Source organism: Helicoverpa armigera, chromosome 10, assembly GCF_030705265.1.
Source record: "Helicoverpa armigera isolate CAAS_96S chromosome 10, ASM3070526v1, whole genome shotgun sequence".
In the NCBI taxonomy this organism is placed as follows: Eukaryota; Metazoa; Arthropoda; class Insecta; order Lepidoptera; family Noctuidae; genus Helicoverpa; species Helicoverpa armigera.
This window is the reverse complement of record NC_087129.1, coordinates 6,996,470-7,068,558: the sequence shown is the minus strand read 5'-3', so window position 1 is coordinate 7,068,558 and position 72,089 is coordinate 6,996,470. Positions and strand designations below refer to the sequence as shown.

Here is a 72,089-nt window from a genome sequence, read left to right as displayed (position 1 = left end):
ACTTGAGATAATATATCTTTCCTAAAATCAGTTTCGGGTATTCTGTTTTGTTTATGTTTTTATCAGTAGCTTTACAATTACACTGCTAGAGAGTAGCATCGATACTTTATCCAAACAGTCGAGTGCTCCGCGACCGCAGGACGCCCATAAAATTCAAAAGCCTTGCAGAAAACAGATAATCTGTCGAGTAAGCTTTGCAAACAAGAAATATAGAATCGTTTATTAAACTGCCCATTAAGAGGAGATTTATACTTGTGATTACATAATTCAATTTTCTTTATACTTGAATGGGGAAGATTAGCGTAATTGTTGTTTCTTAGTGTAAGTAGAGTGTAAACATTAGAAGGGGAAGTCGGGGGAGCGTGTGATCACGGACGCAACCGCAGCGATGGCCGTTCGGTGCTCAGGTGAGATTAAAAGTCCGGAGCAGTTGTTTGCGGTAAGGTGGGGTCGGCTCTCAATGCACATGCACTCGCAACACTGACGCCAGTGCTCGCTATGATTAATGTGCACACCATTCACCTACAAATAAATGTAGCCCACACCAGGGATATATTGCACCGTAATTTTCAGGTTTCATATTCATTTGTCCGTTTTGTGCTAGATCAAAGCGTGCGGACGCTTTTGCGTCGAGCGCGGGATTGCAATGTGTTATAACGAATGGATCTTGGTATTTAGTAATGGTATTAGTTACCTGACCTGGATGGGAAATTAGTTCTGGTTTGCGTAGCGCGATAGTTGCCTAATTTTGGTAGTGTTTGAATAAACTGGAGCGATACCTATAATTGAAACTGCTAGAGCAGCAATATCTAGATGACAGCTTTAACATTTCATGAGCATTCATTTAGTGTCTGATCTTGTTCATGCATGAGAGATCGGAAACTTAAAATGCATTACATACACCGTGATATTTCCATAAGATATGTCGTCATACACCTCACATATTTTGAATTGAATTACTACAACACGTCTTGCATTGAACGTAATCACCATGTTAGAGTTACAGCTAGCTTAATAAAGTAAAATATTTGTAGAAGCGATCGGCGCAGGTTCTCAAGGTGGCGCAGAGATTTATCGCAGTAGGCTTCGACCACAAACGGCACGGCAAGGCTGAGCTGGCCTGCTGACTGATGCCGTACATTTGTTTCGGCTGATTTACTTTACAGACATACGTTTGCACGACACTGATTTGTTTTGTTTATTTTTTAAATGTCATTCGGTTGCTCTTTGAATTTTTATAAAGTCCAAGCATGCTAAATAGGGTATGTTTAGATCGTGCCTTGCTACACTCATGCGCTACCAATCTGTTTCAATTTAAAATACGGTATTCAAATCTGTATGAGATAACACACAGACGCAAATATTTATCTAGAAGCTAAACCCCTCATAATTAAATAATATAATATCGGTATAAAATTCGGCAGTTCGCGTTCACCTCAGACAAAGTTTTCATTAGGAGCGAGCGTAAGTTTGCGGCGAGTGTGCGAGTGGGAACGTTTGGCACGATGCTGATAACACAACAAACAACTTGTTACAAACGTGTTTAGTTTTAGTTATTGCTTCGAGTTCGACGCTTTAACTCATTGCTCTAATAATGAAGAGGGTAGGCAGTAATTAAGCTCGGTTTCGTACGAGCAGTTTGACTTCTCTGATGATCTTATTTAAGGTGGCTGTTTGGAATTATGTTTTCATTAACACATTAAGTTAAAATTGTAATATAATTGAAGATACTTAGGTTAAAGGTATACTAGAACATAAAGAATACACAAGGTAATTGATATGTCAGTAATGTTAAGACAGTAACCAAATACCTAGTGCCCCGCAAGCGCCATCAAAGTTTAGAACCCTCATACGACTAGATGACGCCATAAAATGCTAGTAGCAATGAACGGCTAGTTGAGAAACAAAATGAAATACATACAACAGAGTAGTTTTCGCAGAAAAAGCTTCTAGTCTAACTATGGGCACACTGCAGTTATGCGACGCAAAAGGGAATCCGTTAGTAATGACTAGTGTTTACTTTTAATCCGTCACAGCGCCCGTGCAGTGATGAATTTTTACACAAGGCCTTGTCAAAGTGATACAAGATTAAATTACGTGCGGGCGCGTGGACCGGTATTCGGATTCAGGCCAGTCTAACAAATTTTTCGTTGTTTTTTTTTCTCGTACATTCGTTTGCCGGATGTCAAACAGATCTGTAAACCGAAATCAAATTGGGAAATTTGTGTGGATTGGAATTTGTGTAAAACGTCAGCTATATTGGCATTTTAGGTGTGGGATATATACATTTTTTACGCGGATCCGATTGCCAATTTAAGTGTTAAAAGTTTTGGTTCTCGATGGCTTTTTAGTAAACAAAAATCTGGTGTCAAAATAATTTTGCCCTCTCACAGTATTTTTTCATTCCACACTCACAGTTCTTCACTGGCTTCTAGAATCATATAAACATTCGTTTACATAGGTAATAATTGAAACTACACTGATATAATTGAGAAAATGTTGACAAACATGAGGTCGGACCTATAGCCCGCTATGCATTACATTACAGCTTACTGTTCACAATTGCTAAGTGATAGTTTTTGGGTCTCATAAGGAAAAATGTCTATTTTAATTCTAATTATAGGTCGGTCTTATTGTGATTGCCATTGGCATGACAAAAATATTTCAAAAAAACTTAACAATAAAACCCGCAAACCATTACAAACATCATCCACACGATAATACGAAGGTGAAAACTGGCACATTAGACGTGTTTTACTGGCTACGTCTTTTGTAGTGTGTCCGTTACACCATGTTAGGTAAAGGGGCAGGAAAGGGAAGCGGTTTATCTGTGCTCCGGAACTCAGGAAGACGCAGAGGGCTCCGGCTGCGCTGAATTCCTTTGGGCTTTACATTCGTACCAAATTGCGATTGTGTTATACGCGTATGGCGTGACACTGGGAAAAGTGTGAGCGGTTTGTTGTATGCTTTTGTGTAATGGTTTTTAGTTGTTTGTTAAAAGGGTAAGAGTTAGTTGTGATGGGATTGGTGCATAGTGGAGGGTTGTTTTTCTTATGTAGGTAATTAGGTTTGTGTTGATCGCTAAATAATTATTAAATACCATACCTACATAACAACTTTAAAAAGAGTAAAAAAAGTTTGGGATTTGAGATTGCATAGGGAGACAATTTAAGTTCAGACAAAACTGTTTCAGATCTGATAGACACACACCATTGATAAATACTCCATATAAATATATGTAGGTATTCTATAAATTTCATAACTAGAATGGCTAGATCACGTACTATTTTTGAATCCCCGGATTATTTCAATAACATTTTCTTTGAGAACGTTTGCCTAGTGCACCGTTTTATATTCTTATCTTAAGGAAATGTTTCCTTGGCTTTGTCTCCTTTGCAACAAAGCGCGCGCATCAGACGTTGCCCGACCTTTAGGGACCGATTTTAAACGAAATACTAGATTCCACCCCTGTTTAACCACTTTTAAAGAATCCACCCTACTAAGGGAGAATCTACAGTTATTTCTCTACATTGTACGTGTATATTAGCTTTAGCGTGTATCGTAAATTCTGGTAAAAAGTGTCACGACTTGTGGAAGTTAACAAACTTGGGATAGGTACTCACTGCGGCTTTTCACTTTGTCGACAATAAACTCTTCGAAATTGAATAACATACATCAAGTGGAAATCGTAATTGAATTTTAGTTCGAGAAAACTTCGCTTTGCTCGCGAAAATACATAAAAAATGCGCATGGAGTCTCGTTATTTTTAATGTTCGAAAAAAGTTGAGAATCCCACCTTTTATATTTTTGTGACTATTGTTAATTTTGCTTGGATATTGGAAAACGTTCACATGTTCTCAGTGGAGATACTTAGATATAAAGAAGAAAGCAAATGCTTAAAATGTCGATACTGTAAAAATAAAGTAGAGAGATAAACAACAGCAATATAGAAAAGTACTTACCTAAAGCAGAAAATATATTGCACGAGGTGCTCTACTTTTTATTGTTAACAAAATAATATTATTTTTAACTACCGTGTACCTACTATTTACACTGCATCTGCACTCACTGCCATTAACCGCAGTCAATTTGACGTACCTACCTAATTGATGCATGACAGATTAACAAGCAATAGAGATAGAAGATAGATAGAGAGCTATTTTATTCACAAACCTTAGACATCTTTCGTGGAAATGAACACCGTCATGAACCCAAGAATAAGTATGAAGACCACATTGTTTACCAACCGAACCCTAGAATAGTGAATTGGCGCAACTCCTACAAGGTGAACGTAAACGTCTGCCCACAAGAAATACGAGAAAAGCTAATGACGCTATTTCCTTTAACCCCTACCGCACTGCAGCTACATTCCAAATATAATTTTCAAAGGTGTTCACCGTCGATAGGTAACACATAAATTTAAGCGGCGATAGTAATAGGCTAGTGTTGCTGCAGCTTTGATTTAAGACTGGAGCGAGCTGAAAATGCAGACGATATCCAATTGCGGATTTACGTTCCAACTATTTATTTTAAGCAAGGAAATGCTTCGCTTTTTACGTGAGATTGAGTTAGTTGATTAAAAAAGTAAATGAGCGTGGAGCTGTTAAGTCGCATTCATTATCCGTTTGGTTCACATTATTGGTATCTGATTAAGAGGAATCAGGTTTAGTTTTACGTTTCATCTTATTTTAGAATTCAATTAGCAGTATTTAGTAATAAAATAAATGAGAATAAAAGTAATAGAAGAAAACGTTTGCTACAGTTGATAAATTATATTAGGTAAGTGCTTAAGGGATACATAAGAAACATTTGTAAGAGCTCCAACGTATCCAAGATAATTTATCTCCCGAAACTTTTACAGCACATTTCCTATGAGTATACGTTTTTCGTTGTATCCTGGAGAAAGGTCTAGTCCCTATAGCGTCTAGCCCCTAATACAGTGAGCTCTTGGATGGCCGTAAGTGGTGTTTTGCACAGCAAACAAATACTCCGTGAAATTAACTGCGCCCGCCGCGCCCCGAACGCTTCGGACGCCTCGATTTCGTTTCGCGAGGATTTACAACTGCTAGAAATGACACGAAAATGCTTTATTGTTAAATGGATTTCTATAAAATTGTTTTGTTCGAAAAGCCTTCAAACAATTCTTTATGCGAATAATGTATTGATTCATACAAAAATAAATGGCTAACTATTTTTAAGAGAAATAATAGGTACCGTAGTTGAAATATGAACTTACCGACAAATGTTCACTCTTCTTATCACTTCACTCAAACATAACCATGAAAGCACACTTGTGTTTTTAAATCCATAACTTTATAATAAGTCATTTTGTTTTTGTAACTAAATATTTTGTTATAAGTCATTTTGTATATTAATTGATCATAATATTATTTCGTGCCGAACTCCCCTTGGATAAAAGTCACGTCGCTTCTAGTACATTCTTGAGATCCCTTCGAGGGCGTCTACTTATCTTGCTACTGTCGGCCAACACTTTTACAGAATCTCGACAAGTTTTATGTTGTTCTTAGAAGATTTTGTCTAAAAGTTACCTACGAAAGTCAAGTCAACGTACTGCAGTTTTTAACTCTTCAAAGTAGCTCTACATAACATTTCTTTGGAACAAATAAAAAAAAAAACAAAAGCATCAAGCGAGCAGTTTCAATTTATTCCGAAAAACCGCAGTGGAGTTTCATTGTATCCAATAAATGCCATCGAGCTTTGATTTTCATAGTCAGTGACAGATTAAACCATTTCGATAACTTTTTCTGCGGGGAAGTACCTAACCAACGCGCAAAGAAGCAGGAACCAATGCAATAAATTAAACCTCTCAGGACTGACCCGTCTACGGGCTTAATTAACTTTTCACTAGGCATTTTTAAACGAATAAAAAAGTTGGAAGGCAATATGGTTACTGAATCACATTGTTTGAAAAAGTTTCCGTTTGAGGTTTGCGATTGGTAATCTATATAGGTGCTGATAGTCAAAGATTTTATATAAATGCATATTGGATTTTAAGGACATCTTCAAACTAATTGAAGAGTTTTAACCAGTGAGATAGATAGATAGATAGATATATTCTTTAGTATGCACACCAATTAAAAAAAATAACAAGAACAAACAAAAATTTTGAAGTCGGTGACACAATGGGCGGTCTTATCGCTAAAAGCGATCTCTTACAGACACTTAGTGACGTAGTGAGACTTAAAAGGCCGTAAGTTGTCAGAAAGGAATGATGAGATTGAATTACAAATTGTAATGCTTAAGTAGCTTTTCAGGCGTTGAATTACGAGACCTATCTCCGATGAAAAATTCTGAAAAATACCTCTGTACATGGCCAAAAAAATGACATAAAAATAAACTGCTGGTAATATTGCACCTGCCTGCTAAATTTGACATGGGTCGTCTTGCATGTATCACTTTGACAGGCCGAGTAAATTTCTGTCGCATGCCTGAATAAATAATCACGTCGTTTACGTCACAAGAAACCATTGAACACACGGATAGACTCATGAATATTCAAGTTATATTATCATCTCCAACATTACATGCCCAGGGCGGGTACATGCATATTATTTTCTTAATAATACTTTGTACCTGATAATTTTTCCACTATAATTTTCGTGGAAAACTGGGTTGTTTTGGCAACTTTATGTAGTCACTCTTTTCGCTATTAAATGCTACATATAACATATGAAGTTACATAGCGTTAAGAAAATGGTTGATATTTCCTATTAGTGGTGATCGAATCAGAGAGACCGAAGTGTACCTAGTATTTCACTTAGAAAATAATTCGGTTTATAGCTTTGGAACCACGCTTATTTACAAAAGCGTCAGTACTTGCTACTATGTTAATTAGCTCACTATCATGAGTATTTCTAATGACGCTAAGAAGATTCCAAGAAAAAGTCCGACTTAAAAAATGAAAAAGCTTTTATTTGTTAGTAAACAAAGCGGTATAGTGGCAAACAGAGACGTTTTGGCTAAGGCATAGTAATATATTAAGTGCTAGCACGCGACCTCGCAATAACTCTGCCTCGCCTTCTTTGCCGCTAGATAACAATTATAAATCTTACTAATACTTCTCACTGTCCACACCGACCCATTGTAGTCAAGTTTTGATTTTATAAAAGTAAACTTTATTGTTTAATACTAGAGACCATTATGCAATGGTACTTGTGTTACGTTTTATGTAGCATTATAGAGGTACTTTTAACTAGAATGTTAGGAGAGTCTTACGAAAGCTTTGCAGTATTGAGCTTCAGTTTTTATTTTACTTAATTTATTTTATTATTTAGTTGAATCTAGTGCCCGATTTAACTTTTTTGATCACAAAATATTTAAATCGTGCTTTAAAAGTCTTTTTTAAATTACATAAAAATAAGTAAACCCACAATTTGAAAATGCAGGTACGTACTTATTTGTCAGAGGTTAAGTCAAAACCTACTTAAATGCACATAAGAAACATTATTTTTGGAGGTAAATCTAATCAAATCGCACAAATTAAGAATTCTAGTCAGGCAATCCAAATGTTCGACTTTTAGTTTATCTAATAAAAATAAAGTTGGAAATTGGAATGCAATCTAAAAGTTTAGTCCCACAATGCTGGCACAAAAAATACTTTTTTTTTATATAAATCATTCGGTTCAATAAAAAGAAAAACCAATATATTATCCATAAAATGTTGGAGATGTCTGACATCTCTCACTGAACCCCTTCAACTCATAGCATACGAGAGTAATAAAAAACTATGTTATGTTCCAAAATATTCGGATCCGTTGTCGTGGACAGGACATCATAAAAGCATCAAGAAGCCATCAGAGGTAGTAACAGGTTGTCCCCGCATACAACATTCTTTACATTTTTACCCATTTGTGTAAGATAAATGGTGTGTTTCGGTCTGAGAGTGATATTACCGCGTCATGTTATTTCGGCTTGAATACATCTAGACAGATTAGTCTGTGGCTACGTACGATGAATGGTTTTGAATGTCTAAAGCATAATGTAGTGTACTGAGCACAAAAGGAGCTTAAAAATATTCATTTTCCTGAAGGGTGAGCACCATAATTTTGGATCGTCTGTCTGTTGTAGATTACTTAGTATGAAATGGTGAAAAAATTGCAAGACACTAGGAAATGCATTTTTGTACTAAACCTTATTTATTTTTATGACTATTGAAAACTTTTCTACTATCAAACAAAAAAAAATTTCATGCAGCAATTAATTCCCGTCCGTACTACCCAGCAATCAAAACAAACTTTCATAATAAAGTAGCGAAACATTAATTTTGCGAAGTGTGAGTCGTGAAGTCTGGGTGCATCGGAAGTGTTCGGTGACTCGGCAGTCGGCAGTCGGCAGTCGCCCCTCACGATGTTTATATCAGTTTAAAAGGCGAGTACACCGATCGCAGCGTTTCCTTTAGCGACAACATAAAAGAATTTCCAAGAAATAACGCCAGCATTTGAATAGCGGTAGAACATGTTCCTGAATGCTTTTCACCGGCTTAAAACAGCAATACTATTGCTTTTTGAATTTTGCTCTCTTGTATGTTTTTGAAGTAAATTGTCTTGTTGTAGACTTTTTGTTGTCAGGTTGTCGAATCTTTTAGTTATTGATGTTGTTTCAGTTTTTAGTTTAGTTGGTTATTATAAAAGTTAACTAAAGTTTTACTTATTTTTTTAAGTTAGTACTATCCTGAAGGATAGAGTAGATTTCCGCTATTTACATCGTTACACTGCCTGAAACTCAAGAACTGATTGAATGCTCTACTTATTAAATAAAAGTAAACCCATATACGTAAAATAATAATATAAGAATAATTCATTTTAATTGATACAAACAAAAGATTTTCATTTGAATATTTTAATTTAACTATGTTTCATTACGAAACGACCCATTGGTTACCAGTGAAATTTCACACTTATTTGAGTGTAAGTAATTTACAATTGCTTTACATTTAATCAAAATTACAAATAAAAAACAATAAAGTGTTCTCAATAAAATTGTTTAACATTGAATAAAGCTCTTCGTATCGTTGTAAATCTTTTAAGGATTGTTGTTTTTGTTCTTCTCTGTCTACGAGGATTATTGTACTTGCAATAAAACGTACACAAAGCGAAACTGGGCTACAATCTTTATAAGATTTATTTAAGCACTTTAACATGCTTCGCTATTCTTCTTGTATTTTAAGCAAATCTAGAACTAACAAATGAATGACAGTATAAATAATTCTCTAACATAGATCTCTGAAATAAGAAACGTATTCATCAATCTTTCATGCTAAATGAATTCATCCATTACGAATGAAAGATTGGATATGATATTTTTTCAACTGAGATTGGAACTTATTTCACTCAACTTTTTTTATCTACTAGAGACTAATTGCTGTACAATCTATTGTCACCATTAATGTAGAAATAAGGGTCACAAGTCTGCTTAAATAGAGGAATTTGTATCATGTACTTAAAAACTTCTTTGTGGAATAAACGTATTGAGCTGTCATGTTTACAACAAAAACGTAAACAACTAATAGTACATAACATTTTCTTATTTTAATGGCAGTCTTAAGTACCTACACTGTTCTTCAAAATGCAACGAAGAAACTAATCTTAAGCACTTTCTCAGACTTTCTTAGAACCGTACAATATTGTTCCACGCCAACACTGAAAAACAAACAGGGATATAAAAAAGGTAAAAATAGCAGGTTTACTTATTAATTTTAATGATATAACCAGAATTTTGCTGAGCACGCCACTCGAGTGGAGTATGCTTCTTATAAAGGTCGGAGTGCAAGCACAAAGTTCACCTGACGATAATCACTCGAAAAACCCCACTTCAAATGGCACGCAAGATAAACGAGAATTCCCTCATTTTTTTTAACAAGTACGTACGGTGGGAAAACAAACGACACGTCTTTTATGTTTAGATTGCTGAGATACTGCTAGTTTAGCTATGGGGTATTTTCTTTTGCTAAGGGCTGATTAGTTATCGATATGTTTGCTGTCTTTCGTAATGGCAGGTTTTTTTTAATTTTCTTTAGTATTTTTTTTTTCAGATTTTTTTTTTAGATTTCATACGTAAAAAATAACAAAAACATGTCAAGTAATAATGGGTTATTTATCTATTGTATATATTTTGTAAAGTATAAATAAAATATTTAACAGCAAAAATATTTCAGAAGAAATAATAATTATTTTCATAACTAAAGCAACAGAATAAAAGCAAATAACTCTCATATGAAGCTGGCGTGAAAATAGAAATTAAATGTTTAGAATTGTAGCGATGCCGTATATCAGGATGAAAATATAGATCTAGGTTATTCTCCAAGGATCTGTTCGAAGTTACGAGAAATATACTGTACGGTATCCTACATACGTTAAACCGGCCATAAATAAAGGTGCAAACATTGTAACGTGAACAGAATTTTTAAGTATTATTTCTCAGCTCGGCGTTTAGAAGTTTTGTAATAATACAACAATTTTATGTCTAGTTATGTGTAATTAACAAAGTTGCTAGGTGGCATTTTAATGGTGTCTGTACCTGTTTGTGCCATGTCCTTTTTATGAGTGAACTACTGCAAAGAGTTTTTAATAAATGCTATAGCAAACGGGTGTATTTATTCGGCGCGTTAAGCCAACAAAGTGTTAAATTAATAAATTGTAAATTATGGATTAGCTACAAAAATTTAATAGATCAAACAACAAGATATAATGTTTTTATGAATACTGATATATACCACTTATTTTACTTCGAATGAAACTCGTATAAACAAAATAAGCACATGCTGAAATCTTAATACGCCAAACTTTGCCTGCTAACGCTACTGAACCCGGGGAAGTGAAAACATCAGTCAGGCCAATATTGAATTATTTATAAACAGACAGTATTGAATGGAGTTAAGGAGTATTTTGACACCAGCTATTGACTGCATGCTTACGATGAGTTATGACTTCTGAATGATGGAGCCTTTTGTGTTCACAGCCTTTGTTACTCTTTATAAATGATTCTTTACTTTTCTCAAATGCCTCTCTTATTTAATATCTGTATTTTCGAATAATGGATATAATATTGCTTCATTTTTATTGTGCTCTGCGGTCTCGCTTATCATTTACCTTTAATAGAATTCAAATATTATGGTTAAAAAATTACATGCAGTAAACCATAGATGGTATTACCTTTTTATGTATTTAAATGAGCGTTATTTATCTCACTTAGTTCTCAGTAAAAGCAAAGCAAGGAAAATAATTTCTAAGTTAACATAAAATATTTCCATCCGCGTAGCACTTTCGTAGCTGTCTGTAGCGCTACGCATGCATTTCGTAGTCGACGGTTAAAGTATGTAGTTCAGAACATGACATCAAGTCGCTGGTCTATGGACTCATTAAAAATATAGACAATTATTAGCTGTTATAAACTAATTCACAGGTTTTTACCGTAAGTTTTCTTTTGAAAATCCCTGCGCCAATTAAACTACAATATTATTTAGTCATAATGATTGATTAGTAATAAAACAAATCATTTTAGGTTCATTTTAATCCTTTGATTGTAAGCTAATTTAAAACTGCAAGCACACTGTAAACGTAAACAACCTCTTTACTTCAGCTTGTAGATTCAAATACCCCTTGAAAAGATCCCCATTCACTTGAAACAATTCATCTTTTAAGTGCAAAAAATCCGTTCCTTGTTCGAGTACGAAAGCAATCTAGCAAAAGCGTGTGAATGGGACCAGGTGGTGATTCGTACTTTTTTTTTCTTTCTTCCTTTAAGGTATGTATTCAAACTCATTCATGTGTGGGAAGCATTCTTAAGTGTACAACTTTCTGAATTGGTCTCGATTGTATTTCATGTATGCTCGATTTAAGTTGCACAATGCTTTTTAATTGTTCAATTGATGTTTCGATAATTTTAAACGAGTTTTCATCGGTTTGTGGCTTTCAGGTTAAGTAACTAAACCAATACTGAAAGGTTTCATTCCATAATGTAACGTACATAAGATGCTATAGAAGTAAACATATACCGTCTACTGGAAACTGAAATGAAACCACATTGTATCAATATTTTACTTTCCGTTATGTCAAAAATAACCAAAACGTAAGCTTTATACACAAGCATTTAACAGACGATATATACATATTTAGTTCAAAGCTTTCTGTTGAATAGTAAATATTTATTTCTACTACTAATGCTAATGCCACTACAAATAAAAATAGAACCTTTTTATAAATGTAAAATATTAAAAAGTTAAAAATAGCAACTTCACACACATGTAAGCTGACTTTGACGGAACTCCAGGGGATTTAAAGTGCACTTTATTTGAAGTATATTTGCATAAACTCTTTTATAAAACACTGAATTTTTATATCAAGGGATCTGGTCTAATGCATTATATTTTGGTTTGGTGGTAGGCAAAGATTCATGAAATAATTAAGGTAGTATTATATGAAAATTCTAACAGCGCTTTAAGTATTCACTCAACTTACTATACCTTGCAATAGAAATTAAATATCTTATTCATAGCTTATGAACTTTCAGCTTATGATTTTGTTCTCAATTTCTAACTCAAAACTGGTACAATGCTGTCACGGTACGACACACATTCGACTTCGCGATATTTGCATGTCTGCTTGTAAACAAATCTAGCGCGAACCGGCGCTCTATGATCGGACCGACCACAAAATTCAATTACGTGGCAGACAAAATAAAAACGTCCGAGGCAGCGTATCGTTGATTTGTTTTCAGTTTGTTGCTTCTCTTTCCACCGACACACAACACACGGCTTTGAGGCCAACAAAACTAGACCTCTGCCAACGTCAAATGTAAACAGCCTGTCCTTATAAGGTAATGCATCAGGGACCAAGATGTCTGGTCATATGAACGGCCGAAACGCCTCGACATGAGACATGACACTTTTGTCCAGATTTCATGAAGTTTAATTAAACATCTCCCGCGAGATGATATTTCGTGATACAAGCTGATTGGTGCCGTTTGATTGACTAGAGGAAATTACATAAACAAATTATATTAATGTGATTGAGAACTGAGAACAGTTATCGGTGTTTACGATCCTCACTAGAGTTAAAATTGAGTGGGGAGTAAAGGCCCGTGATTGACGTGGTAATTAACAAACACACGAATTTTATGAGTTCAAAAGCAAACGATGCGGTTTGTTTTCTATTTAAGTAAAATACTCAATTGATATTTTAAATTTCTTCTTTCGTACAAAAATATGGCTGGCAGTATGTTTTTTTGCCTTTCTTCACAACAGGATTATTTTTCAAGGACAAAAACTATTCGTCACAGACATCACAAGTCTGCGAAAACAGAACCATAACTTCGTACACATATGAAAATGGTTTCTCTTTAAACGCATCGTGAATTTCGTGGCGGTACACGTTGCGCGTCGTACGCCGTTCTGCCATTGTGAAATATGTCATGAAGATAATAGCCGACAAGTTTAGAGAGACGCTCTTCCCTTCGGATAACGTTGCGAGATCACCGCTCAAATTGATGTCACAACTAGAGGAAATATTTTCAAAAACATTCAATAATTTCTTCTACAAAGTTCGACCATCTACAAGGAATTGATAAGTCCTAACTTGTTAACAGTTTGCGTCATATTAGTATTCTTATATCTTACTAAGTGTTAGTAACTTAACCCGTCTTGGGTAACTAAGTGATGACAATAATGGTTTAGACATGGTATAGATAGACGATAAAATTCCTTATCGTTTACCATTTAAAACAATATAAATTATTCAGATCATTTTACATATCTGTCGTTTATGTTCAGCATTTGGAGCACACTTCGATTTAGCTAATTATCATTCCATCTTATTTTCTAGGGACTTTATATATCTGTGAGTATATTCTTATTTAAGGCTCCAAATTCTATAGCGGTCGTAACAAGCATGAGTGAATTAGCTTATATTTTAAAAGTACCTCATTTACCTGTACGACTTTATACAGGCCAACATTTCCACAAGAAAATTCAAGTTAATTTTTCGTCGCAAGGTATCTAAACTTAATCCCACCTACCGTGCTTCAAGAGGAAATGAATTAATTCTATTTTACACAAGAGTGCTTTAAAATAAGGAGGCGCTTTCTTGCAGTAGGAGAAATACCCCGTGAAATTAACTTCTGGATTCAGTTCACACTGGACACCTCGCAGGTACGAAAGACAAATGGCCTGCGGGGCCGCGCTCTATAGCGTTGTTACTTTCATGAACTGAATTTGAAAAGATAGTTTATTGGAAACTTGTTTAGAAACATTATTTTGATTACATCTTTAGCTTCATTGCTTGGCTTGCAATAGTTTCTTGGAGTTGTTACCTTCAAAGTTGGGATTTTTTCGTTTGAATGTTGTGAATGGTCTTTTTAAAAGATAAACGCTTGATATAATTATCAAACACTGGATATTTCTCCTAAATCCAAAATTACAAAATGCATCTAACAACTGTATTAACGGCCCCACATTTTATTAGCAACAGCATTATTATCAGCAATGATTTACGCGTGCCGCCCGAAGCACGTAATTTTAGGCCGATAAAACCGATGATACATTAGCAAGATTGTGCTAAACCTGACCTGGGACCGTTATTAGTGCCGAAATCTTGTTCTACCCTAAGTGACACGGCTCACGTGAATACTTTACGTTGTCGTGGGACGTTCATAAAAAAGACAATTTCCCTTATTGCCGCAATCTGTGGCACATGTGGCGTACGGCGTATGTGCCGTGTAGGGTTATGTCTGCACCCGCCCTCATAAACGACAAAGTAAACCATAATTTATTGCGCATATTTAGGGTCAAACACATGACTCATAAATTGCTTTAGTATATTATTTGCGATAACTAGCCAGTAACTAATGGTAGCATATTACGGTGTGGCTGTGGTTGTTGTTTATTTTAAGTTATAAAATATACTGTCGTATAAATAATGGAGCAAATACTAACTTTTGGACGAAACATTTTGACATTTATTTAATGTTAAATTCTACTTCATTTAGTTTGTGATTTCCCAGCAAATATTTTGAGAAATTAAATATCGAGTCTCTAATGAAACGGTCAAGAAAATGTACTGTTTATTTTCATTTCTTAGATATAAAATGCGACGTTCCCGATATGAATAAAGTACTGAAAACCAAGATACACGTTTATTGATTCAAGTTTGCACTAACGACCAAGTTGCTACATGAAAAATGTAGGTATCGCTTTGAAAATACTGACTGAACTTTTGAAAGTCTGAAACATAGCTCTTCTTTTATTCATGTTCTGACATGTGGCGCTCTCCGTTGTGTACAGGCTTTCTTCCTTAACAAAATAAACAACATTTACTTGGAGTTAGGTCCTTTGAGAGCCTGCCCTGTACTAATGTTTTATGAATGAGCTTTCATGCACTTACGTGGATACGTATGCTGGTATTGAATATTATTTGAATGACGTCACAAAATACAGACGTCTCACTCAGTTCGAAAAAGGTTCTATGTAATACCGAAATATATAACAATTCACATAGGCATACGTATGAAAAGACTATATTCTTATACAGATTCTTAGAACATTTTAAGATCACCCCCTCCACTCCTACGTGTAGGCAGTTCCCTTCATCACGAAAAACTATCTGTCTCTGTCTCGCAAGGAAAAATTTCACGCGTTTTCTGACGTGCCGCATGGTTTTCATAGTTTAACAGCATTGCAATAATACGCCCTGTGGCGTTGTTCAAACGAACCAATATTCCGTAACTGAAATATCTTCACTGAATACCTTTTATATTCTCGCTCAAGAGCCTTCTGTTCGGCCGCAACTTAAAAAGACATATAGAATGCTACTGAGCATTGTAAAACAAATTCTTTGCGCTTGCTCGAAAGTTGAAAATCGTTTACGTTGTGTTCGGCTTCGGAATGTTTCGCATCTGGTGTTTCAGTGCAAAACTTGTAACGTGGACAAGTGGGTATGTATAGGCTGTATCGAAACAAGCCTTCAGTCGCGGCGCGAACATGCTCGCGTGTAGTTGGGCTCAGAGCTAGGTCCTCGCGCGAAATGGCGGTAACTTTCCGATAACTTTCGTATCGTAATACGCACTAACATATCTTTGTATGTTTACACAAACTATTGAAATAAAGTGTGTTAACGACTGAATAACTGAAGTTTTGTTGTATTTAAAATTGTGTTGGACAATTTATTTGAAAATTTGACTGAAGAAGAGTTTACAAGAGTTTCTTGCAAGTATGTTGAATCTTTCCGAAATATTTTTATCTGATTTTTTTATTATTTCCAAATGATTCTAATGCTTTTGCCGATACTAAGCTGGTAAATTATTTTGTTGCCATACCCACTACATATTTTTTTCTGCTTTTAAGATAAGTTTACTTTTGCACTGTCACAGTTATGAATAAACCGTCAACAGGAAATCGAATACTACTGAAATCAAATGTTCTAAAATTCGTAATGTTAATTTATTTTACATGCTACGTTCTTTGTTAAGATTTTAAGTTATTAAAAGTTAGTAGAAGCTATCTATAATAAAGTTTATATATTTAATTTAATTTTATTGTAGGATGTAAACAATTCAGTTATTTAAACTTTATTGTAGAATTCATGACCATGAATATGGTAACAAGTTTTAAAATAATTTTAACCCTATGAAAATAAAATTAGCATAAATCTACCCATAATATAATATTACACTAAAAGTACGTGTTAACTCGAGAACCGCAATAATTTTAATTAAATGCCGGGTAATTATGAAATTGCCTCCCCTCAAACCTAAATTCAATTAAACTCACCGTTGTTATACAGGGTGGGCTTAACCGGAGCATTATTATAGGATCATTATACAGCCGGTTTACATGATCATATTTTACACAGTACATGATAATATTTACCTGGTCAAACCACAGGAACGATTTTGTCGGATAATATTTGCGTGTTCTATGGGAAAACTGTAAAAATAAACAAATATTTATTAGTTTCTGAAGCAATCTAAAAGTAAATATTATGTGGGATTTCCCAATCCTACCGCCTAAACATTTTAGTCTTGTTTTTCACGAGATAAAATTAAAACGGTGGAATCCCTTACACGTGGGTACTTGCGGTATTTTTCCAAGTTATTCAAGTGTTTCTTATAACTTTTGAACTGCTTACGTAAATAAATAACACTTTCTATAGCCGAACATATTAACTTAATTTTTCATGAACAAAAAAATATTTCTTAATAGAACTTTACAATATTTAACACTATTAATAAACTTCACACAGGTACTCAGTAATCAAATTAATGCGAAAAAAGAGCATGAGATTAAAAAGGATTTTTGAGATATTTTTTGGGTTAAAAATATCCGTAACGTACTTACTTTCAGACTGCTCTACACTTTGAACTTATTAAAATGGAGATTGGAAATATAACGGTAGGTATCTATGAAGTGCACTGCGCCACCTGTATTGGATGACGTACCTAGATTTTATGCAATATCTAAGTATAGCAATATCTGTTACAGCCAGTACCCAAGCTTTATTTAAAAGTATTGTTGTTGTTAATATAATATATGTAACTTACGAATGAATAGCGGCGCTAAAACCATAGCATTATGCCTAATAAGTAATGAAGTAGTGGCACAAAAGTCACCATTCATGTAAACACTACGTATAGCTCTAGATTTAGAACCGGTACAAACCAAACAAATCTGCAGTAGGCAACTAATTCAAACCGTTAATCAAGCGAAATCACAAAACGAGGCAGTCGTAAATTTAAACAAAATAGTGCCAGCAAAATTCCCCGTGGAAATAATATTCGGACAAATGAAAATTCCGACCGATGCATTCGGGATCGCGAACGCCGCTCGGAGGTTTTAATTCCCTTGACTGTTGCGAATCGGCGCATGTTTTTTCATTAAAACGCATTCAATACGACGACGACGTGGCTTTGAAAAAGCGGACCTTTTCAAAAAATATTTTCCTGACATTCCACTGTGCACAGCGCTCGTTTCATTCACGGCTTTTTTGTAAAGAATTAAAAAATCGACGCTTTTAATGTCTGCCTTGTGACAAGTACATAGGTATGTACGCGTAATGCAATGAAGTTAAGTCACCCACGGTTTTTTTTTTCAATATATTACCTAGCTGCCTGTTATTTTTGAGAACCCTTATGTCAAGCCTTTACCCACAGGTATTTTATTATTCATAGCGTTAATTTGAAATGAGCAATGGAAGTCATTATGTTTACAACAGCCTTTTGTAAGAACTACAGAGAAAAACCGCGACCTGCCTACATGGTTTATTTTGACTGGTCGAAGCATTTTTTATCTGGAAGTGTCAATAGATACTACACCGACCGATATTTTTTATCAAATTATTATTTTTAAATGTTTCGGGAATTGTTAACCTTCTTAAAAAATTGATTCCGTCAAAACATAACGCATCAAAAATAAATGCTGGCATCATATTTTTTTTCGACTATTAATTGGTCCTAAAATTACTATTTTTATTTTTCTAACGCGCTTCGACTTTCAAACTTCCTAACATGGCTACAAGACTTTTAAATCACGAGAGAAGCGGTTGCGCAAGCGGCGGTCGACTCATGATAAGGATTTCACAGTCAAAAGAACACGGTTGAGAACAAAATAAAGAATCAAAGCTTGTTCTTCGCCTCAGATTACATACCGCTAAAAGACGTTAAAGTGAGTCATTTCATTAGCCCAAACAAATCCCAGTCAACTCAAATTAAACCAAGTCCAATAAAATCCAATATCTTCATTCTATTTTGACATAAATATACGTTACAGAAGTTTATCACCTGCTAATTACAGTGCTTTCTTAGCTGTCATTCGGACCGCATTGAAGTAGTCGTGTTGTGGTCGCAATGACACCCTCACCTCTCCATTATTGCGCCATGGAGCAGGGTTAACGACTCGTTCGCGTGATGGCACACAACTTTATGCTTATTTATACGATGAGGCGAACAAACTCGCCGGTCGACATTCAACCGTTACATGGCCTGCGACATATCAAATCTCCATTATCAGCGGCCGCCGGAACAAACGATGGCCTTGTCGAATTTTTAAAACTTCCCCTTCGGTTTCATATTCAGGTCGAATATTAGGAACTTGAGAAAATGGCGCGATGTGTGTGGTTGATTACTTTTTATGGCAAAGGTATTTCTATCACTTCGGAATGTTACGGTGTTGTGCCACAAAAAGTAACAGATCTGCGGATGCGCCAGTGTATTCGAGGAGACCAACCAAATCCTATCATTAATAATGATCACTCACAAAAGACCCACACTTTAAAAAGTCTTTGAACTGTAAAATTCATATGAAATTATATGGGTCCATTCGGTTTTAGAACAATCAAAAATTTCAAACAAAAATATAATTTTGCAAATCTTATAACCACGTCATGGAGAATTTTGACAAAATACTGGATGGATTGGATGTACCAAGAAACCCTTCCATTTTGGAAGTTGGTTAAAAATCCAAGCATTCCTATTTTCTGCTTTCATTCATGAATCAACAATTCGATGGCGTTATTCAGAGCTTTCATGCAAGGGGGACATTTACGAGCGGATAATCAGGCTGTAAATGTCTACTACTAACGCTAGTGCTATCAGTACATGACTTTAAATTGGTAATTAAATACAATATTGGCATATTACATACTAGCGGTTGACCGCAGTTTCATCCTAGGGGAACAACATCCCATTCCCTGAAAAAATATAGCCATTTGATACTCGGTTGTAGCTTCCCAACAGTGAAAGAATTTTTCAAATCGGTACAGTACTTACAGAGCCTTCAGTATATGTAGTCCATAGTATGGATAGGATATTATAGGTCAACAAAATATGTTTGAAATTTTAAAGACTTGATGAGTTTTAAAGAGTTGTCGTTTTTGTCGGCCGGTAAATAATTAATATTACACTGTTGATATGTCTGTGTCTATTGTTACATAAACTACATAGTTATTTTTATGTTACACGTGGATATACGCTATTAATAGAACAAAAATACTACACTGATACAATATTATGAATGTAACATGATACAATAAGATTGATGCAAATATTTATGAAGAATTATTTTGAGTTCAATTCAAGCAGACTATTTTTAGTTAGTGTCCGTAAGTTTAAAAACATTTTTTTAATGGAAAGTCCACGAACGTTGCTGCTACGACCCCGTTCTTCTGCCTTAAAGGAACTATAGTTTTTGCGTAAAAATACATTTATTTGATTCAGTTTCGACCAAATACGGGTTTTAATTATTTTCACTGTCTGTAGGGGAAGTTCCTTAAACTCCAAAATATTTTCTGGGGTAGGTATCTCCCGTTTTAAAATATCAAACGCTAACTTTGATTCGTCCCGTATTTTCATCACTGATTCCTAATACAAAAACCAGCAGGGACAGTCACAGGCAGCTGATCGTACCGCACAATTTCCAAATGTTTACCTACTAAGGCAAATGGGTCATTGCGGTGCGCGCCTATACGATGCACGAGCGATCTGCCCCGTGCTACTTACCCACTATTGTTTCAACCGAGCTCGTTATTGCGCTAGAAATGTTCTACCTTTAATTAATCGGTGATAAAATCTGTTTGGCTTTTTCTGGACAAGCAGAACGATCGCAAAATGGCTTCAATAAATAGATAAACAGTTTTAAAATACTGTGAAAACACGCTTGTAAATCCGAACCTCGTCTTCAAAATTCATGACAAGACCCTCCTAACAAGTTCCATCATAAAATTAAAGTTAACATCGTCAGATATGATCAGTTCGACTTTGGATTCCGTTACATAGTTACATACAGGTCAACTTAATAAAAGCGATTTAAAAAACATTGAAATGAGATGTATGTACGTCTAATCAATCGACATGATAATTTTTCTCATTGGTTAGAAACAATTGGTAGTAAAGAAGTTATTTTCTTTTGTTTCAGGTGCAATGAAGAAACTGAGACTACCAGAGCTTCCAAATCGGTACTGAGAAATATTCAAAGTTTTATTTCTACCATGAAAAAGTTAAAGAAGGAGGCATAATCCAGCGGTGAAATGTAAACGAATTCCAATGCCGGGTCTGAAAGAGAACGTGTCATAGACAATGCACAGCCTCCTTGGAGCGGCTGTTGTGTCGGCATTACTGCAGATACTTCTATCTTACACGGGTGAATATTATTTATATTTAAACCACCAATAATCTACATATAGAAAAAGCTTTAGTATTTTCGAAGAATTACAATAATCTTTTAAAATAAAATAAACCTACCCATTAACTACAGATAATTTATCACGTGTTAACTGTTTGCGTCATTATAACAAGTACCACCGAAAAAGAAAATAAGCTTCAGGTCAACAAAAACAAAATGCAGGTTCGTAATTAGTGTTTTTATCGTAGCTTCGTATCCTCCCCTTGCGGTTAAGCAGCAAGTAAAATTTTTCACCATAAAATAAAAGAAAACAGGTTTTACGACTCTAGAAATAAAGTACCTTTTCGTGTATCTCAACTTATAGACGTTACAGAAAAGCTAAAGTTAATATTATTGTATGGTAATCTCGTTTCCAATTGAAACTGAAACTTTAGAACAAACTTGGGGATTACTTGTCTAGTGCGGGGGTATCGCTGTTGTAAATTCCCACTACAAATCCTGAGCAATGTGTGGGAGGTAGATTCCAAAATTAAATAGTGACGTTAGACACTAGTTGTGAAGATAATGTTATTCTTTTCGTGAGTTGAGCATTAGCCGGCGGCGTGGAGACACCGGACAGGCCGGAACCAGCTGCGCCGTTCGCGTGCTGTTTGCCAATTTATCACTAAGCTGATTATATATAGGATCGTCCTTGTGACGTGCTTTATGACCTTGTTTGCTCTCCTCCCATTGTATCGCACTCCCTTATTTACACACCTTTTAAGCCAAGACAAAAATTGGCGGAGAATTTCTCGTGTCAACATCCGTTGTCGCCTTTTGTTCTAACACGCGTGTGTTCTTGTTATTATTGTTTACGTTCGTGATTTTGTTATAAAGTTTTTTTATCCTTCTAGCGAATCTCATTCATCACAAAGTATATAAGTATTTTAAAAATTCAAAGACTTAAAAACTCTGTTTTGTTCAACCCCTTTTGTAAGAAAAACAATTTAAATAAATTTATTAACCCCACAATGGAACTTTGGTTCAGAAGAATTAGCTTTAGCTAATCCTCAAGTCTGAATTTACAATTAATATCAAAGTTAATAACACTTCAGCAGCTATACAACAGTTACAAACTTTGGCCCACATACTCAAATAGTCGTAAAGTCCTACACTCAACGAGAAGTGCTAGAAACTTCAGATGTATCTTCTAGATATGATATACGGACAAAGATCATAACTTGATACATGTACGATAATTTCAAGCTCAGACCAAAAAGTTAACCAAGTTAGCGGAAGCATATTCAAAGATACGTCTTGTTCATTGCACACTGTCAATCATTTATTGTTCAACAGGCTGTTTCTGGTTTCGTCCTTGTATCCAGCTTGATCAAACATTTGATGCACAAGTGGCACCACCATCTTTTTACAAAACTAGAGACAGGGCAAGGCCACAGATATATAAAAATAAAATCGTTTAAATATAAAATGCATAACAGTAAACAAGAGTACAAAAGGCGCGCCACAAATTGTGTTTTCAGTGCTAGGTCTGAGCGCAGGTGGTGTCGCTCGCCTTAAGCTCCGGCGGACCGCAGCCAAATCCGCATGTGACTTTAATTTAACTTTGCTTCACTGAATATTGTCCTTACATTGAAATTTGAATTATGAGTTCGAGCTAACGTGACGCTTTATGCAGCTCTAAGTAAGTTTGTGCTTAATCTCCAACAAGTTGGACGTACAAATTGTATGTGGATTAAGTAATGTTAAATTCTGAATTAGAGGTATAAAGTGTAATATATTGTTGAGGATTTATGACATTATATTGAACTTTCTGTTTACATCTGCTACAAAATATATGAATATTGTCAAGGTTGTAGTATATAACATGCTTACTTATTTTATCTGTTATCTCTAACTCCGATATTGTTTAAGTAGGTACAGCCCGATATAAAAGGCACCCGTTGCAATTTTATCTAAAATAAATTATTTTTCTACAAACTTTAACCAACCAAAAACTATAAAAACACACAACAATATCGCGAACGAAAGCATACGAAAATATACAAACGCAATAAGGAATTTGCAAAGGCACATGACGCCGTACGGTGTACCCGCGATACCGTCTGCATACGTAACCGAACATACCGCGAATGCTGTTGCGAACGCACCGCACCGTAAAGTCATTACACTTGTATTAGCCCAGCTCGGGAACAGTGTTCGTATCGTACCAATTACCGTCAATCACGACTAATTTTCACGGAACAATAGTTTTCTCTAATCTGCATGGTGGACTAATTAATGAAAATTTGAACGGATAACTACTTGAATAGTTAGTCAATGGAACAACTTAAATTCATATGTCATGCTGCTTACATGCGATGAGACGCGTGGACAGGAGTTTTCACCTTTTGTTAAATTAAACAAATGCCAGTTATAAGCTAGAACCTGGTGCGGACGTGTCTTTTAAAACTACCAGCATGGCTGTAAGCTATTCCCAAAAATAATTAACCTTAATCTATTCAACAAATTAATAACAGAAAAAGCAGACTCAAAAGACAGAAACACGGAAACTACAGAAAAAGTTAAATATTTACGTGAAAGGTTAACTGACATTATCGATTTTCAATAAAAAGTTAATACCACATTCAAGACGGCTTACAAAAATTAAGACTTATTTGAAATAAAATAAAGGTTTCATTGGCGGAATAATTCGTAAAATAAAATATAAAAACACCAGTAAATAAACGAGAGAGGTATTATTTAAAGCTCAACAGATCACATCACAATTTCACACTCGATCCGCAGACCGATTAATTGAGTAACGGATCGCTTCGGCCCGACCCGGGATGCCAGTCACTTGACATTACGATATACAGGGACCTTTAAAGATTCGAAAATATTTATACATGGCAAATGATTTAATTTTAAGTTTTTGTAATCAAGTAATTTACTAACTAGGTACTACTATTTTTTAATCGGCTTAGATATCATAGGACGCATTTGCATCGGCTGATCGGCTGTTAGGTTTACAAAAATCACAATAGTTAGCAAGCCAATTAATTTAATTATCTTCTGTGCAGTTATTAGCTTGCTATCGCACTTTCGATTATACCTAAGTGAACTTACCTACAACCACAGTTTTAAATATTTGTTCACAAAGTTAAACACATTTCTTGTTGAAAGCAGTTGTGATTTAAGCAAACATTTCAGGAAAAACAAGAATTGTATTTATAACTCTGTTTAATTTTCCGTGAAAAAATGAAAATATTTTCTCAGAACGAATTATGAAAGGAAATACCTACGTAGATATTTTGATTACGATAAGAACAAGTGTAGGTACAACAACCTACACAGCATCCTAATTCCGAGATCTGTTACGCCGTAATTAAATGAAGACAGAAAAAGAGATAAATGAAAATATGACTTTTATACAGATTTTATTTTTGTGTATCAACAAGATTCTTCCATCCGGTATGAATCCTTAAAAAAATATAAGATGTTCTATTTATTAACTTACAAAAAGGCGTCGTCAATTGAACCATAACAAATTAAACGTTGTTAGCTAATTTGTTATTATTATTTTGTAAAATGATTTTTCTTTATATTTTACGCGAGAATCAAATCCTGAGCACATCAGCTAATTGCATATCGAGTGCGTAGCGGCGGCGTCAGTGCCACGATATGCATTATATAAAAAGGCACTCAGCTCTCGATTAAAATTATTCGCGTGAACGAAGCTTTTGTTATGCGGACGTTGGCACTAGTTTGCGATACGACACGATCGCAGTCTTGCACATCCACGCAAAGAACACCCAATGCACCGTGAAATTGCCTATTTTCCACGTGATTTTATTTATTTATTTCATACATCGATGACATTTCAATTCGTTTTGTTGCGGCTCAATGCATCGGAAAATCGTTACGGAGGTCTCGATGCATCCGAATCATCCAGGTTTGTTCCCCTCCGTGCCCCAGAAAGCGCACTCCTTAATTTTAATTCTTGAACGTTCTCGAACTTACGCTATGCATTTAAAATGTACGAATACAATGTGTCTACAAGTAGCGCATCCTGTTTAAATTTGTTAAGCCTGCAGTGCATTGAACGGTGCCACGTAGACAGTAGAGTCCCGTTTGGAATGCAAACGTAGACACATATATATCATTTGCCTCACTCGAAACGGAAACTGATTCATTTCCGATGCATGGTTGAAGCTCTTTGTGGAGTTCGTCGGCTGCGAATTGCTCACGTTTTCAACATTTGATTGCGACATCAATACCTTTGAAATGTTGTTGATTGTAAATTACCGCGCTTACGCTAAGCCAGGAACTGTACAGCAAAAATAACGATAAATCTCCTTGTAAGCAAAGTGCAAACAAGGTTAAACATACAATGGTAAGTAGGTAAGTATTTCCCGCGGGGTAACGTTGGAAGGTGTGCCGACTTCTGGAGTCTGCCGAGCCTTAAAACTAAGCAGACGCTGACTGGCATCTCCCGCGCGAGCACTTTCCTACTTCACGTAGCAATCGCGTCTGCAAAATGCAACAATGCATAAGAATTCAATCTCACATTTGTTTCGATATACTTACTCGTGTACCGTCAACAAAATAAATTATTTTCAGTCTTAATCTGGTTGGACTATCATATAGATAGGTGGAAATGCAACAAAATATTGTATAACATTACTTATCACTGATTATATTAATGAGTTATTGTATAATTTCCAAGATGTAGCACGGTCATCTGCTGAAATTATTTCAAAGTTGGGTAATTCATAGATTGAGCAGGAAGCGCGCGTAGCCTCAGGTGTTGTTTTCGACACTAAAGTTGCTCTAAGCCGCACTGAGCTGTACTTAGTGTCCATGCAGGCTTGCGAGCTCACTTAATATTATCTCTGTTACCGAAGTTACAAAGCAATTGTAATAATAGACGTCAGTGCTTGACAACAACTGATTTATTCATATAAAAACTCATTACACAACAACTCCCCTTTTAAGAACATAACACACATACACTTCCCCCCTTAAAATAACATAAATCTTTAAATAACATAAATCTTAAAATTCTCAGGGAACAAAAACCTAACACAATTAATTGAAAGAAAATTAAAATGAAACAAGACTCTAAAATAAAGATTCAATACTAGTAAATAGTTTAGCTTTTGCCCTAGTCAATGGACCAGGCGGGATTCCGCTCGAGGTTACTGAAGGACCTGCTGCATCTTTCTCATTAGGTTGAATACCTCTTTCCTGATCAGAGGAAGCAGGTGCCACATCGATTGCCACCGGGATTGGCTCACATTTTATCAAATGTCGTCGGTTGCGCCTTACTTTATTGCCACAGCTTGTCTCAACAAAATAAGAACGAGGAAATCCCGCTTGCCCTATAACTTTACATCTTGTTCTTTTATTTTTCCCATTTAAACAAATAGCTTCGTCTCCACATTTTAGTTCCGAAGAACTTTAGTGTTTCTATCGAACCACCTTTTAGAAATAATTTGCTTCTGCAACATTGTTTCATGTTCCTCAACTACTTTTGGTTTTAACATATTAACACTAACTGGTAACTTACATCTTAACTGACGGCTCATTAGTAACTGTGATGGGGAACTAAGACCATCTCTTGGAGTATTCCTATAATTAAGTAAGGCCAGCTGAAAGTCACTGTTATCTCTTAAACATTTAATCAGCATTGACTTGACAGTCTGAACTGCGCGCTCACTTTTCCCATTTGATTGGGGATAGTTAGGAGATGATGTTATGTGAGTAAACCCCACTCCCGTGCAAATCGTCTAAACTCGCGACTGCAGTACTGTGTGCCATTATCTGTGACAAGTAGTTCAGGAATGCCATGCCTCGCAAATATTTGCTTAATTTCTTTTATAATGCTTGCCGACGTTATATTCGGTAACTCACAAACTTCCACATAGCTAGAATAATAATCCACAATCAAAGAAAATACTTTCTCTTCCATTCAAAAATATCAGATGCAACTTTATTCCACGGAATCGATGGAATCTCCACAGGTAATAATGGTTCCTTGGCAGGCGAATTTAAACATTCCTGGCATATAGAACAACGTTTAACAAATAACTCAATGTCACGAGAAATGTTTGGCCAAAATATTGCTTGGCGCGCTCGGCGCTTACAGCGGTCTATACCCTGGTGGCCCTCATGAACGACCCGTAACATTTCACCCCGTAAAGAAGAAGGTATTAAAATTATATCGTTTTTAAACACCACACCATCAACTTCATACAATTCCTCTTTCATCGACCAAAAGGGCTTAATAACATCCTCTACTTTACATTTGTGCTCCGGCCAACCCGAGTTAATGCACTTGATAAGCTCGCTTATTTCTCTATCATCGCGAGATGCCTTTTTTATTTCACATAGTTTATTGCATGAAATAGGAATGTTATTAACAATCATCGCTACCTGATACATTATATTTTTACTCATTATATTATCCTCATATAAATCAGGCAACGGTGCACGCGACAGTGTATCGGGAATAAACATGTACTTTCCCGGTTTATAGCTCACAATTAAATCATACCCTTGTATTCTTAACATCATTCTTTGTAAGCGTGCTGGAACGGACATCAACGGCTTTTTAAAAATACTCTCCAATGGCTTATGATCGGATTCAACAACAACACGTTTCTTCCCAAAAATATATTGATGGAACCTCTCACATGCAAACACAATGGCAAGGAGCTCCTTCTCAACCTGCGCGTACCGGCGCTGCGTGTCGGTGAGCGTGCGTGACGCGAACTCGACGGGCGGCCCGCCTGCATGAGCACTGCGCCCAGCGCGTGCGCGCTCGCGTCCACCGACACCAGCACCGGCGCGCTCACGTCGTACAGCGCCAGCACCGGCGCGCTGCTCACCGCTCGACACAAACTCTGAAATGCACTGCGCTCAGCGCACTCCCACAACCACTCCGTGTCTTTACGAAGGAGGTTAGTTAGTGGTAATGCCAATTCAGAATATTTTGGTATAAACTTAGACAAGTAATTGACGGCACCCAAAAACCGTTCTAAACTTTTTCTGTCCGTAGGCTCTGGCATTTCCGTTATAGCCTTTACTTTATTGGAATCCGGCCTCATGCCGTTCCGATCAAATATATGCCCTAAATATGTTACCTCCCGAACTCCTATCTTACACTTAGCTTTATTAAATTTTAAATTTATCTCACGAGCCCTATTTAATAAAGCATCAAGTCTTCTGTCGTGCTCCTCTTTATCTTTTCCCCAGACTATAATATCATCAATAAAACTGTCAACGCCCTCCAAATCTTCTAGAAGCTGGCGTATCTTACCATGAAACACTTCCGAAGCGCAATTTATTCCGAATGGTAAGCGTAAGAACTGGTACCTCCCGAATGGGCTGATAAACGTGCATAAGTCAGCACTCTCCTGATCAAGCTGCACCGCCCAGAAACCGGAGTTAGCGTCCAGCACGGAGAAGTGCGTGGCGCCGTGCAGGCGTGCCGCCAGCTCGGTCACGGTGGGCAGCTGAAAGTGTGCGCGCCGAACTGCGCGATTCAGCTCCCGCGGGTCTAGACAAACACGAATGGTATTATTTTTCTTAGCGACTATGACCAAAGGATGCACCCAGTCAGTTGGATGTGTGACCTTTCTGATCACCCCATATCTTTCCATTCGCTTGAGCTCTTCCGCCAACTGGTCCCGTAAACTCAGTGGTATTTTCCTCGCTGCTGAGATGACAGGCCGTACTGACTTATCTATCACAATGTGATATTTACCAGGCAAACATCCTATACCATCGAACAAGTCATCATATTGAGACAAATTTAATGAATGAATCCGCTTAATCAAATTCAATTGTATGCACGATATCCGTCCCAACACACTCTGACATTTCATATCGGCTATAGCAAATTTCAGTTCATATTGTTTACCTTTATAAACACAAGCTATATAGCACGTTCCCTTTACCGGTATTACATCGCCACTGTAAGATTGTAACTTTATAACTTTATTACATTTCAAAATGCTAACATCTAAACCTAATTCTAAAAATCTCTCAAATGACATAACATTAATGTCGGCACCAGTGTCAAGTTTGAACTTCTCGGTACCACTGCCACACGATAATATTTCAAACCACTCACCTAGTCGTTTGTTTCCCTCAATCATGGAAATAAAAAATGAATCACCATCATCCGACTCTGACTCACTTCGGTGTTTGATGTCGCATACGCGCGCTGTACCACCACCTTTATAAAACGCATTCGCTTTGCACACCTTCGCAAAGTGACCACGATTTCCACACACGAAACACGTGCATTGATTCGCTGGACAATTTCCAGCCTGACAGCGCGGTGACAGGCCCCCGCAGCGAGCACATAGATGCGGGCAGGGCGCTGCGCCCCTGCGCGCGCCTCGCCGGCCGCCACCGGCACTCCCGCGACCTCGTCGCCGCTGCGCGCCAACCACGTCCACCTGCGCCACTCCCGAACTCGTGCCAACAGCATCCATCTGCTGCTCGGATTCCCTGGATATTTCCTCGGCTTGGCATAGTTTTACAGCTTTGTCGAGATTCAGATCCTCACATCTCAACAGCCGATCTCTCACCCTTAAACTTCGAATGCCACACACAATTCTATCTTTGATCAATTCGTCCTCAAGCTCTTTGAAGTTACAATTTTTCGAAAGGAGGCGTAACGCAGTAACATACTGTTGGATTGATTCGCCTTCCTCTTGGTTCCGAGTGAAAATTTGTATCGAATTAGTGTAATATTTAATTTTGAAACAAAAAAACTATCGAACTTCTCAAGTAAAATTCTGATATCATCTCGATCCTCCTCCTTATCGAACGTAAATGTTTGGTATATGTCAAAACCTTCCGGACCAATTAAATTTACCAGTAGACTCGCCTGAACCCCAGCAGTCTCTGTATAGGCACCCGAAGCTTTCAGGAACAGCGTGAGTTGTTGTCGCCACCGTTTCCACGCCTCTGCGCGGCTTGCAGGACCGCCGTCCAAACTCAACTCGGATGGTGGGCGAGCGTGTTCCATTATTTTTGTCGATAAAATTGCACCAAAATACGTATTTTATAATAAATTTTGAAAAAATTTTCATCACCGCTGTCACCATGTAATAATAGACGTCAGTGCTTGACAACAACTGATTTATTCATATAAAAACTCATTACACAACAGCAATCATTATAGTTTCCTGAATATAACGAACCTTGTCGCTTGAGCAATGCTAATAACTTGCACGACTATAAATGCTGGAGCTTACCATTCATTACTAATAAAACATAGGTAGGAACTCATGCTATTTCCAATTTCTATATTCGTAAAAGCAAAATATCGTATGCAATATATTATTTCAAATAAACGGGGGCGTACTCCGTGAGGCTGAAGTTTGTTGAGTAGCATTAAAAGATTAAAAGTCGACAGTTCGCTCAAGCTGTATCGAATCGAAACTGGAAACGATCTCTCGACTCGACTGTAACATATATTTGCGATGCAGGCGGCGCGTCCGTGGCGAACTTCGCCTGGCGAATGCAAAAATTTAAATTAAAAACATAAATCAGCCGTGTATCGAGTAACTTTCGAGATTGGTGTATATTTCGAATGCACGTTTCACTACACGTATTATGATATTAACTGTGTTGATTTTTAATTAAACTGAGCATTCAATAAATATGAAGTCGATAATTATAGCTGGTTCGTGACAATCGAAGCAAAACGTCCGGAGGTACTTGAGTGGGACGAATCTTAGTATCAGGAAAAGGTTCTATCGCCAATTATTACAGAAAATACTCTGTTGAAGATTTTTACTCCTCAGTATTTTTGAATTAATTGCTTTGAAATTATTATGAGTATCAAAATCTCATAATCCTAATTAAGAGAACTTTAGCCAGCTCAAATTAGAAATTTTAATCTTTTGTAAATCCTTCTCCCGTGAGCCCGTGGTGTTTATGAAGTCGGTTTTTTAGGGTTTGGCGTTAAAAGTATTTTTAATAAAATGTGATGTTATTTTTATTTTGTCATATCTTGGTAAGACTGGCGGCACCGGGCGGCTGAGCTTACACTACCCAATTAGTGGATTAGAGCTTTGAGTAGGAGTGTTTCACGAATACTAAGTTCAACCCCTACTACCTATATGTTCTAGCTTTTTGCACAATAGTATTTATTACTATGTAACTGTGATTTAAGTAAGTATATAGTAAAAAAAAGGTAATTCAAGTAAAGGTTGTTGAATAAACAATGTGACAGGATGAATAAGCAGCAGCTCGTAATTTAAACGTTGTGCACTTAGACGCTCTAGAAAGCAACAAACAAAATAATCGTATTGAAACAACTGACAGACAAAGTTTACGGTGCAAGCACCTCGCACTCAGTACATAGGTACTTAAAAACAAACAATAGAGGGTGTCAAACATCGCACCACGTCAAGGAAAAACCGTTTTGTTTCAAAAGAATAACGCTTTTCCGCTCCATTGGCTCACTCATTTCATTTCCATTGATTCGCTTGAGGAAAACAGGATAAAAGTAAGATAAAAATTGAATGTAACAAAACAAAATGATTTACTTAACAGATCTTTGGTTTAAATTCTAAGGAAAATCTCCGTCTTATTTCTTTTTGGGGTAGCTCGTGATATTATATATTTTGTATTAGGATACGAATTAAGTAGATAAATTGTAGGTATTATATAGGATCAAGGATTTTTTATACAGGAATGAAGTATTTATAGAACTTCAGATTCAAAAGTTTTTATTTAAAATACTTGAAACACGATGGTACTTGTTATATTGACCTTTATCAAAACTGTAAAGGAAAACTACGTACAAAATGTTTAACGGTCACTCCTTACGAAGAAAACCGTATCCAATATATCGAGAGCAATACTTGGAAGTTTCCCACCTAGTTCAGTTTCCAATCTCCCACGTATCTAAGATAAATCATTCTTCCATTTACCTTCCGAGGTCGACAAACTGGGAATAAAATCGCTCAAGTTATAACAAGGAGTAGTGTTCATTTAGTGAATAGTGCAGACTTAATTAGACTCGGTGTGATTGCAGCCGTGAGCGGCGTCAGCTGGGAGGAATGGTGGACCTACGACGGCATTTCAGGTGAGACCCATTTATTGTTCATGTCATTGTTAAATTTTATCGCGTTATTTAATATTTATGAATCGTTTGCGAGCACTATTTGTATGCGGGTCTAGAAATGAATAAAACGGCGCTGTGCATTTTTAGTGTTAGTTGCAGACGGGTGGATGTTTTTGGGAAAAAATGTGACGTTTATTTTTCTTTTGTTTCTATCTCCTGTTTTTATGAACGCTTGTATTTTTAAGGTAAAGGAGGTAATCAAAATGTTTACCTTTCTGAAACGTGCACGATATTTTATTTTCATTTGAGATGAAATACAAGAACTGATTGATATGTAACGCAAAATAAGTCTAAAAATGAATGACAAGTAGTATTTAGTCGTTTAATACATTTGGTTTATATCATTCGAACTAAAACGAAAAGTAAAGTACAAAAAAAATTCGATGAATACACCTTCCACGCATTTTATTTTAATAATTATAATCGTTCAGCTGTTCGCGATTAAACCTACAATACATGTTCCCAATTGTATAATTTATCTTATTACATGATCATTTTGCATTTTAAATAAAGGTCATTGTAGGCCCGAAGGCAAATGATTGTAACTGTTGATTGTTGAATACAAATGTAGATCTATAATAAATTCCCCTTACTTCTTAGTTCAAATACCGGTCAATACTTTCAGTATCGCTGGTTTGATTTCTGACTGTAGTCTATGTAAAATCCGATGCTTTTCACGTCGTCTTTCCTTTAGGTTTCTTCTAACCAACAATTTACTAATCGGTAATTATTATTGTCATACGCTGGGAAACTCCGTTACGTGCTAATAGTTTTAAGCTACGACTACCTATAGCAATTTATGTCAATAAAAACTTCTAAGTATCTATTACACCACATAATAAGAAAGGTATCTACATCACAGAGTACCCAATTCATTGACCTACCGCAAAACATTTGTCCCGTGCGCCGTATCAATTTTTCTGTGCCGATAACATTTTTGCTGGTTTACGTGACACGAAATTCATACGGGCGATTTATCTTGTATTCATATTACGTCATTCGCAAAATTGTGAGGTGTGTTATCGTGAACGGGAACTGATATTTTCATGATAACTTCCGTGCATTTTATGATCGCCTAATATTTTTTCTTTGAGTGGCGTCTCGGATTTGTGAGGAATTGAATTTCAGTTAGGTTAATATTTTGTGTAATACTTATACTATACATAGTGCTTTCGGAGTATGGGTTTATTTATGACTTCAGTGGCATACGATTTTATTGATACTTTTCAAAGCATAGCTGATTTATCTTATAGATCAATAGGTAGCCAGAAATAGCCAAGACACCTGCCAATTTGGATCGAAATACTCATTTCGTTTAACAGCTAAATAATAAACATTGATTGGATGACAGTTTGAGTTAGGCAGTTAGATAAACATGAAAGAATCGTCTCCTGCAATACCGAAGCTTTTCTCTATGGCTATCACGATATTAAATATGCTCGAGACTTGGCTGGGGCACTGCCGTGCCCCCGGATCAAAGTATCTCAAGAACTATCTATTTTTATTTTATAGGGATTTTTTTTGTTAAAACATTTCTTGACATACCTACGTACCTCCTCAGCTCATTCATTCAATCCGCTGATAGACAAACTAATCAACTAGCGGTTCAGTTAATGCATTAAAAATGTATCGAGACACGTCGGGCCTTGTCCAGACTTGGTGGACTGAAGTTGCGTGCAGCCACAACACTGGAGTACTCATCCAATATTCAGAGACATCGGTAATCAACAAACATGTGCTATCGTAAACAGATCATCTAAAGATGAACTTGTATTGAGTGGTCTCTGTCTATTGCTAATCTGTGTTGGTATTCAGTAAACTAGTACCTACTTGAGTAAGTGAACTGTGATACGGGTCGGTAGCAAAACTCTTGATGTGGTCGAAATTACGAACGATAGGTGTGTGATTCGTGACATGACCTATTGTGTCCAAAAAATTGTATTTTGGTGATATTTTTACTGCGGGTTTCGTTGACGACAAAAAATAGAAAAACCATTCAGTTAAAAATACCGAAAAATGATTATACTGTCTCGTGGAATTTTGAACAATCCTGAATAATTATTATTTCTGGAAAAAGTGTATCAAAACCTCAAATGGAAAGGATTTATTTTTTTCAACAAAGATTGAAGTGGTACACTATGTACCTATAGCGATAATACACCTATATATAGCAACGTTATAATCGGAAACCAGCCATAATACTTTTACACAAAAATAGGAAAGTGTTCCGTTGAAATGCGTAGGTTTGATATAAAGCACATGTTATCCGATTTCGTGCATTCTTAATATAAATTCTAAAAATATAAAAAAGAGAACAAAAGGAGTTTAATTTATTTACCGAATTCGATGATAAAATAAAGACATTACCCTAAATACACTTACCTTTTAAACAAAATTTTATCTTAGACATCGTACGCCGCATACAGTGCCAAAAACAATAAAAAAATGCATGCATTAACGGAAAGTTCACTTAACGCGTGGCCATAAAGAGGGCGTGACCACAACCGCTGCGCCGGCTTACTCATGCAATTTTCAAGGTCATAAATAATAAAACCGTGAATACGATCCAAAGCACTTTGGCTACTTTCACGCCACACCCCGCCAATATTGAAATACCTTGGGAAAATAAATGTTTGCGGTTTTTCGTAATCCGTGTAAAGTGCAAAATAGTTTTAAGTACTTACGTCAGTAATTCTGCTGTTCTTTTTTAAACTGTAAAAAGTAGCACATTAATACTTCAACAATAAACGAGTGTTTCCTGAAAAAAAAAAAACAAATAAGTTCTTAATAATATCTATAATTTGTCATCCATACATATCTCAAACTCACCTATTATTTTAATAACTATCACAAAATTCGAGCACTCTTTCCCATCTATTCCAAGAATCAGTCTTTAGTCATTTCGGTGCAGGTGCTAATGATATTCCCCGATTTCCTCGAACGGGGCACAGGTGGACAAGCAGCTTAAGCCTGGAGCAGGCTCGAGCCTCGGCTTACAGAGCTACTGGAAGCGACACGATACGGGACCACTGTTGATTATTTACGGACACGCTAAAAGCTATGTCTGCGAGTGTTGCTTTGAAATAGGATCGCACATTGGTTTTACAAGGAATTGGTTATGGGGATATTTTAGGATTTTAGTAATTATCTACTGATTAATATCTGTGAAATATTACTTATAAAAGTGAATATATTCAGTAAGAAAGATTACTGATAGTTACATTTGCAGATCCTTATATTTCACCCACTTTAGTAATTATTTTAGAAATGCACAAGTTGATATTAGGGACTGAAACTGAAAAGGTTTCCATCAAAATACACTTGAGACAGGAAATATTCATACCTAATGTAAAATATTTATCATGTTGCAAGCCGCATACTTAGCACTTAATACAATAATGGTTATGTTTTTAAAAGAAGTGTCAAACCTGATATATTCCTCACATTGATAGTGCGGCTGTAATTTTTTAGACTAGTCAAAAATGTTTCCAACGAAAGAGATATGTGTCCCGGATCTTAAAACTTTAAAGAAGAAAAATTCTTTGAGAATGAATAAGCACAATTATATGCATGAAAAAATTGAAATAACTTTTGTAACATACATTTAATATTTGCCTCGTGCACTGAACATTTACAATACAGCCTTTGTCATTTGGATAATTGACACGCTTCCATCTGATACTGACCGACAGTGGACATTCAGTAAATATGCTCAAATAGGTACATAGCAACTCTTTTGTTAATTTTGTTACTATATAATTAGGTCCAGTCATTCATAACAAGGACAAATTATTTATTTTAAATTCATTTTGCCACCACAGTAAGAGCACTTTTTGGAACAGGCTTTGAATTTCTGGAACAAAAAATATTCGTAAAAAAAATTTTCCCGTTGACCAGAATTCTACGAAGTAAAATCATATAAAACCAAAAAGTACGCTTACTGTTAAAGCCTTTATATAAAATAATAAAACGTCTTTTGAAGTCTCAGTGATCAGTAGATAAAGAAACGAATTATTAAAAACCCGAGCATTATTGAAGTATACATATATTTTTTGATTACTCATTTTAAAAGTCATCAACATTATTAAGAACCCCGAATGGATTTAAAAATTAAATACTATTATAGGTAAGTAGTTACTCCAATCCTGATACGTCAATTATGCCTTGTCTGAGTTAACTGCAGCTTATGAAATACACTATCATTCCTGTGTGAATAGTCGACCAGCAATATGGATACAGAGAGCTTTGATCAGCCTCCTCTTACACAATACATTTTTTAGGGATCTGAAAATATTGGCTTAAAAATATTCGAGTACGAAAGCCATAATGTTTTTGAATAAAGCATGTGATATGTTTCAGTCACATTGTGGTGCGGATTTTGCTCAGAGGTATTACGAGTACATTTAATATTTTGTATAAAGTAACAAAAAAACATTACATAGTAAGGTGCAAACTATATTTATAAAACCCATCTGTAAACATCCGGCAACACAATAAAATAAACCGATTAAAAAATCAATAGGAAGAACTCAATTTATGATAAAATTTCCTTTTTTCTTGCATCCGTCGTGGAACGAATTCCATCCAATTGAGTCTGTGCTAGTTTCAAGTTGATCTGAGTCAACATTTATTGAACTGGGTCTTGATTCCATTACTTTAAAGCCGCGTGCTGACTGGTCCACTCACGTGTAATGGACAGTCGGCGAACATTTTGTGCAGTGACGGCGATAAGCCCACTATTACAACGTTCGATTACAATCTCAATATTTAACAATTTATTGAAACAAGTAGGCGTTCTGAAGGTTAATTCATGTTATAAATTTTCACTATGGAAATTGACCGTGTTCGAATTATACATTCCTATAAATTGTTGCTGCAGCTACTGCAGTAGTCAATCGATTGGCAGCAAATTAAAACATATTTTTCGGTTACATGTGACTGTCAAAAATCTCTTTGTTATTTTGTTAAAATTATTTAAACGTATCCAGGTCCAGCATTCTGGGGGTTGATCAACCCAGAATGGTCGTTATGCAACAAGGGGAGGCGACAGTCCCCGGTCAACTTGGAACCAGACAAGCTGCTGTTCGACCCCAACCTACGATTTTTACACATAGATAAACATAGGGTAAGTGTTCTTCAAATAAGTATTTTAAATGGGCAAAGGCTAGGCTGGCTAAAGGGAATGAAGCTGAATAATTATGCATGCTTATTGTACTTGTTTGACAGATAAACGGTCTAATAAGCAACACAGGCCACTCAGTGATCTTCACTGTGGAGAATGAGACTCGACACCACATCAACATAACAGGAGGCCCACTCTCCTACAAGTACCAGTTCCATGAAATTCACATACACTACGGCCTGCACGACCAGTTTGGATCAGAACACGCCATAAATGGATACACCTTTCCTGCAGAGGTTTGTTATAATAAATTTTCCTTATCCAAACAAAAACATTTCGTCAGATAGAACGTTCTTTCACGTACGACTATAGAAAATTTAATCGTAACTTGGGCTTCATAAATAATTCCCCCGGCTTAAGGAACCTAGTGACGTAGATTCATATCCTCATAAAGTCAGAGATTCGCAACACTCATGATACATTATGTAAGCAACCGAGGATAAAACCTAAGTGAAGCGTCGAATAAACATGTAACGTAGATAAACGTTAAAATGTTATCAGGGATTTCTTCGGAAAGGTCTCAAAAGAAAGCGTAACAGATGTTTTCACACGCATCCTCGCGCCTCCGTCGTTGAGATGTTCAAATCCCAAATGTAATCCCGACGAACGACTTGACTGCGAACCAACTCAACCATGCCTCCTGTTTATTTATGTGACAAATTCTTACGTAGCCATGTTAAATCCAAAATCATGCGCTCCATCTCGTGGAAGTGGCTTTTCATTCCCAGTGTATTGTGACTTTCAACTTTATGAGGTTAAAAATCCACATTGCTTTATTACTCAAGGTAGGTATTTGTGGTATGAAGGTGTTGCTATTTCTGTAAGAGAGACTACGTGACCGGAACATAGACTTGGTCGTAAAATTGCAATTGTTTTTTTATTCATGAACTTGCGAATTTTGAACTGATTGCGTCAGTTTTTTGATAAGACTCAATTAGACTATTTTAAAGAATTCTTAATAGTAGTGTATCTTCCTTACATTATTTCATTTGTTTCAGATTCAGATATTCGGTTTTAATTCACAATTGTATTCAAACTTCTCCGAGGCACTGCACAAAGCTCAAGGAATTGTTTCAATATCACTATTGTTACAGGTAATATCAGTAATATGTATGTTTTGTTATAATAATAGATAGGATAAGATATGTGCACTTTCGTATAATAATTATAGATCCGGGTCTCTAGTCCCATGGTCTGGTGGAAACAAAATAAAATCTAAGCCTCATTGACACCAATACAAAAATTATTTCCAATTACCTACAAATAATAATGCAATGAGGTGTTTATATTTGTACTTAACCGTAATTGTATCCATCGAAGTGTTACCGGCCGCACCTCCGCGTAAAACTGAGCGCAGTTAATTAAGGAAATTGGATTTTTCTGTGCGCCATTGGATTAGCCAGTAAAGCTATTAGTTCAAATTAAGTAACTGACTGGTCTGTGGCCCGTCAGGCCGTCACCACTCGGGGTCAGCGCTGATGCTTTCAATTAATTGCCACCATTTTGTGTTATCTTCATCATCAATATTTGGAGAAAGGTGCGACTTTTTCACGCAGGTTTTCTTTCCGAGAGCAATTTAATACCATGCCTTTTGCAGACACAAATAGGCTCAGCTTTCTGAACGTAAATAACAGCTGTATAAAAAATGCGGACTTTTCTTAGCTGCCAAATATTTATCTATGTTCCATCAACTTCCACACGCGTCTTTGAGCTTGTTGGCGAAATCGAACAAATGTTTACCCGATGTTCTTACACCGTCTTTAGGAGAGGTTATTTTCGATCGTTTTATGGTTTTCCTTAATGAAGGCCAGCGCCTGTGTTAGCACATCCCATCCGATGTTGTCCCAAGGGGGAACATGTTTGCCGACACGTTCATATTTCGCTTGTGGCCCCGGTTAACTGAAACTTTGCTAAAGCAAGCTATTTCCCACACGACAAACAATTAGCGCATCTCCGGTTTTCTTTTATTACGTTCATTTTATATTTTATTTTAGATACTTTTTTTTTTGATAGTTGTGTAAAACTTTATTTCAGTAGCAAATTGATTTAAACAATAAAATATGATCTTTGCTAATATCATCGTTATTACGACGTAATTATTAAGCTATCAATTTATTTTCAGCTCGGAGATTTATCAAATCCAGAACTGAGAGTTCTGACAGAAGAATTAGAAAATATCAAATACGGTGGTAAGTATAAAAAAATGAGCTCCAAAGTTTTAGTAAACCGTGTATTTAAATATTTTTTAATTTACTACAGAGGTTTTACTTACAAACTATTTGCTTATATAAATCATTACATTACAAGATAAATAATAAATATTTACGCACTGTCTAGCTTCTAGCTTAAAATAATATTTGTAATCCTACGCCTAAAAATATATAGGTAATCAAGAGATTAACAAAAATAAACTTTTGTTATTTTTATCAAATACAATAAATCCATAAAATGAATATTTGATACCCTAGGTGCGGAAATGCCGGTGAACAAGCTATCGGTCCGGGGGCTCCTGCCGGACACGGACTACTACATGACGTACGACGGCTCCACCACGGCGCCCGCCTGCTACGAGACCGTCACCTGGATCATTGTCAACAAGCCCATCTATATCACCAAACAACAGGTACTTTGATAACTAAGGTGCGGAAATGCCGGTGAACAAGCTATCGGTCCGGGGGCTCCTGCCGGACACGGACTACTACATGACGTACGACGGCTCCACCACGGCGCCCGCCTGCTACGAGACCGTCACCTGGATCATTGTCAACAAGCCCATCTATATCACCAAACAACAGGTACTTTGATAACTAAGGTGCGGAAATGCCGGTGAACAAGCTATCGGTCCGGGGGCTCCTGCCGGACACGGACTACTACATGACGTACGACGGCTCCACCACGGCGCCCGCCTGCTACGAGACCGTCACCTGGATCATTGTCAACAAGCCCATCTATATCACCAAACAACAGGTACTTTGATAACTAAGGTGCGGAAATGCCGGTGAACAAGCTATCGGTCCGGGGGCTCCTGCCGGACACGGACTACTACATGACGTACGACGGCTCCACCACGGCGCCCGCCTGCTACGAGACCGTCACCTGGATCATTGTCAACAAGCCCATCTATATCACCAAACAACAGGTACTTTGATAACTAAGGTGCGGAAATGCCGGTGAACAAGCTATCGGTCCGGGGGCTCCTGCCGGACACGGACTACTACATGACGTACGACGGCTCCACCACGGCGCCCGCCTGCTACGAGACCGTCACCTGGATCATTGTCAACAAGCCCATCTATATCACCAAACAACAGGTACTTTGATAACTAAGGTGCGGAAATGCCGGTGAACAAGCTATCGGTCCGGGGGCTCCTGCCGGACACGGACTACTACATGACGTACGACGGCTCCACCACGGCGCCCGCCTGCTACGAGACCGTCACCTGGATCATTGTCAACAAGCCCATCTATATCACCAAACAACAGGTACTTTGATAACTAAGGTGCGGAAATGCCGGTGAACAAGCTATCGGTCCGGGGGCTCCTGCCGGACACGGACTACTACATGACGTACGACGGCTCCACCACGGCGCCCGCCTGCTACGAGACCGTCACCTGGATCATTGTCAACAAGCCCATCTATATCACCAAACAACAGGTACTTTGATAACTAAGGTGCGGAAATGCCGGTGAACAAGCTATCGGTCCGGGGGCTCCTGCCGGACACGGACTACTACATGACGTACGACGGCTCCACCACGGCGCCCGCCTGCTACGAGACCGTCACCTGGATCATTGTCAACAAGCCCATCTATATCACCAAACAACAGGTACTTTGATAACTAAGGTGCGGAAATGCCGGTGAACAAGCTATCGGTCCGGGGGCTCCTGCCGGACACGGACTACTACATGACGTACGACGGCTCCACCACGGCGCCCGCCTGCTACGAGACCGTCACCTGGATCATTGTCAACAAGCCCATCTATATCACCAAACAACAGGTACTTTGATAACTAAGGTGCGGAAATGCCGGTGAACAAGCTATCGGTCCGGGGGCTCCTGCCGGACACGGACTACTACATGACGTACGACGGCTCCACCACGGCGCCCGCCTGCTACGAGACCGTCACCTGGATCATTGTCAACAAGCCCATCTATATCACCAAACAACAGGTACTTTGATAACTAAGGTGCGGAAATGCCGGTGAACAAGCTATCGGTCCGGGGGCTCCTGCCGGACACGGACTACTACATGACGTACGACGGCTCCACCACGGCGCCCGCCTGCTACGAGACCGTCACCTGGATCATTGTCAACAAGCCCATCTATATCACCAAACAACAGGTACTTTGATAACTAAGGTGCGGAAATGCCGGTGAACAAGCTATCGGTCCGGGGGCTCCTGCCGGACACGGACTACTACATGACGTACGACGGCTCCACCACGGCGCCCGCCTGCTACGAGACCGTCACCTGGATCATTGTCAACAAGCCCATCTATATCACCAAACAACAGGTACTTTGATAACTAAGGTGCGGAAATGCCGGTGAACAAGCTATCGGTCCGGGGGCTCCTGCCGGACACGGACTACTACATGACGTACGACGGCTCCACCACGGCGCCCGCCTGCTACGAGACCGTCACCTGGATCATTGTCAACAAGCCCATCTATATCACCAAACAACAGGTACTTTGATAACTAAGGTGCGGAAATGCCGGTGAACAAGCTATCGGTCCGGGGGCTCCTGCCGGACACGGACTACTACATGACGTACGACGGCTCCACCACGGCGCCCGCCTGCTACGAGACCGTCACCTGGATCATTGTCAACAAGCCCATCTATATCACCAAACAACAGGTACTTTGATAACTAAGGTGCGGAAATGCCGGTGAACAAGCTATCGGTCCGGGGGCTCCTGCCGGACACGGACTACTACATGACGTACGACGGCTCCACCACGGCGCCCGCCTGCTACGAGACCGTCACCTGGATCATTGTCAACAAGCCCATCTATATCACCAAACAACAGGTACTCTGACGCTTTTAACTCATCTCAAAACTTATGATTGTTAAAAAAAAAACCGTTGCGGCCGGAGCCACGATCCTGCTTTGCTCCGAACTTTGAAACTCGATACCAGTAATGATGAATAAATGTATGTATGCTGCATATACATACGCAGAAGCGTTGTGTAAATATAACGGTATCGACCACACGTAGGGCTGCCATTTCGAATTTCGCCAAACCCGGACAAATATTAAAAAAACCCGGACATTTGGCGTAAATCGCATTTTTACCCCGGACGAGTCCGATTTTTTTTTTTAACAAAACAAGACCTAGTTTTTAATATTACTATTACTACTATTATATACTTAAATTCAATGAGGTGCTTCCTTACATGGAACGTCAGGGCCAATATCTAGCTCAAGTAGTAGGTACCTAGTATTGAAAGATTATGACTTAATATTTCGAAGGTCATAAATAAGAAAGCTCATATGGAAACTAGGAGTTTGCTTCTTGTTAGTAATAGGACTTAAAACGGCGCTACCTTTTTGATAGGTTGGACAAAAAAATGTTGAAAAATACAAACAACCGTAAAGTGAAGTCGCCGAAAATTTTTGAGTTTTGCGTCACTAAAGCACCTAAACTTGTATAATTAAAAAAATCCGCACATTTTTTGAATATTGGGATATTAAAGTAGCGAAACGTAAAAAAATATAGTGTGAAGAAAGGAAGCCGCGAGCGAAGCGAGCGCGAAAATTTTTGAGTTTTGGGACACTTCGACTTCTGCAGTCTGTGTGTCGATTGTAATTCAACTCGTAAGAAAAATGTCCGGGTTTTCCCCGGACACTTCTTGAAACCCCGCCCGGACGTCCCCCGGACGGCCTCCAAACGAGGACAAATCCGGGGAAACCCGGACGGATGGCAGCCCTAATCACACGTATCAATCATAGTAATATATCGCGTTTAAGTCCCCATAAAAAAAAAACCCATGGAGTGTAGGGCGAAATACTAATTTAAACTAATTAATTTTCTACAATTAAATGTGAAGTCTTCAAGACGATTATTGGTCGGACAAGTTCATCAAGTTTTGCAGAGGTCTATACAAATTATAGTTAGAACTTACGGTGTACCACGTCGGTCTTGGATTGGCAACTTGGATTGGAAACTTTCGATGAAACAGCTGCATCTGCCGGCTCAACTTATAAAAACCAACAACTGGGTATTGAAAGACGATTTAACTTTTAAAGTGTCAATTCAACTACGTAATTAAAAATATTTGTTAAATAAAACGAATCAATTTTATAAATCATCTAAATCGATTTCAAAAAGTAAAATGGTAGTGCTGCCAATAGCAGTTATCCAAAAGAAATAGGTAGTTACATTAATCAGAACAAACTTAAAAATAAAATGAATATTCTAAATCAAAGTATTTAAAGATTACCTACTTATTCTCTAGAGACCCACCTTTAAGTCCACGCGTTTATGTTATGAAGAAGTGGCACTCCAAACTTTCCACTAGTTCAACCTGTACTCTTGAAAAGCTTGTACTTATTCAGAAACTGTAGCCTCCACACTTTATTTCATTATGTAACGTAGTTCAAAATTCATAATTCGAAAAGTACTGATACTCAACATAATTTGGCCATAATTTCACTTCAGTGTTGATGATTCGATTTTAATTGAATGACAACTTTATATTTCGTAGGCCACATTATAACAAAATTCCACTTCCCTACCTGATAATTTCACACAAAACCATTATACTCTTTGAAGCGACCATCAAAAGTGCATTAGTGGAGAACGTGGAACATTCGACATTGAGCTCTGCTGAGCAGTGGGTCAACCCGCTCAGTGGTAACAATCAATATGTGCGGTAACTGCATCCGTTCAAGTTCGCCGTTTGCATTATACGCCTCCCTGCCTTCCTTGTTTGACTACAGATGTAGGAATTATGGAACAGCTTCGCTCAAAGTGACATTAAACAAGTTAACGAGTATAAAGATAAAATTCGAGCATTTAAATAGTCTACAAACGATGTTTTGTCATGAATATACGAAATAATGACAACGAACCAAACTTCTGAAAACGCATTGAAACTTTAACTCATTTCGTGCATAAACTTCTGAGAAAGTAAACTTTTCAATTAAACTGTATTCATCGAGTTTTGTGCTAGTTTCAAGTTTTCTTAATGAAAAAGTTTGAATATGCATAAAGTACGCTGTAGTGCGAAAGACGTTAAAACTAAATAAGCTGTTCTACTCGTGAATTACAATCGCGGCACATATTTCTGCGGGTCTGCTTAATAGCCGCAGTTGTCCCGCGCTCGGGCCGCGCGGCGCATCCAGTCGAAGACATGTTCGTATCTGTGTATTCAAGCGTGGTTGGGGCCAGCGTAATAACATTTTCATTTGTGCCCACGCTACAATAAACAACTCACGTCCCTCGCCTTTAGACAAAGACTCCGCCGTGAATTATGTACGTGTTAAAAGTAAACTGAAAGTGCCGCGTTGTGTGGCTGTTATTATAAATCATTGTTTATGTTTTCCGTTTGTGTTGGTCGGAAAATTAAGTGCTAGTGGAAACTGCTTGCAATCTCGCGGGGAGTTGAGCGAACGCCATGTGGTCGCTGCTTGAAGCGCAATTTACAACACCACTAACGTGCTTAGTTTTATGCTAATAAAAATCCCCCACACACATTTACTGCGCGAAGGAAACTCGTAAAAACTGAAATAAAACTAATAATACGTGTTAGCTTGACAGTTGAACATAAAGTTTGACGTCGTTGATGCCGCTAGCCTGTGGCCAGCGTCACCTAGCCGCTAACCGGGATACTACGAGTGGTTACGCATTTTTATGTTAAGCTCCAGTTCACAATGTATGATTGGATTATCAAGTATGTGGCACCTATCAAACAACAGTAATGAAATCCGTGTAAAGCGTAACAAAGTCAAATAAAGCCTTCGCACCACAAAATAAACCAAATTACAGTTGGTAAAATCAAAGTTTAGGCGGAGTCTATAATCAGAATCAAATTGTTTAATACAGCGTAAACAACGATGCGAATCAGATAGCCGCGGTCGCGTGTTCCGAGCCAGTTAATCCGACCGTGGCAGCAACATACCTATACTGAATAGTAGTCAACCAACGTTATAAAAGGAAGAAATTTCAATTTACTTGAAATAGCTCTCCACCTTACAGTTCTTTGTAATGAAATTGAACCGAGAAATTTCAAAATTACAGCATTCAAACATTGGGTTAAATTATTATTTGAAAAATAAAAATAACGTTAAACAAACGGATCGTTCTAGGAAAACAACGAGTACTGATTTTAACATAATAGCTTATTCAAGGTTCTAGACAATACCTACATGAATAAAATTACACTGTAGAGCAATTTTCTCTTCAACGTGATCAAAATAAGCAAAAGCATCTCCCGTAATATTATTTGGCCGAGGCTTCATAAAATACCGAAATAGGGTTAGTCATTTTACTTTCAAGAACTTTAGTGTCAACATAATTGAATTTCATGACTGTAGTTGCACGGCTTGAGGCGGTTGATGCAAGGCGACGCCAGGCACCCCAAGGCTCCCCTCGGCAACAACTTTAGGCCGCCCCAGCCTCTCCACCATCGAGCCGTGAGGACCAACATTGACTTCGATCTTAGCAAGGTAAATTACACCTTATAGGAAATCAAATTAAGCACAAACTCCTCTGGAGACACGCTTAATAATTCATATTGTATGCTAAGCTGGGTACCTAAGCGATATACTTAGTCTTGCATTGTGTATGCCCTTGTAAAATGGTTAGCTGCACTATTATTTAGCACAAATGAATCTTGTTTGCTTAGTGGAAGCCTGACTTGACAACGTGTGTTAATTAATTTTAAATTTTCAGTATCCTGGGAAGACTTGTCCGAGCATGCATCGAGACATGCATTACAAAGGTAACTTTACATTTTATTACCACCTTGCACCTTGAAGCTTTCATTATTGAAACCCACTCTATTCACCTGCTCCTTAAATATGTACTTTTAAATTAAGAACCTAGTGTAGGCTATCTCATTTTCTATCAAAGCCTACAGCCATTACCGACATAACCTATCTCGGCAATCGGCGAGCAACTGGTGTTACTAACAGTAACCTATGTAGCGATAACGATAATTTCACAGTTATCGCGATTGCAAATTACGTAATTGGCGCAGTTACATTTCGTGTTCAAATATGAGGGAGGCTTTTGTGATAATGTTAGCGGGTAATGTTGAGTCAATTAATGTGGCAATGTGGGACTTTTCAAATAGCTTTAAAATGAATTCGGAGTAGTGGTTTTTGTGAGGCGAAGTCCTAACTACTTTTATTTTATGTTAGTATTTTTATTTGATAATATATTTTTTTTACGTACAACTAACAATACGAATCATGAAAAAAAACCAGTCACATACATTAAATAACAACTCATATTTTACTTTCATGTCTAACACCATATAAAGGTGCAAATTGTTCAGAAAATCGCTTCCTCCACCCATATTCCGCTAACAGTATAACCCCAGCTTCCACACGTTATCAAGGTTTTCATTTCTGTTGCAGCCAAAAGCTGGACACAGTATTGAAGCTAATTCCACTCCGGTAGGCATTCATAGCAGCTACGTAGAAATATACATTAACTAGTACATAAGTTTGTACATACCTCTTGTACAGTCTCGTTTACATCCCGCTTATGATAAATGGAGCAACAAAATATATTTTAAGTGTAATATATCCAATCTTAGCGCTGATGTTAGACTTAGAATAATTGTGATGAGTGACTTTCGTTGGGTAAATGTTACCTATATTTTATTACGGCCTCTGATTAAGTAGATTATGATAGATATTTTCGGATAGATTGTTCAAACCATGCCATCGGTTTTGCTGTAGTAAATTGTATACTTAAAGTAGGAAAATTGATCCCTAGATTGTATAATAATTAGGTATGTCGAATTTCATCCTCCGAGCCTTTTCCCAAACTATGTTGGGGTCGGCTTCCAGTCTAACCGGATTCAGCTGAGTATCAGTGCTTTACAAGAAGCGACTGCCTATCTGACCTCCTCAACCCAGTTACCCGGGCAACCCGATACCCCTTGGTTAGACTGGTGTCAGACTTACTGGCTTCTGACTACCCGCAACGACTGCCAAGGATGTTCAATGACAGCCGGGACCTACAGTTTAACGTGCCATCCGAAACACAGTCATTGGTGTCTAAGATATACGTAGAAAGTACATACAAACTTAGAAAAGTTGCATTGGTACTTGCCTGACCTGGAATCGAACCCGCGCCTTCATACTCGAGAGGTTGGTTCTTTGCCCACTAGGCCACCACGACTTCAATGTATGTCGAATTTATATCAGATTATTTATTAAAATTATTACATATCATTTGACATCTCCGAAGTTTTTATATTTGTGTTGTTATTTGACGGTTACAATTGTTCTCTAAAATACCTGTTGTAAAATATTACTTTTATAAATGTTTGTAAAAATAATTGTTTAGAATTTTCTAGTTAATTAGCATTGAAATCAATTAACGAATGAATTTAGATACATAATCATATCAAATTATAAGAAGTACTTGTAAGGTCTCATTTGATGGTACTAGGTACTTTAATATAACAATATCTATCGCTGTAAGACGTCTATAGCTTTAATAAACTATATTCTAGTGTTTATATTTCATTGCGTATTGTAAGATGAAAACTATTCCATGACTATAAAATGTATATCGCCTGGCTTTCTTGTAAGATCTATTAGATTATTATTTGATTAAACGATATTCACTTACGTTTATTTTGTTATTTATTTAACCAAGTGTAAGCAATACGGTCCGAGGGTCTAACCACACAGTAAAGTTTTATTGGAAGATAAAAATTTACAAAAGCTCAATCGTAATCTGGTTGAGCCTCTGTAATTTTTCGTGGTCGGTTTTAAATCGGCAAATATACGCATTCCCATATATTCCGATACCAATTGGAAATCCCAATAAGCTATCGGCCGATAAAAAGCTTGCTGTGCCCGATAGTGGTACATGCATACAAACCTATAAAAGGTCCAAGTGCACTGCTACTTAATAACCTATGCAAAAATGTAAGGATAATAAGATTAGGTTTAAAAAGGTTTTTCTCAGAGATCAGCAATATCAAGTTTAAAAACGTAAGCGGGAGGTATGTCCCGATGCAATGGAGCTAAACGTCTGTTTTAGTGTTTCCTCCAGTCTTGTGTTTGAATAAAAAGCTCATTTGAATTCTATGAGAATCGAAATTGCTCTCCTTTTCGCTGTAGTAACTTAATTTAATCGAGTTCCATCACAATGTCTTTTACCTTTAGATTAGGTACTCGCTATAATGCTGATAAAAGTAGAAAATAAAATTTATAATACTTTTCCTTTTGTTATCTCCAGACGTTCTTTTTCCCAAGTTGGTAGTCACGTATATTTTATTGTACAAGAGTCAAATATAAATTATTTTTCCACGCGATAACGTGGAGATTAAGATTGTAAAATAAATTACTTGATTTTCCGCATAGAGGTCGAGTTTATTGGAAAAGTTACCGTGCTCGGGTGTTGATAGACTTACACAGATTGAGTTCATTAAAAATTTATAATTATCCTGTGTAATGGAGGCATTTTAATACGATTATGGTGTACTGGGGTAGGAGTGAACGTAGATAGACCAAAATATTTCAAAAGTAATGTCTATGGCAACACAATAGTGTGATAAAATTAGGATTCAATTGTACCGATACTTACTGAAAACTTATAAGTTGAATGGTTTTTATGTTGAGTATTTATAACACTCTTTGAAAGGAAATTACAGATCTATTATTAAGTTAAAAGCCCCTAGTGAATGAAGTCGAATAGTGCAACAAACTGTTTATTTCTTTTGTTCTTCCCAGTACACCTCGAGGGAGCTGCGAATTATGATCCCTCCTACGTGCATGTCGACACTGATAAAATATAACAACAGTTAATAAAAATAATATAAAGCAATTTTATTATATAGTTTCTTTTTTAAAGTTACAGGTAAAATCGAAGAGTTTGTTAAGGATACAGATGAGGCATACCAACGTCTATTTTCAAAAATGTTTTTAACTATTCTAATGTACATTTTCATCGAAATATACCTAACAAACATATATGCTTTTTATGGCTGGAAATAAAATAAAAAAAAAAACAATTTCGTGAGCGGCATCCATCCTTCACAAGGTTTATTTACACAGTTTCCTTCAATTTTCTATGACAAAATATACATATATACAGGCACCTACGACACACAACAACAGCTGTTCATGTAACTATTGTATTTTTAAATACAAAATCTAAATAATCTTATCATTAGTCTTAAAAAAAATATATCGAAAATAAATACGAAGCCTTTACATAAATCACAAGAAGGTATTGTTTACACAGTTTGCTAAACACTTACGGAGTGGCGCTTCAAGAGCTTGCTTGAACACGAGTGTGAGCTCAAATGTACTCGGAACTCGAGTTTATTTGCTCTTTATTGAACGAGTGACAAGATTTGACGCCGCGCCTCGCGTGTGCTCTCAGCTTTATGTTGCAAATTGAGTAACATATGTAGGTGTTGTATCGGAACTAGTGTTGAGACGGATATTTTATTGTTGGACAGATATGGAGTTAAAATGAAATGATGTTTGATTAGAATCCATTGTAGTGGTGGTATTTTAATAGCTTAGCTCGTGTTCATAAAGACACGATGCTAGAAAAAAATATAAAGACATGATCACTAATGGACAAGCTGTCTGCGACTGCCAGATAGACAGTCGCTCATCGTAAAAAATTGGTAGGTACTCAACTACATCTGGTTAGAATGAAAACCAACTCTAACATAGTTGGGAATAGGCTAGGCGGATGATGTTGATCACTAAAGGATTCATAAATTAAAATTTCCTCCCAAAAACTTTGTACAGAAACCAAACGAATCTATGATACAAACCGCTTAAAAAGTTATCTTCGGAAATGCAGAGGAAGTTGCGGCTTGTAATGTTAGAGATCCAGTTTTAAAGTTGCATTACAACAGTGGCATACACATCGTTGAGGCCAATTCGAGTTTTATGCAAATGTATGTTTTGTGCGCCAACTAGGCCCCGAGTCGCGGCCGCGCGCCTTTGTTGGCAAAAACACAGATTTCCACGTTTGATATCGGTATTTCGACAGATTTCTGGTTTTAGTATTATTTTTAGTGTGGATCATTTTTTATAAATACTTTGCTCAATGAATGTGAATACTCAGTAGGTATTAAGCAACAGTTATGGTCTGATCCGTTTTTGGTGCTATTGATAATTCTGTCACTCAATGCAAAAATGATATTTTGCCTCTAAAAACTACAGCTGAAAACTAAAAAAACAGGTTTATGTTTTTGGTAAGTGGTTAATTAATTAATATCAACACACTACTTGAAATTGTAGAACGCTAAGTAATTTCATGATTTTAAAGTGGTGTAATGGAATTAATTTGATTGCAGCCTTTTTTGTAACTATGACAACTATCATTGAAATTTGCACTTTAAAGCTATAACATTAAGGCACATTACTATTCATCACCTGCTGATTCCGTGATGTCCTGATAGTAGGGACCGGATCTGAGTCTACTCCAACTGCCATTTTCATAGCGTTAATGTTGCCACTATTATACTTTTAAATACCCTTAAGGCTTCTTTTATATTATCAGTCAATACTCAATGTGAAATAAATTATATAAATAATGTGAATTTATCGAATATTATGATTTACTTATTCCATAAATTATAATCCAGAGTAAATCAAACTATTACCCTCTAGGGGACAAATCACAAATGTTTTATGTACTTTACGACACTAAACTCTCGACGGGCCTCTGAATCATGTTGATCATAAATATTTGACAAACAGACCATAAACAAACTGCTTTATCGAAGTAAAAGTAGAGGTATATTTTTTACTTCATACGAAATAATTTTTCAGTTTTTTTTTAATAATAATATTAAAGCTACGAACAATAAAGTTGAAGTATGTATCACCAAGCCATCAGGTTGGCTGCCTGCCCATACAAAAGCTTCGCATATAAAAAAAAAAACAGAAAATTTACTTAAAATGGCAAACAGCCAAGAATGTTTTCTAAAAGTTATTTCAGAAAAAGAAATCCGCTTTCATATCGGAACTAACTCTTTATTTGTATGGGTGATCCCTCGCGGGTACAAGTTAAAAACAGCTTTCACCGGCCGCCGCGTTTGAATAAGTTTCGCTCAAGTTTTATTGAAGTTGTAACCTTCGGCCCGGTTTGATATATGTACTTCCCGCATCTGTACCGAACGGGTCCCGCCGTGCCAAAGTTAGTGCACTCGTAAATTATTCAACCCTCTGTATACATGTGCTTGTCGTAACCGAATGCTGTTCAAGTCACAATGTCACGTTGTGTTTTATTATTTATAGATAAAAACTTTCAACTTTTTCTGTTTCATATTTTTTTTATTGCGCATAAGTGTGCCTTTTTAGGAGGAAGGTTCACTGTGACTAAGAATTTACATATTACACAATTGTTATCTTTTTCTTGGCAAATATAAGTGCTGGTTGCTAGAAAGACAAATAAACTGGTTTCTGAGTTGTTTAAAAGCTTTTATTTCAAGTAACAGCATCAAAGTGTGTGCTACAGCTTATAACGGCAATTGCCAAGCGACTTACACATAGGAGCAAATTGCACTAAGTCTAACGACATTGCTTGCTTAGCGCTACGAAGTAACTACGGTGCTACGAAAGTCTACGGCGCTACGAAAGTCTACGGCGCTACGAAAGTCTACGGTCTACGGCAGACGGCAGGCTATGACGCCGACGTATTAAAATAAAAGCAAAGCGGAGTCACTTTAATTCTCTGAAGCGACCCTCCCAGGTGATTCCAACGCTACAGATTTACTTACGCCGCTCAGTTAACTTTTACTACAATTACTGGGACCTAAACTGTGTACTTGATGGGGTTTTTATATAACCTACCTACAAAAGAGTATAATTTTAAAATTAGTGAAAATCCGTTTTCTATGATGACGACATAGTTACACCATTGCAATAACATTCTGCTCTCTAGTTTACGCATACTTAATCTTTACTTCAAAAGTATAACAAGATTAGCAAAGTTCGTCAGAAAAAAAACTGTCATTTTTATTTTTTTAACAGTACTGTACAGTTTTAAGCGTATGTTTAGAGAATTTTATTTTCTCTTTTTATCTTCTTCTTTTATTTTACCGTACCATCCACTTCACGATCAGGATTAGCTAACCACGACACCCTTGCGTGAGACAAAAGAACGTATGTTTTACAACGAAATAAGAAGAGATTTAGCTCAGGGTAGCTACGGCCGTGGGAACAAGCCACATGCAGTGTTCCTTGGCAATATTAGTACGACGCCACATAATTTTATCCAGTCTCGGTCATAAATACAGCACCTAACCCCATTATTGTTGCAAGAAAGCGAACGGTGGAGGCACGGCACGGGTTTCGTGAAACCGCTACTTATTTGTCTATGGATGCCTCGTGAAATGTTACAGCTGTGTTGTAGACCGCGGACTTGTGGAGCAAAGTGTTCAACGATTTACAGGAGGTCGAAGCACAGTGGGCGATTAATGAAGTATCGTACTCAAAAACAAATTAGAGCACTGCTCGAATCAGTCGCCATAAAATTTATAGAATAGAATAACATTTATTTCTTAGTACCTATATGGTAATTACATTCAGGTCTTAATATAGGTATTATCCCTACTAAATAACTAACATCAAAATAGACGGTCGTTCTTATATTTTCCTATATTTCAGGATACATTAGATACAGCTTCCCCATCCAAAAAGATCATCACAATGGCCCATAACAAAACCGTAAAAAATCCCGTGAATTTATAACAAAATTGTTTAATTATTCAAAGCGATTGAAAGAATCAAGAGTAATTAAAACGTAATTAAGGACAGCAATGGTTTCAGGTGTCCATTCTAATCTCATGTTCCGAGGGAAGGCATCGTGATCCCCGGCCGGTGTTATTCTGACAGCGACGCGACAAATTATACAACGAAATTATATTAATATAATATTATTCAGAGATGATTGTAGCAGCAATAATTGTGTTATGAAAACTGGCTTTTACTTTCATGTCGAGAAATGTTTTATGATTATATTTAGAAAACATTTATTAAACTTAATACATTCTGAACGCGTGAAAGCCAAGCTTATAATACATGTAAATAAAGAAAAAAGTAAAGAACTCGGCTACATAAAAATATTTATTTTAATCTATATATAAAAAAAAAAAATTAGATGTAATAATAGCCATTACATAAGACTAGATACCACAACAACAATCGTATAACCACATTATCAATTGAAACCTTCTGAAGTCCAACTTACATTAGGTTGTATGCCATCAGTAGAGCACCCGATAATGAGCATGTTAACACAGTCGCCGACACCGGACAAGTTACATCTCGAACACCGACACGTTGTCCGGAATAAGGCTGCGAGCACGTGTGCCTTTTCCCACGCTCCTCCACAAGCATGCGACGTTTATTAAGCACTTCACGTTTTTGTTACCTGCAGAGAGATTTATTACTTTTAATTATTTTTCATTGTCCGCCACCGTTATTCGTCTAAGAGGCATCGCATTAAATTATTATGCCGGGATATGATTTACCGTTGAAAGTTGTAATTTATACAATGTATTGCACGGTGATAGCGTGTGGGGCCGCTGTATGTACAACCAATAAGAAGTATTGTTTGCGATAAATGTTTTTCTTGTTTGTACTGGGAAATGTTACAAAACAAACTACAGATATTGGCATTGGCGTAGTGTTCGAGTGTGACTCATGTTTTGTGGGAAAAGCGAAGATATAAATCATGATTTATAGCGCATAATAAAATTAAACGTGTCACTGCTATGTACTTTTACTTTTAATCCCTAATCATTACATAGCATATCAATTATACATGTTGTCTTTCTTCCTGTTGACTTTTGAATGTTTAAGGAAAGGAAAGTGAGATGAATTTTTTTAAATCCTTGAAGGAGTTCACAGACCTCTTTACATCCGCGTGCCTGATCACTCCTGAAAACCACATTTCTAAAAACTCATGTCAAGTTTATAACACATGCATAGCCCTCTCATTTCAAAATATCATGAAATATAAACAAGTGGGGTAGGTACACAAAATAGAAAAAAAAGTTAGCTTTAGGTCCTTCATCGGTATTCAGGTCGGTCATAGTAGGGCTCATTAAAATGCGTTGAACAATAAACGTTGGCCCGCGGGACCTTTTGTGAGTGCGCGAGTTTTAACCGCGTTTCAATCTGTACGTTATTATTTCCTCATTGTTTATGGGTACTGTACTGTGAGAGCTACTCTTTGGCTCGAATACAATTTAGCTGCTGTCTAGTTAGTGTGTGCAGGTTAAATATTACTGAAAAGCCAGTGAACTGAATTAATTTTGTTTTATTCTTTTTGTTAAAATGTGTAGTTGATACAATTTTTTGCGGTTTGCATTTGTTCAATTGAACAAAAATTGGTCAATACTTCACTGGTCTATGCTACATATGTAGCTATCAAAATATGAAAGCTAATAATAAAATAACGAAATTTAAAATATCAATTTAAACGAGTCAGCGCGGTGCGCAGCTATTAAAACTTCTAATGTCCTTACAAACCATTTTCCAGCCCAAAATCTTCTCAGAAATAATGTGGCCACTAATTTAAGGGTTACATATGACCTTGTTCTTGCAGTGTACGGGTTAATTTATGTGGGTTTACTTTGGCCACGTGGTCGCGACGACGCCCAGGCTCTGTTCACGATATCTACGGCGGGCCGCCCAGCGGATTTCCATATGCGCCGCCGTAAACGATCATAAATTAACTACAACTATATAGAATACTGTTGCTCAGTTATTTATTGCGTTGCTCCTGCCTGATTAAAGTTTCAATTAGTTTAATATACGGTTGTTTGAGAAAATGTGAAAGATTTAAAAGGCTTAAAAGGCAGTTTTTGTAGACTTTTAGTTTAATTGTATAGTTATCGTAATAAATGGTTTGGACCGTTTTTGGGTTTTGCACTCAATTTTCAGCTACAAAAAAGATTTTCCCAAAAAAGTACCATATGTTGCATGTTAATTTATGAAATTCACTCGTCGAGATGGAAAAGGTACATCAAAAAGGCAGTATGTAAATATAGTAAACTAGTCGATTCCCCGACGCGAGCGCTAGCTGGCAACATATGGTTTAAGATATTCGAGTGAGCTCAGACACGGCCCATTCAAAAGGCGCTCTAAACGGAAGGATACGAGCCGTAAAATAGGATTTCATGCATGCGTAGCTTTGTGTGAACAAATATGTACGGTTGACAACGCTCGACCTTTGCCAATAACCCCGGTGAATAAAAAAAAATCATATTTCGTACATTTTTTAAAAGCTTGGTGTTTTTTTAACCTTTACGGGATATGGACAGACGTTAAACGTTTTTTAAATAGCTTTTGCCGGTGACTACGTCGCTGAAGTTTTGTTTTCATTCATAAAGTTTACCTATCCACGAGATTGAAATACATAGATACCTATCCTACAAACATTCATGAATTGAGAAGACTCATACATCGAACTGGAGACCACAAAAACCTTGTCGACATATTTTTTTTTGTAAAATGGATAGCTTTTTCAACGATCTCTACAAAATATGTTCTATTTTCATGCACAGCTGAATAGCACAGGGTTTTTTTAAAAGTAACTATGCCATATAAGAAGTGCTAATTTTGTTCTTTTTCTCCATTTCTCAATATTTTTACCGCTTATCCCTAAACTTAACCCCTAAGTTCATAATTTTTTTACTATCGCAGTTAAAGACTTATTTTAAACATTAATAATATCCAGTCAGTAGGTACATTAGAAGAAAATAGGTGGAAAATATTACGGTAATAACAAAACATGTTTGATCAACCATCGTATCAATTCCAACAATCACTATAGAGAAGATAATAAAAACGAAATATTCATCCATTATTCATCAATCGATGTCTATAATGATAGTTATAATTAACCTCCTCATATATAATTAAAGCAAAACCACATCACCGCGTTACTAAAAATCCCATTACCCGAAAAGCATCAAATGACACAGGATAAATAGCAGTTTTATGCGAGCTTCAGTGACCCTCACAGATTCATACGAAGCACTATTCTCAGAGCAATCAGGCACTCATACGTGTGTCTGTACGTCCCGAGTGCCCCATTGCACACTCGTTTTGAATATTGCATTTAGCGCAGCTATCTGTACGACCCCTTGGAATCGCTCGCTGTTTACACTTTGAGCTGACCTTTTTGTGGCTTGCAGTTTGTGTTTGTGATGCAGCTGAGATTTGTAATTGTGTATTAAAGTTTATCTTACTATGAGATGAATATTAACAATAATGCTTCACGATTTGATTCTCAGTAAAAGGCAATTGCTTCCAATTTAACAAACAACGAGTTTGAAAGTATTCGAGCAGCAATCAATAAAACGATGAAATGTCGACAGTATATACTTGTATCACTATTTACATGGGGTTTGATAAACAGTATTTTGTTACCGTAACCAGCGAACAATATTTCCCTCTTTATTGTATTACCCGCAATATGATACTGATAAAATGTATTACCGCGGACGAACTTAATGATCAGAAAATAAATGCCTACATTTATTTCATTGCGAAATAAAGTCTAAAAGCATAATAGGCACAGAAATCAGTGTCTATAACTTCAAGAAATTCAGGATTTAATTGTACATGAACCAAACAGAACAACAAACAACAGGATCAAAGATATTGTCGAGAACATTGACATTTCATCTCGCTATAGACATTGTTTGCATTTCGACTCAACAGTAGTAATCTAAGTTACTGGTTGGATTGAGGAGAAACTTGGGCGGAACTATAGAGCTAAGCGTATCCATTTAACTAATGCACTGTCCGACTATTGGTCTTGGTGCAAACGAGGCACTTTGTTCCCTGAGTAACATATTAGCTACGTTACTTACTCGCGTACTTAGTCTTTCCAGTGTTTACAATGTCTGCTACTTCGCAACTGTGGGCCGACGACTTAGACGAACATTGTGAATAAGCAAATAATAACCAACTTTGTGCTCAAGAGCTTACGGTTAAAACTCGAACGGCATTGTTTGCCTACCTAAAATTTTAGAAAATTTATCTCGATTACTTTAAGCGGTTTAACAAAAGCAGGTGATATTATACTCAGATAATAGTTATGTAGCAGAAAACATATTTTTAGCATAATTAAAATAGATATAATAAAACATAACATGAATAAATAACAACCTTTCTGCTTTATTGAATGTTTGCATCAGAGTTTTACCAACCTCTCACAATGTCAACGAAAACAATGATTAAATTTTATAGTAAAGCAATTTAGGGCGTGTAGTTTGAATGCGGCACTGGCAACGTTATTAGTTCCAATTAACGTGGTAACCTCAGCACATATATGGGCAATTAAATGGAGTGATACCTTACTTCCATTAGTACCGTGTGTGTTGTTTACATCAATTAACAACCATGTTAATTTTAATGCTCGCATCTGTTGCCCGCTTTGTGCGGTATGCCTTCACTGACTCACCGACTTGCGATTACACAGTTAATTGTGTCGCACCATTCATCCCGTTGTTTGTAATTTACAATTAATTATTGTAAATCATAATTAATTTTTGTTGGCCGTTTAAATGTACAGATGATGTTCGTTAATGGCGCGGTTCGATTGTATTGATACAGTGCGCCCAGCTATTTTGGTTGGATGAGCATTTAATTAATAATAATAATATAATCTTTATTTCAGACCAATGTCCATACATAAAAACATACAAAAACCATTTTACAAAATTTGAGCACGTATAAATGCTTTCAGGACGTTTGAGTCTTGCTTTTCCGCAATAACCTGTAGGATGCTGTTGGTGCTGCTCCTGACTCTGCTCAGTAATGATGCGAGCCGCTTGCGTATTATAGCATGGAAGCCGTCTACCCTGGCTTCCGCAAACATACCGGAGGCACTGCAGAAACGGGGCAACCCCAACAACATCCTAAATCCGTTATTATATTGGACACGTAGGGCATTGAGCGTTCTCTGTGTATATCTGAACCACAGGCTGCACGTGTAGAAAGTCTGGCAGTAGGCTTTAAAAAGTGTGACTTTAACTTGTTCACTACAACGCACAAACCTGCGGGCCAGCATGTTACTTCGAACCGCCAATGCCCTACGTTCCCTTTCCATGTCAACTTTGTCCTCAAGGTCCTCAGTAACGTAATGTCCGAGATATTTGAACTTGTCAACCCGCTTTAGTTCAATGCCATTTAGCTTTATTGCGGGCACATTTAGTGTACATTTACCGGGGGCCTTGAAGACCATGTACTCGCTCTTCTTAGCATTGTACATCAAACCATGTTGAATGCTATATGCTTCACATATTGCGAGCAACTGCCTCATTGCACTTACAGTTGGGGTCAGCAGCACCATGTCATCCGCGTAACTAAAGTTGTTCATACAAATGTTGTCAATCCAGCAGCCTACTCGAGTGCTGCTGAGCCCAACTATAAGCTCATTAACGTACAGGTTGAAGAGCTTGGGAGAACTTAAACCACCTTGCCTCACCCCACACTCCAACCTGTACGTGTCTGAGAAGGTGTTTGCCCATGTTACAAAATTATTCTGGTTTTGGTACCAGAAGTGAAAAATTCTTTGCACCTGTGTAGGCACGCCAGTTTTCTTGAGTTTCTCCCACAACACGTCATACGACACAAGGTCGAATGCCTTGGAGAGGTCAAGAAAGCATGCATACACAGGTGTACTTCTTCCGTATAGTATTGAACAGTGTGCTTCAGACTCAGAATTGCGCTTTCAGTGGAAAGTCCCGCGCGAAAACCAAACTGAGCGTCATGGATATTGAGATGTTTATCAAGTTCTGAGTCGAGCACACTGTCCAACACCTTGGCTAAGATTGTAGCCAATGAAATCGGTCGGTAATTGTTCTTATCAGACAAATCTCCAGTTTTATTCTTTACAATTGGTACCACGATGGTTTTCATAAGATCCATAGGCAAGTACGAGTGATTTAGACACAAAGTATAAAACATTGCGAGCACACGTGGTAAATGAACACCAGCATGTTTTAAATGCTCGATACTGAGTCCATCGTGACCCGGTGACTTGCCCCTAGACATGCTACTCACAATTTGTCGTACTTGTTTAGCAGTAACCCTATACAAATCACCAGTCACGGTGGACCCAGGATCTGCAGACGAGGGACCCAGTGGAGACTTAGTGGTAAAATGTTCTCTAAACAGTTCCGCTATGTCTCTGCTATCACCCGCACCTCCCACGCTCACTGGAAGGCCAGTCTTATGGTTTAAACTGTTGGTTGCTTTCCAAAAGTCACTAAAGTTTTTGGAGGCACGACATTCTGAAATAATGTCCATTTTTAGCCGTTCTTTATTATTGTAACACCATTTTAATCTATTTTTAAATAATTTGCGACTTTCACACATTTCTTCGTATATAGTACCGGACTGAGGCCTATTCTGAGAAACCCAGTATAAAAATTTATTCCTGGCGTCCCTGTGAGCTTCACATACATGCTTATTCCATCCTATCACATGCTTTTTCTTACGCGTATGAGACTGAGTTTCACAAGTGTTTATGGCTGAGTCTGTTAATGCTATTATTATATCCTTATATAATTTATCTAAATAGTTTCTATGTTCCTTACAATTACAAATATCACAACTGCATTGCCTTAACTCAACAGGAAAATCTATCATTTTGAGTTTACTATTGCACAATTTGGTATAGCTTTTTATCTGTTCCTTAGTTCTATAGCCCCAAATAGCTTTATTTTTTCTATTAGCACTAAAATTATTATTTTTACATATTATTGCACTTAATTCACACTCAATGACTAGGGGCAGATGATCTGACCAAAAAGTGTCATAATTAATAAATACATTCTTAATAGTCTGTTTGGCAGAATGACTAGTAACACAGTGATCGAGCCATCTCACACACCCGTGAGCCTCGCTTATAAATGTATAATTATTTAATACACTTCCTAACACATCCATATCCACACAGGTCCATTGTTGGTCCATACATAAATTAATTAGCTCATTACCGAACAGTTCTCCCGGATGAGCATTAAAATCTCCTAGTACGTACACAGATTCTATAGCGTAATGATCAACTATCGCACATACCTCGCCAAAACAAGACGTAAACTCCTCCAAATTGTCTATTCCATTTGTCGGCATGTAAATACTAAACACTAGAAATGCGCGGTCTTTCATAGACACTTTTATTGCACTGATACGTGGATTATTGCACTCAATGACAGTCACCTCTTTGAACACACTTTTACGCCACAGTATTGCGACGCCGCCGTAAGGTCTTCCTTTAAAAACATCAATTGAAATATCCACTGCTGACGTGCCCGTGTATGCAAAATCAAGGTCAATAGTGCCCAGTATCGGTATGTCATAGGGAGTAGCCAGGTCTCCTGTAAGGCTATGATATCCGCCGAAAGACACAAATTTCTAACACAATCAATTGACCTTTTTATTGACTTACAATTAAAACTGACGAATTTAGATAAAGTAGTTGCAGTTTTATGTGTTTGTGTACCCATTATTGATTGTTTTGAATCACATCACTATTCATAACATTTTTTGAAAACTGCTTAGTTTTATTTATGTAAACAAAACGTCTAAATGACACACCTTCTGGCCACAAGCTATCATCCAAAAACATTGCGAGTTTGTGGTGTGGTACAAAGATTTTAAAAGCATTATAATTTCTTTCCTTTTGCATATTTATTTTCTTTAATGTTACTGCCGTTTGTGTCTTTGCCAGAATGTAGTCAGCAATATCGCTGTCTGTCACTTCTTTAGCTACACGGGATATAAATAATGGAATATTCAGTTCGGCAGCCTTAAATTTCATATCCACTTCCGAAGCCGCTTTTCCTTTACTTCCTGCAAACTTGTACTTTGGCTTCTTTTTCTGTACAGTTATCCATTCATTCTTCTCTTTATCTGGTTGTACGTTCTCGCTTCCGCTTATCGCTTGCGGTATAGACCGCGCCGGCAAGATACTCCCGCGCTCAGGACTCTCGCGCCTGCGCTGTACCTGTGTCGAAACCGCGGTTGGGGCCTCCACGTGCGTGCTTGTATGTGAGAGAGCGACAGACCGATTGATGCATTCCGCGTATGACAAGGATGGAGTATCTTCGCTTAGCTCACGACAACCCGCCAACGACTGCGTCACCGTTACGTTTTGCTTTTCTGTATTTTGAGGTAGATCAGTTATTGTACAATCCAATGTTTGGTAATTGCACTGCTCAATATGTAATTTTAAATCATCTAGCTGTTTGTTAGTCACATAGGAATCCTTAATAATCTTTACTTCGTTTTGCAACAACAAAATATCCTTTAGAAGTTTACTTGCATCCAAATGATCAAACGATATTGGTGGTAATTTATGTAGTTCCCGCGCAACGAATATGGGTACTAATTCCGGGTCTGTTTCTTTAAATAATGTAATTATATCGGCAAGATCCCTTTGTGATTTTCCTTCTCTCTTACGCGCAATTTTACGTCTCGTTGTAGTGATCGAGTCGAATAGCAAGTTTTTTGCCGATTCGATCTCCTCTTCAGAAAAACTTGTGACACACAATCTCATCAAGCTTTCCTCATCCATAACATCCAATTTGTTTTGGACATAGGCTAACACCTCACATATCACAATGTTACAGTTATTGCACTTAATTACTTTCGAATTCGACGTCATTTTTCTAGCACCGTAGACAAATGACGCGACCGCACGTCACGCGTACTCGCGGGTCACTGACACCTATTGTAAGGACAAAATGACACCTATTGTAAGGTTTGAGCACAATTAAAGTTACTGTAATTTATTCATGCGTCTGATTTTCATGACAGGTGGAGGTAAAATTACTAAACCATTTCATTCTAATCTCACTCACTTATGACCAATTACGGAATCGGTCGGACCAAATGCGACTTGTATTTTTTTGTGGTTCAAACTCCATTACGCTCACGATACCATTCTCTATTACGAAAGTTATCCCCAAAGTCTGAGATCAAAAAGAAGAAAAAACTATAAAGCAATGGACCATAAAATAGTGTTCCAAACAATACCTTGAAAAGCATAAATAAAATGGTGGACCAATATATCTTAAGGTTATATAAATGTGCGGTATGGACGTTAAGCTGGAATGCAATGCCACAGGTCGTCGTTTTTACGCTCCCCTTTAATGTTATTTCCTCGTTTATGACACTATAAAGACGACACCGGCCACTACGCGTATAATGAAATCTTGTGTTCAATACCTCGCAGACACGGCTAACAAAGGAATCTTTCAGCAAACATAAAAGGATTAATAAATTATATTGCTTTGTGTTTTAAAGTTACAATGTATAAATAATTGCCATTAAAGAAGAAATTGTGTGTTTTGTAAAATACAAACAACATTTCTTTAGCGGTCATTAAGTAATCCGAAAAGTTGGGGTTTCTAAAATATTTTAGTTACCTAGAAGTTGCTCTCATTTTAAACACAATGTTTGATTTGTTGTGATACTAGTTGAATATCATACTAGTTTAAATGGTATTTGCGACATTACCTTATCATAATCTTTCTAATGACATTATTTCACATTGTCACAGGAAAACTGGTACCAAATCCACGAACATCAAACAAACAAGTCAATCACAAGTGCCAAGTATTTGCGTACATTCGATGCACTGCGTATAGACACGTACACGAACATTATCACACACGTCATCTTTGCACTGCGCCCGCATACCTGCTAATCTAACATGCAGGATACGATAGTTCTGCCTGTGATACGCGAGTGTGAGTGCAGAAGGACCATGGCCATAAAGTGTGGGATTTTATTTTGCCTTTTGTATTAATCATATTCTACGAAATTAGGAAGAAAATAGTGAAAAATATTAAGGTTAAAAAAATATTATTGTAGTACACATAATTTAAGTTTTTTAACATTAGATTAAAATGAGCCATTTTTATAGATATTGACATTTTTAATAGATTTTTATAGATAGACCCAAACTTTATAAGACTTCGGTTCTTGATCCTTAAACCGGTAGCGTCAAGTGCAAAATAATTTATTTTATTTCATTAATGAGATTTAAGCATTTATTTTGTCTATCCTGTTTAGGCATTTTAAAATCAATACAATTTTCTTAATCGTGGCCGTCAATTCTCAGTCATTAAGTGGTCCTTCTGAGTGTTTCACTTGTATGTAAATAGCGCCTCTCGCCTATTATTTACCCATTAGTTACTTAGGAGTATTACCTAACACTCGAACCGCTGTATTACGTATTGATATTCAATTAATGGTAAAGCTTGAATATCAAACGGTGGTAAGTTAAGGTTCCGCGAGACCGATTTCAATGCTTACAATACATATAAATATTGTTAGTATGAAAAGTTTAATACTTAAGAAAGGAAACAGGTTGAATACAAAAAATAGAATAGACCGAAAAATTGTTAAAGAATGCAGTAGATGACGTCACCAGACTCGAGTGTGGACAAACGGAGAATAAGATTATAGGCACTATGTAAGAAAAGTGTTCCATATCAATTTCCTCCATCTATTCATGGAAAAAATCCGTGGAGAGACCAATATGCAAAATGGTAGGTAGCTGATTTTAATACCTTTGCATGAAAATATACTGTAATATACGAATATTTTGTCTTTGGAAAGTAGGTAGAACAAAGCGTGGTGTTTAAACTCAAACAAATAAAACTACGTAAATAATAATATTGTTTTACTGAACTTGTGTATAATTATAATTTAGATAAATTCACGGCTAAATTATGACTTAGTGGCCCGACTGAAGTACTTTATTTAAATAATCCTTATCCATGAATTTTCCGTCCCATATTTTAAACGCTCTAAATAATTGCGAGCCTAAAGTTCTAAAGCTAAGACAAAGGAATCTAAATCACGAAAGGCTAAATATTAAGAATATTTAGTTTGACAATTCGGTGCTTAGCTGAACTGTGTTTAACAACATTTGATGTAAATTAATACAATCATAATGGTTGTCAAAGTATCGCACGAGGCCCCGGAGGCTGCGGTAATGTAATGAGGTTACGAATTTGTTATCCCCTAGGGACGTAACCCAGTGCCAGCTCATCCCTACCCCGGCTCATCCATAGAGGTTCTTAATATTTCTTCATGCTATCTCCCACTTGAGGTTACAAAGCTGCTGTAGATTTGTGAAGTTATTTCGCTTGTCCTCACGCAGGTTCTATGCTAGTTCCGATTTGTCTGTGTTGTAATTAAAGGATGTATTTAGTGATATTACGCGAGCTTGTCTCAAGAGGTTATGCATCAGTAACTAAAGAGCCGATTCTTCCAATCATAAATCGCGTCTAAGCAACATAAACAAAGTTAGTATTATCTGAGTTAGCTATTGTTAGAGAATTATAAGTCTCCATCAGAACCACCGGTCATAGTTTCATGAAAAAATAAAATATTTTTGACTTTGATTTTCAATTGAAATCGATGGATTAAAAATGTTTACTTTGCCCTTTAGGAGGTCTAGTTGTCCTTTATAAGGAGCATCTGTTAAACGGAAGACCTACCCCATATAATCGGAGGGAACAACGCACATTATATGCAGTAAATGGTTTCTAGGTAGCTGGGAAAGGAGACTTATGGGTATTAGCAGCGGTGTCTCGTCGAATACGGGCAGTGACAACAGCCAATTACGGAGTATACTTACCTAATATGAACTTTCCAGAAATACCAAGACGATTTGCATTAGCTTAGACGTAAGTAGATAAGAAAGGTTTAATACAGATTGCACGAATTGAAATCGAAATAAAGGTAGTTAAAAAAAACTTCCGTAAAGTTGTTTTATAATAACAAAATAAAAAGACGCACAAAAATATGATACGACCACACTCCTTACAAAATTGTTCTCATACAAAATAAAAGCCACAGTACAAAATAAACATAAACGTTGACATTACTGCAAGCAAGCAAGTCTTGAATGCATCTCTAACATATAGAGCAGCACTTTTCGAATCGGAAAGTCATTTTAAAGAATTCACAGTGTATCGGTATAAAGTCGGAGGTGACATCGTCGAACACGTATATCCGCTAATCCTTTATCCGTTTCAGGGCTTTGAGCTTTATACGGTTTATTTTTGCACCGATAAAGCTGGAATTCTTTGTAAGAACGTGTCATTTCGAAATATGTGTGGCGGAATATTGGGCTGACATAGTGTAGTCTCATATGACATGTCATCGACTCGAAAGAAGAAGAATTTCGAAATATGTATCTGACAATAATTTCTAATATTGGTTATTGGTTTAAGTTCCGATTTTCCAATTTCATTAAGCTGAGGAATAAATATGGCGGTTTGACATATTTTCTATGTAAAATCTGGAAATAGATAGGTATGGAAAAGTAAATTTTTGTTATTTTACTTTTTAGAGTAGGTACTCAAAAAATACAACTTTCCCATTTGCTAGCAAGCACATTTAGTACTTACTACACAACTATATTTTTCCAATAGTTATTATGTAGCCTTGTCGTTAAAAAATATATATCGTGCTACATATTCATCGAAAACATCTCAAGAGCAACATCTCAGCTCGTAATATCTACATTCAGAAAGGCAAAAACTTAGTAGCCAGCAACCCTTTAGGGGCGGCAAGTTTGCTGCGCGAACATTTCGCAGCGTCGCACAACTATTGTACGATTTCTAACTCGACTTTCCTCCAGTGTATGTGTACGTTTTTCACTTGTTATGTACGAATGATAAAAACGTGCCACGAATCCGAACGTGCATGATCGAGTTAAGCAACGTATGTATGTGAAGAGCACGGGAACGTTATTTGTATTATATTTCTTAGAATATAATGTATAACGTTATAATGTTTCATGTAACAGTTAAACATATATACAGGTAAATGTATTTACATTTACTTAGATTAGGATAAATTGGGTGGTAGTTATATTTCTGCACAGCGCAGTACATAATATAGTTTATGCAAATAAAGTGACTTCATAAAACGATTTCGGGGAAATGGCCAAAGGTCAAACACTGTCCGATGGAATTGGTCGGTAAATTTTAGCCTCCGTAATGGAAATGTTTTGAAAAAAATCTTTTAGCTCAGTTTGTTCACGGTAAACACTGAACGTTGGAAAAACACGATGTATTATATTTAAAATGTACCTTTTTTCACAGAATCGAATTTAAATGTTTTAAGCCATACGCGGTCATGTTTTTATTTTAAAACACGTTATAAAATGTAAAATAACAACCTTACAAGATACAGTAAAAATTAAGTATAAATAGGTTGGCAGTATGTACCCGCGCAAAGTTTTGGGCGGTTAACTTTTCTGCTCTCTTACCCATGCCGGGATTAAATTTTAAACTTCTACTGACTATCCTCATGAAGTTGAAATGAGTTGAATTTATAGACTGTACTTACGAATTTAACTTGTGCTTACTGTGACATTTATTTAAAAATACCGCAGAGCCGGCGGCCTCGAAATAATCGGACTTCTAAGCAGGTTTCTTTTATTATATTACGAGTAGCTCCCCAAAGGTAAACAAAAAATAAGTTTTTGTATCCGTGTACGTTAAAGCTTCGATATCTTTTGAATCAATAGGATTGTGTCAATTTACTGTTATAGACTATTGCTTTTAGATTTCCAAAAAATATAGTTAAAGCAAATACAAATATAACAGGTACATTACTCTGACACATTTATGTTTACTAACCATTTCAATGTTCAAATATTTTCCAATTTATGTGAAGCTAATATTAATATACTTATAGAGTTACATATTTGTGTTACAGTAGGTACAATTAAAATTATCCTTTTATAAAAATAACATTCTGAATCATAAGGTAAAAGATAAAAATATTTATGGATAACTCCAAAATACATAAAATAATACAGAAATAACGAAATCTAGTATTACAATTCCATGACTTAGTCACAACATGATAATGTTTCGATATGGCGTATCTAACCTAACAACTGGACCAAAAATGAGAAGAAATACCATTAATAATAAAACGTACAGATAAACAAACAGAAACAAGTGTGGATAGCAACCGGCATCTTCCCTCTATTATGTAATCGATTGGAGCTGTTATTGCACAAGTTCGCGACTTTATTGATAGAGTTGCCAAAGTAATTCCGATAGACACTGCTGTATTCAATATTACTGCGAAAATAAATATCTTATTATATTTGAGGACAAGTTTTTGATAGGTATAACGAAATTATGTATAAGCACAACATAAGCGACAAAAAAGTATATCAAGAAAAAAAATAACAATAAAAAATAAGTCATACAAGCGAGAAATATTTGTGAGAAAAATATAACGTCGATGTCAAAATAAAGTAGTTACAATAAGTGATGTGTGCACAGCGTGTAAATATCGGAAAGCGGAACTTTATCTCCAATAACACGATCTCGCTCCACCCTCTAACACTCGGAAGAAATTCTTGTCATACCCCAAACGAAACTTTGACTGCGCTCACGAAAAATCTCGAACCTTAATAAAGTTTTAACTGGAGCATATTATGTGTACACTTGATATTATTACGCGATATAATATTGGCAGTCCTCTCACGACCATACCGGAGGAGCATTAGCAAACAGCTTACGCTCTCGACACATAGCTCTACAAACATAATTAATAGCCAGCGGCCTCGTTATTACAACGAAGATAAACCTTGAGGAAGGTAGCTTAAAGCAAAAGCAAAAAGTACCGGAAAATATCACGAAGAGACAAAGGGATTTGTCGCCAACAGCACTTGGTACTATCGACGACAAATCACTACTGCCTAATCGTCTTGAACAAAATGGCTTCGGTGCATTTCAACGGTCGCTCTAAAGAATTTCTCTTTTTAATATGAGCATCGATTCCAATTACAAAAGATCAAAGAATCGCCGCGCGCGGCCCACTTCGTCTTTGTTCAAACGAAAGATGAATTATTCAGAGACCTGGAAACGTTTCAATTGGCCAGCTATAAAAAAGGAAACGGTTCGTTGCCTCTTCCACTAAATTAAAATTTTTCTTTATTTTCGTTTTTAATAAATGTTTTGGACAATTTTAATTTTGGAATGACGACGCATTTAATTAGACATAATCGTATTTATTGTGAATTGTATTTTAGTGTGCAGTGATATGAAACAATTCAGTCAACTGTAAATTAGGTCTGATATGAAGTGTTGAACTATGCCAAACGGTTAACAAGTCAGTGATATTTGATTAAATCAAAATGCTTTCGGACGAGGTAATAATATTTTTTGCTGTCTCCACCTAGCCGACACCTGTCTGGCAATAACTTTAGCAGTACCACTAAAAGCTTAATTAGCATTTGTTATAGCTTAGTTTATAACAGTGCCGTTAAGGATTCTTGTAATTTTTAACCAGCTCGGATTTATGGGGGTGACACCTGGCGGGGCTTATGATTGAGAGAGCGGACAGCCTGTACGGGAAATTATTAAAACGTAATAATTTATGCTCGCAATTTGTACGTAACTTGAATTCGTTCCTTGTGTCATTCATCACTGCGGGCCCGGGATTAATTTCAACAATCATCTGGGAAAATGTTTTTGGCGATTACATACGCCATTCGAAGCCGTTTTAATAAATTTAGCCTCCTAGTCATCAGCGAAGCAATAAAAATCTAAAATATTTATTTGGAAAAAATACCGTAAAGAAAGCCAACAACAACGGGTCAAATGAAATATTAAAATATTTAATAGAGTTACGACTACGTAATAGATAAAAGCCACTAAACTGTATCTAAATTTCAATTTCACAAGACACGTACCGCAGCCTGAATAATTTATAAATAGCCATATTTTACAACGTTAGTCTCCCAACAATTTGAAGGTCAAATACAAACTTTCAAAAGGAAAAAAGACGAGTCCTCGAAAATGAAACAAGAAAAGACTACAAAATAAAACTAATAAGTGGCTACTTGAACAGTGTCTCCGTAATAAATTGACTTATTAAATCGAATTTGGTATTTGTAAATACTTCCAGTCCATTTAAGTAAATATGCTGCCACTGGCTTCTAAACGGACCAAATTTAACGTGAAAACTTTATTAAGATTCGGCTGTAGATATAGATAACTTTTCCGTCAGTGACGGGGCGTCCGCTTCCCGTCGCCTTCCGCCGGGAAAGCCCCCTCGTTAATTTTATTTTTGTAACGCTTCACTTAATCCATTACCGGTTTAGGAATGGCCTGAAATTCACAAATCTAACTATGCGAATGCTTTACAAACTTATTAATTTCTTCCCCGCCTTCTCTGACTTTTTATTCTCGCTCTTTCGTCTTGGCCGTCAGCGAGTCGCGAGTACTTGGCAGTCATAAGCTAGCACCGGCTAGTGTACAATAAAACCTAATTATTATTCAAATCAAGCCCCCTTTTGTTCATTCATGGGCTGCAATAAAAATTAAATTATACCAAATTTTATTATCTTCCTCTTCGGGCCCATAACTCAGCGAAAATATTCATGAGGAAACTTTTTAACTAGAGATTTGTAATTGTTCTACAGTTTTTTGTGGACGTAATTTCACATTGTTGAATAAAATTAGGAATACAGACGTGTACATTGCTGCAACTGGGCCGTTAAACAATTTTTATTTTAAAGGAAAACTTCTTGTTCGTTTTCTTGAAAAGCATTACATTTAAATAGGTATGTTTTTAGGTTTTAAAAATACGATATGCACTAGGTACTGACAAACGCATGAAAATAAATAAATATACTGAAATGGCATAATCCAGCTAAAACTTTTAAATGACTAATTTCAAAACGCACAATTATTGCAAACTATTCAGTAGTGTCACACTGATGAGATTATAAACAAATGATAGTCAAAACGTTACCTAATCACTTAATCTGTACCCAATTAATCTAAATAATCATAATACGACGTAATCGGGATGACAACGTAACGCGACACCACTTTAAACAACCGTGAACCGCAGTAATTTGGGTAATTAATTGTACAAATTAATGACTGCATAGGTTCCGTAGACCTACATTGGTTTACGGGCTATTAACACGTATTTATGTGGATTTGTATTACTTATATAAAGACTGAAGACTTCGCAGCCATAAACAACTGAATACTAAAATGCATAAAAAACTAAAGTAGTAGTAATATTTAATGGTTACAATAGGACTCGTTACAATATTTGGATTTAGATTTCAACAAGCATATTTTTTATATTTATTTCGTTAAACATGAAAAAAATATAATGACAAATATATGGAACAAAATTATATTCAAAGAAAAATTGTTACATACACAGTACGCACGCTTTCAGCCCCTTTGAACTAGTTACTCAACAAATTAATCAGCTTGTACAAACCCGATGATTAAGACTGACATCCAGATAATTGTTCTGACACTAAGCTTTGATTCCATTGGTTAATCTCAATAGATAACATAACCTATTATTTAATTCACTAATTGTATTGATTTGAAATTTACTCTTAACTAAAAAATCTTGCGATACCCATTATTTTTTATATTTATGAATTATTTTTAGCACAGGTGATATAAATCGGCCTTATTTAATAGTCATCTTGGTTAGAAAATAAACCTGGTAGTAAAATTAGACTACACTACCGCTGCGCAAGTAGCGTAGGCCTACAACCGTAGCAGGCGCCTACGCGTAGTCTGTAGAATATACCAAATTTTGCAACTTCATACTTTGCAAGACTACATGAATAGAATAAATGCTACAGATTTACCCTAGTAGGTAAAACTTGATGACTTCCAAACAAGACACATAAAAATAATGTTGTACACGAAACATTTGAAGTAGCCGGATTAAGAGTTAACGCCAACACTTTTAATTTGCTTCAAAAGGCTAAGGTAAAGTCAAGGGTCGGTTAACACTCTAAAATGGCGAAAATTTTCCAATCAGCCCCTGTAAATTGGAAAACTTTTATATGCGTTCAAAAGTCCAGGTGTATTTCTATCGTTGGCAAGTCGACGCCAAGTTTTTGTTCCAATGGTGGTGTCTAAAAAAACGTTTTAATTAGTCTCCATTGAAATTTGTTGCCGTAAAAGTGAAACTCATTTATTGGTGCAAATTAGCTTTGGGGTTTGTTGAGGTTGGAGAATTTATTGGGTGATGATGGCAAAGACAGGGTTGAGGATCTTGCTAATGTAATGGTAATATTTTTATTATAAATTTTTGTCTGTTATAATCCCAATAAAATATCATTGTTTCAATGATATCCAAGATTTTACGGGGACTAAAACTGCAAGGAATTAGTTCAGAGAAATCTTCAGTTACATTCCCAGACTGGTGAACGAAAACTAAAAGTTTTCAGGTAAGTAGATTTTCCTGGTAGACCGAAGAATACTTCAGGCCTATCCAGAGCTTGGATGAATTACCTAAATAATACAACAAGTCCTTAAACTCTAACTAATATTACCATGATATACAATATTATCTTAAACAATTTAGTCAAACTGAAACTGGCACAAACTTAAACACTAATATTACAACATCAAAACGAAAGAA

The 72,089-nt window shown here is 36.7% G+C and overlaps 1 protein-coding gene across 1 annotated transcript; it reads left to right on the top strand.

Annotated features, from left to right (window-relative positions):
- The first annotated feature begins 15,966 nt into the window (after positions 1 to 15,966).
- On the top strand, positions 15,967 to 47,411 carry LOC110372325 (carbonic anhydrase-related protein 10). Its single transcript, XM_064036651.1, has 11 exons — positions 15,967 to 16,220; positions 20,918 to 21,142; positions 32,166 to 32,216; positions 37,244 to 37,380; positions 37,482 to 37,673; positions 38,436 to 38,531; positions 39,560 to 39,626; positions 39,906 to 40,060; positions 45,978 to 46,109; positions 46,336 to 46,384; positions 47,025 to 47,411. Exons 2-11 carry the CDS (start codon positions 21,079 to 21,081, stop codon positions 47,045 to 47,047), a joined length of 966 nt encoding a protein of 321 aa, XP_063892721.1. The 5' UTR covers positions 15,967 to 16,220; positions 20,918 to 21,078; the 3' UTR covers positions 47,048 to 47,411.
- The last annotated feature ends 24,678 nt before the right edge of the window (positions 47,412 to 72,089 follow it).

What these genes read in the sequence shown, in the direction of transcription:
- LOC110372325 (XM_064036651.1), top strand. Translation starts at nt 21,079, where the DNA reads ATGCACAGCCTCCTTGGAGCGGCTGTTGTGTCGGCATTACTGCAGATA. An exon ending in GACCTACGACGGCATTTCAG is followed by an intron (nt 32,217 to 37,243) that starts GTGAGACCCATT and finishes AAACGTATCCAG; the next exon opens with GTCCAGCATTCTGGGGGTTG. An exon ending in TCTATATCACCAAACAACAG is followed by an intron (nt 40,061 to 45,977) that starts GTACTTTGATAA and finishes TCATGACTGTAG; the next exon opens with TTGCACGGCTTGAGGCGGTT.